This window comes from Nyctereutes procyonoides, unplaced genomic scaffold (assembly GCF_905146905.1).
Source record: "Nyctereutes procyonoides isolate TBG_1078 unplaced genomic scaffold, NYPRO_anot_genome, whole genome shotgun sequence".
NCBI lineage: Eukaryota > Metazoa > Chordata > Mammalia > Carnivora > Canidae > Nyctereutes > Nyctereutes procyonoides.
Window position 1 is genome coordinate 18,132,636 of NW_026575032.1, and position 72,089 is coordinate 18,204,724.

Below are 72,089 nucleotides of genomic sequence, written 5' to 3' on the forward strand. Positions count from 1 at the left end.
CTCTTCATGAGATTAAGGTCAACATTTAAAAATTATAGTCCTGTAAGATATTGCCATGAAGAAATGCAGCAAAGTAATCAAGGGATGTAGTTTTCTGCTCTCTGACGTCTTATGTACTAGAACCTGGAGGGCTTAGAAAGCGCACATCCTTGACATTACTCATTTCAAATGCTGATTGTGGTTTCCGAAGGAGCACAGGCTCTAGACTGATTCAGTTAGCTTTTAATTTTCTTTTAGCCTGATATCCTTGCTGAGATTCAATAGGAAGCAGTTCAGAATTTTGGATGCTGGGTGAGTCCCTAACATGCTAGTACTTACTTAGTACTATTGATTTAGATTGGGGTCAACAAACTTTTCTAAATGAAGCCAGATAGTAGGGGCACCTGTGTGGCTCAATTGGGTAAGCGTCTGACTTTTGGGGTAAGATTTTATCTATCATTTATTTATTTATTTATTTGAGAGAGAGATCATGAGTGGGGAGAGCAGCAGAGGGAGAGGGAGAGAGGATCTGAAGCCGACTCCACGCTGAGCGCAGAGCTGGAAGTGGGGCTCCGTGTCCTGACCATGAGATCACGACCTGAGCTGAAACCAAGAATCAGATGCTTAAACCAACTGAACCATCCAGGCACCCCAAGTGTCAGACTCTCGATTTCAGCTCAGGTCATGATCTCAGGGTTGCAGGATCAAGCCCTACCTTGGGCTGTGTAGTGAGTGTGGAGTTTGTTTGGGATTCTCTCCTCCTTTGCCCCTTCCCCTTGTACACTCTGTCTTAAAAAAAAAAAAAAGACTCTTTTTCTCTTCCTTTGCCCACCCCCAGCTTGTGCATGCATGCACACACTCTGTCTCTCTTTAAAAAAAAAAAAAAAGAGCCAGATTGTAAATATTTTAGGCTTTGTGGACCATATGCCCCTGTTGCCACTATTCAGCTCTGTCATTTTAGCAGAAGGAAGATGTCATGAGACAACAGAGGACTCTGCTGTGCATATATTATTGGTCTGGCTCTGGTGATAAGCTTAGGAGAGATATATGATGATAAACCATTTTATATACGAGGAAACTGAGCATTAGAAATGGTGCTGGGAAAATTGGACATCCACATGCAGAAGAATGAAACTGGACCACTCTCTTGCACCATACACAAAGATAAACTCAAAATAGATGAAAGATCTAAATGTGAGACAAGATTCCATCAAAATCCCAGAGGAGAACTCAGGCAACACCCTTTTTGAACTTGGCCACAGTAACCGGAGAAGGACAAACGGTGTATGTTCTCATTCATTTGGGGAATATGAATAATAGCGAAAGGGAATATAAGGGAAGGGAGAAGAAATGTGTGAGAAATATCAGAAAGGGAGACAGAACATAAAGACTTCTAACTCTGGGAAATGAACTAGGGGTGGTGGAGGGGGAGGAGGGTGGGGGGTGGGGGTGAATGGGTGACGGGCACTGAGGGGGACACTTGACGGGATGAGCACTGGGTGTTATTCTGTATGTTGGTAAATTGAACACCAATAAAAATTAATTTATTAAAAAAAAAAAAAAAAGAAAGCTCCAGAGCAATCAAAGAATTTAAACACGCCTATGGAAGTCACTACCACTGGATCTCACTCAACTCTGTTTCCTTTGGTGCATATTTTCCCACATTCATTATGAGATTAAGAATTGTAGGGACGCCTGAGTGGCTCAGCGGTTGAGCGCCTGCCTTTGCACAGGGGCTGATCCCAGATTCCCGGAATCAAGTCCCACATCGGGCTTCTTGCATGGAGCCTGCTTCTCCATCCTCTGTCTGTATCTCTGCCTCTCTTTCTGTGTCTGTCATGAATAAATAAAAAAATAAAATAAAAATCTTAAAAAAAAAAAAAGAATTGTACTCCTAATTGTACTCCTAATAGGGGTCTGGCCAACAGTAGTCTTCTCATAGAAAACACTGTTCTCTCCAAAAAAACTAATTGCTTGACTTCTTTTTTTCGTATAGGTTACTTAAAATTTGCCTAACATATTTGAGGCTATGAAGGGCTTTCTTGTTGGCTCACTGAATTTCAGGGATGAGTCTAAGGACCTTTGTATCGACTTAATTCTGCAGAGGGAGAAGTTTAGTGTGTCTCACCTTCCCATTCCAGTCCTGTCCTGCCTGGAATGCTTGTGTATAATTCATCAAAGACATATGCTTACAGTGTCACAGCGAATCATCTGTGGGCTTCCAACCTATGTCACCACCACTAGCCTTACACCCCCAGCGCCCAGCCTGTCCTGGCCTCCAGGACAGTCTCCAGAACACGCTCTCCGGCAGCTCTCTCCAAGATTGCTTCCATGATCAGCCCTGCTGACTACTTCCTTCTCTCTAGTTCAGCAGACTCATTCCCCTTCCTCCACGGAACCGCAAACAGGCTTGGGCAGGAGTCTATGCACCTGCGTCCCACCACAGTAACTTCCTCATTGTAACGATTACGAGCCATAAAAATAATTGCCAAAGCAAAGCCCGTCAACTCATGAAGCAGAAGGAAAATAATATATTTTTCCAACACACCCAAAGGTCAGGACAAGACCTCAGCATGTAGCAATAATAATGAAAGCAGACCTTCTGCTCTGTTGGAGAAAGGGAGGAACGGACATCCCACACGCGATGCTCTTCAGAACCAGCAACGTTCAGCGCTCGCATGGAAATGTCATCTTACCATAGTTGTATGGATGAAGTCTTGGAAATAGAGAGACAGTCCTCAACCACTTGACCTGGAAAATGAGATATTGGCTTATGATCTCCAAGGTTATTCTAACATTGCATTATTCAAAAATCTTACTTCAAATCCTTAAATATTAGAAATACGGTCAGTGGGGACACCAACAAAATGCAGAATCAGATATGCTGTCGCTATAAATTAACAATATGCTTGCATTTGATTTTGTTTGTTTTTGACCTGGTTGAATGATATAACCTTAGAAATTAAAAAAAAAAAAAAGTCTCCTGAAAATTGGCTAAGATATTGGAGGCAGCACTTTGTGAGAGAACATTTCTAGCTTTGTAAAGTCTACGGTCTAATTTGAGAGATTCGGCCATTTCTACTATCCTTAGTTGAATTGAATTCACTAGCATTGTCTACAATTTGTTTTGTAGCCATGTACAATTTGTATTGTTTTTGTTCTTTGTTTTAGCATTATTATTAACTCATGGATTTAAGCATTTGGGGTTTGCTCCAATCTATAACCGTAATTATCCTTATAAAATTACCCCATCTATGGCCAGTGTAAGTCTCTTTAAGCTGATTTCGAGTAGTGTTTGAAATCACCTTGCTGTGTGTTATGATAAGATATTTCAAGCTCGACTGGTATATACTTTGTCACAATCAGCTATGACTTCAAGGAACCCTGGTTACTTTCAGTGGAAAATAGTATTTTTAAGACAATCTGAACATTTTGCTACTGAATCTATCATAATTTCTGGGTCTTTTTAATGTATAGAACAAGACATTTTTTAAAAATGTTTTAAGAAAAAATATCTCATGAAGATGTTTCCAATCAAAAAAAAATTTTTTTTATTTTATTTATTTCTTCATCAGAGACACAGAGAGAGACAGAGACCCAGGCAGAGGGAGAAGCAGGCTCCATGCAGGGAGCCCGACGCGAGACTCGATCCCAGGACTCTAGGATCACGCCCTGGGCTGAAGGCAGATGTTCAACCGCTGAGTCACCCAGGCGTCCCTCCAATCAAAATTTAGATAAAAAGAGGTGTTTTTTAATTTTTAATTTTTAAGAGTTTTTTTCCTATTGCTAATCTCTGTCACTTTACATCTGTATTTTCTTCTTTTTTTTTTCATCTGTATTTCTTCTCTCTTACCACAAAATGCTCATTTCCCAAGACACTGGGAATAGTAGGATTAGAATATCACAAAATTATTCACTAGCTTTATCCTAATCTACACAACCACAAACATACATGGACACGTAGAAACACAACAGATTCAGGGTAGTAATACCAAGAACCACTGCAAATAATATGGTTTTTGGTTGGGTTTCTGAGATGAGAATTTTTTTTTTTCTTTTTGGCAGGTGATTGAGAATTCAGTTAGGGAAAAAGACAAAAGAATAAGGAAAACAGAACAGTGCCAGGGAAGGAACCATGGGAACTCATGCCTCAGCTTGATTGTGTGGAGTACTTTGGAGCATGAATTGCACTACAGTGGTTGCCTCAGCCAGATGGAGACAAGGGGGCTGAGCTATTATGCCACAGTCATTGGCTATAGACCAACTCGAATGGGGCTGGGTGCATAAATTCCAGGGCATTTCTGGACAAGGCGGCTCCCATCAGCCCTAGGGCAGTCCTCTGCAGAAAGCCAGAGGTGTGAACCATTAAAAGCCAAAACTCACACCAACACTGTCTACTAAATGAGATCTCTGGGGCATGCTAACAGCACTGTAGAGTACACCATTTACACCACTGAAATCTGCTTCCTTCTCCTCTTCAGTTTTCCCTGTTCACCGACAGCTTCTCTGTGTTTTGGTTAACTGCAGTTGGAGGGGAACTGTACAAGAGGAGAGTTAGTATGATAATGCACGGCCCGCTTGTTGGTTCACACCCTTGGGAGTCCCTGGGTACAAGCGGAAACTGGCCCCCAAGCACAGGGGACAAAGACTGCAGAAAGAGGTGACCACTCCACATTGGTAGATGGCAGTTGCAATTAGCAAGGGAACTTACCTATGAGGCTTGCCCTGGGCAGCCGCAGGGCGATTAGCTCACACACCCGCCTGTCAGATTCTTAAGATTTGATATGGAGCCTTAATGGGGTTTAGTCACATATGGGGTACACAGGGTCTCAACAGCACATTGCTTGCTCTCTCCAGGTAGTGTCCTTGAAGTGGGTGTGGTGGGAGAGTAGTGGGCGGAACACACAGTCCGAGGGCAGGTGCAGCAACTCAAGGGCCCACGGGAAATCATGTCCTCTCGATAACCTCCTCCAACACCACTGCTGCAGTTCTTTCCAAGGAAATTGGGGACATTCTCATCTTTTCCCTCTACCACTTATTCTACATTCCCGTCATTCTCATCCAGCACTTCTGATGGTGCAACTGTCTTGCCTGGTAGGATCACCCAGACCCTCATGCTTGAGCCTCTGCTTTTCATGCCCTTATCAGCCTTTGGTTAATATAATTACCCATTAACAATTAATACTGGGCATGTAAATACGAAGAGATGTCCAGCAAATCACCCGAGTGCCACAAATATTCTCAACACCCCCACCCCTTTATTCAGTAGTAATGCAGTATCCTCCTGATGATCATGGTCACTTAACCTTCCCAGTATTCGAATTGCTATTTGACAGGTGGTCTCTTGGAATGAGGAATGCAATGTGGCCAGGCAGTGAATTGGAGCCCTAGACTTACAGAACCGAAAACTGTGGAGGTGAAGCACAAAACCCTCAAGTGGGTCCCTATGGTAGATTGTCAGTATAGTCATTCTATCTCCACCACCTCGACTCCTAGACTTAAGAATTCTAATTGTTGGGATGCCCGGGTGGCTCAGCGGTTGAGCACCTGTCTTTGGCCCAGGGCATGACCCCAGGGTCTTGGGATCAAGTCCCACGTCGGGCTCCCTGCATGGAGCCTGCTTCTCCCTCTGCCTGTGTCTCTGCCTCTCTCTCTCTCTCTCTCTCATGAATAAATTATAAAAAAAAAGAATTCTAATTGTTGCAGACATGGTGCCATATCATGGCCATTAATTAAAGATGACCTTCATCTGGAAGGATTATATTCTATTCTCACAGGGTATCATCCCTAAACTGGTGCCTCAGATACGCCTCCGAAAATTGGTTCCACTGTTGCAGCAGGCAAGCAGCTTCTGGACAGTGTGGTATGTGGTAGGCCGTAGGGGGCTCGTGGTTCCTGTCCACAGCTGCCTATCTTTGGGTTGAAAACAGGTGTTTTGGCCCAAGGAATTATTTATAGTAGGATCCCATGTCAGTAGCTCAGACGCTGTGTGAGTCTTCACAAATAGCTGAGAAACTCTGGGAAGGAAAGGCACAACCATGCCTCGAGCACCTCTCAGTCCTGGCCAGAAAGAATTTTGTGTTTCTAGGGAGAAAGGGGTTGAACTTGATCAAGTTGCCATCAGGTGACTGGGATTGTGATTTCTTCGAGGGATGATACCATATCACGGGGCTTCAGCATTAGTTTTTATTTTGCCAAGTCGGATATTCCGGAGCAACAGTAGCTAGATCAGACGTGGTGAGACAAGTAAAACTGAGAAATTGAAATTTTAATTTAACTCAAATTTAATTTATTTAGATTTATTACTTATTCATTATTAATTTAAATATATAGCAAATATAGTAGTAAAGTAGGCTCCAGGATTATGTATGCTACCATTAAATAGGATGAGAAATCATAATATTAAAACAAAAGTTTTCTGTTGAGGGAGAAATTACTTTGGAAGGGATAAGGGATCCAAATGACACTTTTGTGAATACACTTTGTTTTATGTTTGACTTATATATAAATCCCTAATAGTTAAAACCGAATTCTAGAAATTAATTCTTTAAAATTGGAATGCAATGTAAGACAAATGAACATAAATGTAAATCCAGGTGATGCAACAACTGTAGAGACAGAAAGCATTCCAAATAACTATACGTCACAGTGATTTGCTTGTGTGATTATGTTTTCAGTAATCACATCTTTGGTGGCTTCATTGTAATTGCTGTTCTCAAACTATTTGCGTGTGACGTAAGATAAATAAGTCTTGGTCAGACTTAGGCGCAATCTGTTTGGCATGGAATAAAGAAAGACAGGCATGCAAGATCGCTGAAGGTAAGCCAAAACCTGTGCTCTGGAATTTGAATGAGCAGTATCAGTATGATCTTATGATGATTTTTGCCTTTAAAAACATTACATATATATAATTTTATACGTCTTATATTTATTATAGTCTATCTTATGTATAATACATATAATGTAAGATAATATAAGATTTTATATGATTTTACTTATATAATATATAAGACTATATATTAACAATATATAACACGTATGTATGTATATGTATACTCACCGGAGAAATAGCCGCTTTTAGGTCTGGGGGGTAGTAATAAGCAAGATGTGTCTAGAATATTTTGTGCTAGAAAAGTAGGATATTATTAAAGGCTACTAGAATTCTGTCAAAAGGGCACAGTAGCCAGCTTGAACAGGTTCCCACTCACCAAAATTGAGACAATAAGGATAATAACTAGAACAGCTTAAAATACATTAAATGTATCTCAATTCATGAATATAAAGTGATACTCAAAACATCTCTTTGATTATCACTGAGAATACTAGGGAAACAGGTTTTTTTTTTAAGTTTCTATTAAATTCCAGTTAATTATCATACAGCGTAATATTAGTTTCAGATGTACAATATAGTGATTCAACATTTCTGTATAATACCTGGTGCTCGTCACAAGTGCCCTCCTTAATCCCCATCACCTGTTTGACCCATCCCCCCACCACCACCCTTTTTCTAACCATTGGTTTGTTCTCTATAGTTAAGAATCTGTTTCTTGGTTTGCCTCTCTCTCTGTTTTTTTCCCCTTTACTTACTTGTTTTGTTTATAAATTCCATATAAGTGAAATCATATGGTGTTTGTCTTTCTCCAATTGGAGACATTACACATTATATATGTATATATATATATCCTATTTAATGGTAGTATGTATATAATATATGTATATATATTATATATATATAAAATGTGTGTGTATACACAAAAAATACATATATATGTTTTTGTGTTCCTTAGGTAAATACCTCATAGTGCAATTGCTGGATCATATGGTAGTTTTTTATTTTTAATGTTTTGAGGAGCCACCATATTGTTTTCAGAATGGCTAAACCAGTTTGCATTCCCACCATCAGTGCAAGAGGGTCCTCCTTTCTTTACATCCTCACCAACACCTGTTGTTTCCTGTGTTGTTGATTTTAGCCATTCGGGCGGGTCTAAGGAGATATCTTATTATGGTTTTGATTTGCACTTCCCTAATGATCAGTGATGTTCAGCATATTTTCACGTGTCTGTTGGATATCTGGATGTCTTCTTTGGAAAAATGTCTGTTTATATCTTCTGTCCATTTTTAATCAGATTATTCATTTTGGGGGTGTTGAGTTTTAAAAGTTTTTATGTATTTTGAATACTAACCCTTTATCAGATATCTTATTTGCAAATATCTTCTCCCATTCAGTAGGTTATCTTTTAGTTTTGCTGTTTCCTTTGCTATGCAGAAGCTTTTAGTTTTGATGTGTCCCAATAGTTCTTTTTTGTTTGTTTGTTTCCTTTGCCTCATGCAATGTATCTGAAAGAAGTTTCTATGGCTGATGTCAAAGAAGTTACTGCTTGTGCTCTCCTGTAGGATTTTTATGGCTTCAGATCTCATATTTAGGTCCTTAAACCATTTGAATTTGTTTTTGTGTATGGTGCAAGAAAGTGGTCTAGTTTCATTCTTTTGCATGTTGCTGTCCAGTATTCCCAACACCATTTGTTGAAGAGGCATTCTTTTTCCAATTGGATATCCTTGCCTGCTTTGCTGAAGATTATTTGACCATAGAGTTGTGGGTTCATTTTTGGGTTTTTTCTTATCTGTTCTATTGATCTGGGTGTCTATCTTAGTGCTAGTACCATACTGTTTTAATTACCACAGCTTTGTAATATACCTTGAACTCTGGAATTGTGATGTCTCCAGCCTTGCTTTTCATTTTCAAGATTGATTTGGCTCTTCAAAGTCTTTCATGGTTTCACACAAATTTAAGGATATTTTTTTCTAGCTCTGTGGAAAATGCCATTGGTATTTTGCTAGGGATCGATTGCATTGACTGTGTAGATTTCTTTGAGTGGTATAAACATTTTAACAAACTTTGTTCTTCCAATCCATGAGTGTGGAATATCTTTCCATTTCTTTGTGTCCTCCTCAATTTCTTTCATCAGTGTTCTAGTTTTCAGAGTACAGATCTTGTATCTCTTTCATTAGGTTTATTCCTAGGTATCTTACTGTTTTTGGTACAATTATAAATGGGATCGAGTCCTTAATTTCTCTTTCTACTGCTTCATTATTGGTGTATAGAAATGCAGCAGATTTCTATATGTTGTTGATTTTGTATCCTGCGACTTTACTGAGTTTTTTTTTTTTTTTATCAGTTCTAGCAGTTTTTTGGTGGAGTCTTTCAGATTTTCTGTATATGGTATCATGTCATTTGTGAATAGTGAAAGCTTTACTTATTCTTTGATGATTTGGATGCTTTTTATTTCTTTTTGTAGTCTGATTGCTCTGGCTAGGGTTTCCAGTAATATGTTGAATAATAGTGGTGACAGTGGACATCTCTGTCTTGTTCCTTACTGTAGAGGAAAAGCTCTCAGTTTTTTTCCATTTAGGATGATATTCATTGTAGTTTTTTTTTTTTTTTGTATATGGCCTTCATTATGTTGAAGTTTGTTCCGTCTGGACCTACTTTGTTGAGGGTTTTAATCATGAATAGGTGTTATACTTTGTCAAATAGCTTTTCTGCACCTATTGAAATGATCATATGGTTTTTACGCTTTTTTTTATTATATGATGTATCATGTTAATTGATTTGTGAATATTGAGGCATCCTTGCAACCTGGGAATAAATCCCACTTGATCTCAGTGAATGATTTTTTAATGTATTGTTGGATTCTGCCAGTATTTTATTGAGAATTTTTGCAACTGTATTCATGAGGGATATATTTCATTTAGAAAATGGATAAATATAAGAAAACAAGTGTTCCTCTAACTTTTGCTAATAAAACTATTTCCTTGGTGTAGTTCATGAGAGGAAATTTCTATTTCTAAAAATATTCCAATTAAACAAGTAGAGAATGATAAAATTAACAAATCATAATTTTCTACCATAAGGAACTGATTGATCCCACGCCATGTTCATTAATGGCTTCTAACATTACAAAAAAAGAACCAGACTGTACATCAGTAAGCATCTACTTATAATACCACCTATGAAGGAGTTTGTACCCCTCACCCCTGAAAGGGTAACCTGAAATATTCAAGCACTTAGATCTGCTAAATCAGAAGAAAGAGGAGAGCCATGGGAACATGTTAAATGATACAACAGGGAATTAAATTGGGAAAATGCACTGTGGAGAACTTATAGACTACATATAAGTTATTGCAAGGAAACAATTGCAAGGAAAAAAATGCAACATGAAGTAGAGTTACAAACCTATACATTAATATAAGTGATATTTTAAGCAATCCAATGTATGGGCATTGTTTTGATTTTAATTCAAATGCAGAGAACATTAAAAATCATGCATAGTTTAGAAAATGTGAACATTGGCTATTTGATAACAGGGAATGTGTGTGTGTGGTGTGCATTTAAAAAAGATCATTTTTTTGTAAGGGAAATGTGTGTCATTATATATATATATATATATACACACTGTAATATTTATTTGAAATTGTATGATGTCAGGAATTTGCTTAGAAATTCTTTGGATGGAGAGATAGGAGGTAGAGATGATACAAGAATAGTTATGAGCTGATAATTGCAACCTGAGTGAGTGGTACATGTGGTTTGTTTCATTACTCCTTTTTTATATGTTTGAATTCTCCATGACAACAAGTTACAAAGACAGAATAGGTATAATGACTAAAAATAAATGATCTTATTTTACCTTTTGACTTCTGGTTTAAAATGCAATTAGTAGACTAAAGATGGATAGAGAAATTGTAAGGATTTTTGTGTTTGCTTTCAGCTTTCTCTTCCATAACCTGCAGATCTCCCATTCATTTTTTTTTACACACTTAATAAGGAGTTGACCTTATTTTCTTCACGTTAGAGTGCTCTCTGTGGCATTACATGTCTTCAGGAAATCACAGCTAAGTGGTTTCACTTCACATATCATCTGACCTCCCAAGAGAAAAATAAAGACCTGGCCAACTTCTTAGATAAAATATATTTTGGGGAAGTGGGGATGAAAACTCCTTTTTCTTTACTCTTTTCTCTTTATCATTATCTAAATTTCACTTTCTTCTACTGTCATGTGCTACTGTCTTGCCACTTTCTTAATCATTTATTTTCACCAAGATTCCTAAACAACAAAGAATGCCTTATTTTTATCAAAGTGAGCAAGTTCATATTTGGGTTGATGATTTGTGGCTTTCTTGAATTACTTCATCAACATATATTGTTCAGAGCACTGAGGGGATCCCAGAAAGTATATTCTATATATTCAGATATCAAACAATCTATAGTTTAATTGAAAAGACATAACTAATATCTTCACATACACAAAGAAAAGAAAAAGCAAACAGTTTTATCCTAAATGGGCAAATAGTGACTTTTAAACATGGCATGATGATAAAAATGGAGAAAACAGTACAAAATAATGTACTCATAGATGACTTGGTAGTTGAGTTGAATCCTTTTAAATGGATAGAATTTATAGAGATGGAATGAGAAAAGTAAGAGAGGAGAATGTGAGCAAAGATACTTGGGTTGAGATGAACATGTAAGAGGTGGTTCGAACTAGCTTAACTGAGGAGGACGTAAATTGAAAACAAAGAAAAATTGGGTGTAAGACTGTAGAGTCAGATTATGCCGGGTCAGATAAAGCAGATAGAATGATATGAAGAAGGCAGACGTTCCATCAGATTGGAATGTGGTCCATTCCTCTGTAGATAGATTTGGGTTGTTTCCACAGTTCAGCTGTTGTAAATGCTGCCATAAACCTGGAAATACAGACGATTCTTTGAGATCCTGATTTCCATCCTTTTGGAAATAAATCCAGAAGTAGGTTTTTTTTGGATCATAAGGTAGTTCTATTTTTAACTTTTGAGGAAAATCCATACTGTTTTCCATAGTGACTGCATCACTTTACATTTCCGCAAACAGCACACAAGGATTCCAGTTTCTCCACATCTTTGCCGACTCTTGTTATCTTTTGTTTTTTGATGATAGCCATTCTAACATCTCTATCCATTTATCTATTGGTGCACACTTAGATTGCTTCCATGTCTTGGCTATTGTAAAAATGCTGCAAAGGACATAGGGTGCCATATGTCTTTTTGAATTAGTGGGGTTTTTTTTTGGGGGGGATAAATATCTAGAAGTGGAATTGTTGGATCATATGGTAGTTCTACTTTTAAATTGAGGAAACTCCATACTGTTTTTCACAGTGGCTGCACCACCTTACCTTCCCATAAACAATGCACAGGGATTTCCGTTTCTCCACATTTTGGCCAACACTTGTTATTTCTTGTGTTTTTGATACTAGCCATTCTGATAGGTATGAGGTGATACCTCATTATGGTTTTGTTTTGCATTTTCCTGATGATTAATCATGTTGAGTATCTTTGCATGCCTGTTGGCATCTTTATATCTTCTTTGGAAAATGCCAATTTGGATCCTTTGGTCATTTTTAAATCAGATGTTTTTTTTTTTTAATATTGGGTTGTATGAGTTCCTTATATATTTTAGATGCTAACACCTTACTGAATGTATCATTTTTGAATACCTTTTCTCATTCAGTAGGTTACCTTTGCATTTTGTTAATGGTTTCTTTCACTGTGCAAAAGCTTTTAAGTTTGATGTGGTCCCATTTGTTTATTTTGCTTTTGTTGTCCTGATTTAAGGAGGTGGATCCAAAAATATATTGATATCAAAGAGCTTACTGTCTTTTCACAGTTTCACTTCTTATATGTCAGTCTTTAATCTCATTTTGAGTTCGTTTGGGTATGGTATAAGAAAGCGGTCCAGTTTCATTCTTTTGCATGTACCTGTTCAGTTTTTGCAGCACTATTTATTGAAGAAGTTATCTTTTCCTCATTGTATATTTCTGCTTTCTTTGTCATAGATTACTTGACCAGAGACATGTGTTTACTTTGAGGATCTCTGTTCTGTTCCATTGATCTATGCGTCTGTTTTGGGGCCGGTACTTTACTGTTTTGATTACTCCAGCTTTTAGTATAGTTTGGAGTCCAGGAGTGTATTATCTTCAGATTTGTTCTTCTTCCTCAAGATTCCTTTGGAATTTTGAGGTTTTCTGACGTTTTATATTAATTTGGGGATTGTTTTTCCTACTTCTATAAAAAATTCAATTGGAGTTTTGATGGGAACCACATTGAATCTGTAGATTCTTTTGGGTTGTATAGGTATTTTAACAATATTATCCTCCAGTCAGTGAAGATGGGAAGTCTTTCCACTTACTCTGTCTTCTTTAATTTCTTTCATCAGTGTATTTTAATTTTCGGTGTACACATCTTTTACCTACTTGGTTAAGTTTATTCCTCTTAATTTTATTCTTTTTATACTATTATAAATGGAATTGTTTTTATAATTTCTTTTTTAGATAGGTTGTTGTTAATGTATAGATATACAAATTATTTTTGCGTGTCAGTTTTGTATCCTGAAACTTTACTGTATTGTACTTGTTTTTTTTTTTAATTCTAAGAACTTTTTGTAGGATCTTTAGAATTTTCTGTAAATAACATAATACCTGCAGAAACAATTTTACTTCTTTCTTTCTGTTTTGGATCCCTTTTATTTCTTTTGCTCTAGTTAGAACTTCTGGTATTATGCAATATTACTCAGCCTTAACAAAAAGGAAATTCTATCACTTGCAACAAACGGATGGCCCTGGAAAACATTATGCTAAGTGAAATAAGTCCATCCCAGAAGAACAAATACTGAATGATTCTACTTATATGAAGTACATAAAATAGTCAAGCTTGTAGAAGCTCAGAATTGAATGGTAATTGCTAGGGAATTGGGAAGAAGGAAAAATGGGGAGTTGTTCAGTGGATGTAAATACAGTTATACAAGATGAATAAATACCGGAGATCTGCTTGTAAACACGGGTCCTAGATGGTGAGGCCAGTGGAAAGAGTGAGAAGCTAGAGAAAGGAAGATGTGTTTGAAGACTGTGGCAGTAGCACAGTAAAGGAGTTATACTAGACCAGACTCGAGGGAGGAATAGAAGATGAAGAGAAAAGGAATGAAACTGCAAAACATTTTAAAGAGAAAATAAAATTTGGTAGCAGATGAGTAGAGCAGAGGCTAAGAATCAAAGAGTAATTCAAGGCGTCTATGCTTAAATACTGGAAAAACGTGCTAAGGTGGAAATAACTACTCCTAGTAGAGAAGAAAGACCAGTTTGGAATGCAGATATGTGTTGGGATGTGTGGCAAGTTCTCAATTAAGAGCCCTTCTGATGGAGTAAAGGTCAGTTGTGAAACTCTCCAAATACTCAAGAAAAATGTTTTTGTCTACTTTTATGTGCGTGAAAAGACATTAGAATCCACCTTGTGGGAAGATTTTCATGTATAACACCAGAGGTTGGAAGTTTAAATTTCAGTTATTCCCTTTGGGCAAATTATTTAACATTTCTGAACCTTGGTTTTTTTCCTTAAGAATGGGATAAATGATATCTCCTTCATGATAATATGATATCAACCTGCATGGGGGTTGAAAAATAGTGACAATGTGAAAGTGCCTAGCAGAGTGTCCAGCACAGACTCAATAAAGTTTTGTTCAACTGAAATTAAATGAAATCTACTAAGGTCAGATTGCTTTGTAGTTCTACCAATCAGATAACTCCATCCTCATTTCACCAGGTGACAGCAGCTCGTTCATCACAGTGCTCCCCTAGGCCTGGGACTCAGGTCTGTGACCGCTATCTTTAGAAGTCTAGGATGACATTTTTTCTAAACTGAAGAGAGTGAAAAATTGGAGGTGTTAACACCTCCAGGAAAAATGACTTATCCCTCTATAATGTACCCACCTGCATTTTAGAAGTCTGCTCTAATACTGCTTGAGGTGCAGTCTCCAATAATATTGTGTTTGTATCGTACAGTGAAGTGATGTCCTCTTGAAAATATAAATTAAGACAGCACTCAATGAGTCTTTGAAAAAAGGAGATGGGAGCCAAGGCAGAGAATTTAAAATAGAATGATACCTCAATGATTTATTTGGATAACAATGTTCTTGGCAGCCTGCTAGTGGAGGATGGGTGCAAAATCTCTATTATTCTCCGCTGCCTGTTTTTATGGCCTTCGTTTACCATGATGGAGTACCTGGTCTGTGCTTGCAGGCACCTAATGGCCTTCATTTCTCCCTGATGCTCAAGTCTCTCTCTGGCTTTAGTTAGGATTTTGAAAAAAAGGCTCACTGACTCCTTAGTCCCTGGGGGTACAATGGTGTTGTGTGGCAGTCCCACACTCCATGAACTTATGGGTGAGGGGACAGGGGCCTTAGGCCTTGTAAGAATGGCTCTACGTGTTCACATAGGAACGTGGTTTTACTCCCTGTGTCTCTGAGGTAGATAGGTAACACTTCTTTATCTAAGCAGGAGAAAAAGATACTCATGGCGACTTACCAAACTCAGAAATAGTTCTTCCAGTGAAAGGTGGAAGTTAGATAATATATGAAATTTCAAACTTGATTAGCAAAAGTGCTTGGAGAATTTGCATCCAGTTACTTGGAATATGCTTAAAGCTTAGGAAAAAGGGCCATATTTTATCTTGGTGAAGAGGAAAGGCGTAATACAACCATAGCAGAGACAGTTCAAGGTAACGCAGGCCAGGCCAGGGGCAATGTGGCTCAGTCTTCAGGTTGGCAGAGTGGGTCCACATTCTGACTCGATGACGGTGACCCCAAGTGGAAGCATGTAACCATTCCAGAAGGTGTGTATGATCCACTTCAATGACTCTCTCTCTCTCTTTCACCAGTCGTATGAGAAGACAGTCATAGAATTCCCGTGTCTGCAAGTTAGAAGATTGGTGGCTCTCGTGTTTGTCATTGTTATTTTATTTTTCCTTAATGTTGAGGCAGTTAGAGACTCGTCTTTATCCATTTACCTCACAATCACCTTTTATTTTTCTTTTCCATTTTCTCTCTACAAAATTGAGCCCATTCTTGCACACATAGACCATTTTTTAACTTGTTATATGTTCTTGCTCTCCTCAACCTGAACACTTCCCTTTGCATTATTCACACTCATCCTAAAGGCAATAGTGTAATTGTTTAAATCCATAGACTCACTTTATTCAAATTCCGGGTCTTTCATTTACTCCCTGTGGGACATATAATCATTCTTAATCCACTCTAATCCTTAGTTTTCTCAACTTCTTTGAGTTTTTTTTAAGATTTTATTTATTTATTTAAGAGAAAGAGAGAGAGAGAGAGAGAGAGAGAGATGCAGGCAGAGGGAAAAGCAGGCTTCATGCAGGGAGCTCGATGTGGGGGACTCGATCTCAGGACCCAGGATCATGACCTGAGCCAAAGGCAGATGCTCAACCACTGAGCCATCCAGGTGCCCCTCTTTGAGTGGTTTTAAGATTAAATAAAAATTATTTGTTCAATTAGCAATATTTATTGAAAATCTTTGATGTGACATGATAAACAATGACCAAGTTCTAGTGACAGAACTTGTTTATTTGAAAGAGAGAGAGAGCGAGAGAGAGAAAGAGAGCACGTGTGCAGAGGGGGAGAGAGAGAATCTGAAGCAGACTCCATGCTGAGAGCAGAGCCTGAACAGAGCTGGAGCCCATGACCCTGAGGTCATAACCTGAGCCTAAACCAAGAGTTGGATGCTTAACCAACTGAGCTACCAGGTGCCCCAGCAAACTGTAACTATTATTAATACTATGGACAAAGAGGCCAGATTTAGCTATTAGTGGAAACTATAATTTCTGGCAAGTGATAGTGGTGTTTCAGGTGTAGTGATGATGTATTTCCATCTCTAATAAATGTACTTATGAATCTAAATTGGATATTTGAACATATAAAAATACAAATGATACATGGAAATGCTTAATATTTTAAAGTTGGTGGGAAAATAACTAAATTTTGGAAAATAAGACCTCAACTATTTCTTGAGAAAATGAAAATGTAATATTTTTATTCTTTAAAATTCTCCTCTAATTCTTAAATATCTTCTGTGAAAAACAAGCTACAGCCTATTTTTTTTCCCTCTAATTGTCATTCCATTCCAGGAAGGAGGAAAATCAGCTGCAAAGAAAACAATTCCTTATTTGTGCGTGTATGTAAAGGACTTTTTATCCTGTGATTTCTATTAGTGCCAATAAAAAATATTGTTACTTCTAAAAGCTGATAGATGGACGGAGAAACAGAGACAGGAAGGTGGAGCAAGATCCAGGCATATCTAATATGATTGACCAGCTTTGCACCTGTAATTTGAACAATTCTTTCCTATAGATCTTGAATTTCCAAGACACTTTCCTCAGTACCGATGACCAAATAAATAAGAAATGTCAGAATCTGAACTCAGACTAGAGAGACTGAAATGTTCTTTCACTTGTCAGTCTGAACTACTCAGAAAAAGAAATTAATTTCCTGTTTTGATTGCTCTCTAAATGATGCATGTCAGTCAATTCTTCTTTTCTGTGTGTTTTTTTTAATTTTTATCTATTTTTAATTTTTAAAAAGATTTTGTCTATTTGAGAGAGAGAATGAGTAATGAGAAGGGGGAGAGAGAGAGAAGTAGACTTCCCACTGAGCGGGGGGCCCCGACTCAGGGCTCCATCCAGGACCTGGGATCATGAGCTGAGCTGAAGGCAGACCTTAACTGACGGGGCCACCCAGGCACCCTTATTTCTATGTTTAAATTGAAAGTTTCATCTTTGGTTGATTCACCAAGTAAAATTTGCATTTGGCTTTGGGGCTATCTGATCTCTGGGTATTATTAGTTATTTTAGGTGACAAACTCTTTGAATGTTTGCATAGAACCATCGACCAAGAAAGGCAGTGCGGATGAGAGAGAAAGGGTACCCATTCTCTGGTAAAGGGTGGTGGAAGAGAGCAAGTCCTAATTCCACAACCTTCATCTAAATTAGAATGCCTACACAGGGTATCCAGGTTGTTCCTTTCTCAATATATGCCGGAGATAAAGTGATATTTTTAGAGCACGCGCCTTTCTATACGGGTGATTTTATACCCTCTTCATTTAGTTAAGACTCTGAAGACATGACATGTTTTAGAAATTATCATGATAACTATTAAGATAATTAAAATGAATTATTTCCATTATGAAGTTGTATGTACCATTCCTTTCTAAGACCAATTTATCATTCCTTGGCATCCAATTACACTATTAAAAAGGAAGAGAAGCTTCTAGTCAATTAAGCAAACAAGCTCAGTGTGTAGTTTTTTATGGCACCTTTTCTGACTGATTGCAAAATTACAGTGCAAGCAAGTTCAAGCCTAATCAGAATAAATAAAAAAATCTTTCCTAGGGAGGTCAGAGAAGAATGCTCATGTCTTCTGGTTAAATAGTTGATTTTTTAAAAGATTTTATTTATCTATCTATGAGAGACACAGAGAGAGAGGCAGAGACACAGGCAGTCTCCATGCAGGGAGCCCGAGGTGGGATTCGATCTCAGGACCCCAGGATCATGCCTTGGGCTGAAGGCAGATGCTCAACCACTGAGCCACCCAGGCATCCCTAAATACTTTTTTTTTTTTTAAGATTTGTTTAGTTTAGTATCTTGAATAGATAGGTGTTTTTAACCATCCCCATCATCATTTGTATTATTGATGGCTTATAAATGAGAGATGGCATCAGAATTAGTATGGCTGGGCAAATAGCTCAGACAACTGCATATGGAAACGACCTTACCAAGTACAGAACACAAATACTGAACGCTTAACACAGAGCAATTTTGGGAGGTGCTCCCTCTAATCTGAAACAAAACGTCTCAGAGATCCCGGAGTGTGGGAGGAGCACAGGCTGAGGGACAGAGCAACATAAATCCGTACAAACTTTCACGCTGTTCTGTGCTGTTTTGTATATTGTCAAAACACGGTAAATGTCTGGTTCCACAACATGTGAAAATCACCCAGTTTTTATGGCAGTTGGCTCTGCTTGATGGATCTCAATTTCCACATTTCCTTTGGATCCCCTGCAAGTGGCACATACATGTTTGTTTGTCTTGGGCAGGTTTCTGCAACATTTTTGCTGAGTGGGATGACAGGATCCGAAGACGCTGGCCAAGATTTCTTGGCCCGTGACCGTGGCTCTATTTCAGTTCATCTTGGAAGGGCCTATTTCACCAAGATTCACCCTCACAGAAATGTGTTAATTCTCTATCAATCAACACCGAGCAGCAAATTGCTTGTTTGTAGCCGTAGCAACATATTTTTGCCTCTCGGTGAAATGAACAGTAGCCAAGGAGATAAACACTATAATTGTCTGCCAAAAGGATACTCTATACATCCAAGTTGTTTTCCTAAGTATATTATATAAATGTGTCATCAGTCAAGTTTTACTTTAATAGTTACATAAAATAAGGGTTGCGGCAATATCTTGCTTTGCTATATCCAAAGCTGTATATGATTTTGTCTACATTGTCTTAGGATGATAGTTTATTCCGTGTGTAGAAGACTTTTTGGACAGATTATTCACTTATCTTTGTCTCTTTGACACGTTTCTTAAAATAACTATAATAAAAGCATATATATGTCTGGGAACTAACATAAGGAATGGATTTTTTGTTTTTAGGAATGGATTTGATAAAATATCTCATTCTAAAATTATTGTAAAATAAAAATTGACGGCCTTTAATATTGTATTTATACTTTCTATAGTGCGTTATTCAATTTGTTCATTTACAGTTTCAAGCAAGAAAAATTAATTCGAATGATGCATATAATATTCTGATATGAGCTAAAACTCAAGTTTAAAGGCATAACACTACTATAGATTCTTCTGTATATGTAAAACAAATGTAAACAATTGGTGGAATATGGTAAGGGAGTCAACAATTACCTATTTGGCCCTTACTATTCTGGCTTGCACCGAATTTTTTTTATAATTATTTTTTTTATTGGAGTTCAATTTGCCAGCATATAGCATATCACCCAGTGCTCATCCTGTCAAGGGCCCCCCTCAGTGCCGATCACCCAGTCACCCCCACCCCCTGCCCACCTCCCCTTCCACTACCCCTTGTTCATTTCCCAGAGTGAGGAGTCTCTCATGTTTTGTCTCCCTCACTGATATTTTCACTCATTTTCTCTCCTTTTCCTTTATTCCTTTTGACTAATTCTTATATTCCCCAAATGAATGAGACCATACAATGTTTGTCCTTCTCCGATTGACTTATTTCACTCAGCATAATACCCTCCAGGTCCATCCATGTGGAAGCAAATGGTGGGTATTTGTCGTTTCTAATGGCTGAGGAATATTCCATTGTATACATAGACCACATCTTCTTTATCCATCATCTGTCAATGGACACCGAGGCTCCTTCCACAGTTTGGCTATTGTGGACATGGCTGCTGTGAACACTGGGGTGCAGGTGTCCCGGCGTTTCATTGCATCTGTATCTTTGGGGTAAATCCCCAGCAGTGCAATTGCTGGGTCATAGGGCAGGTCTATTTTTAACCCTTTGAGGAGCCTCCACACAGTTTTCCAGAGTGGCTGCAGCAGTTCACATTCCCACCAACAGTGCAGGAGGGCTCCCCTTTCTCCGCATCCTCTCCAACATTTGTGGTGTCCTGCCTTGTTAATGTTCACCATTCTTGCTGGTGTGAGGTGGGATCTCGTTGTGGTTTTGATTTGTATTTCCCTGATGGCCAGTGATGCGGAGCATTGTCTCATGTGCTTATTGGCCATGTCTATGCCTATGTCCTCTGTGAGATTTCTGGTCGTGTCTTTTGCCCATTTCATGATTGGTTTTTTTTGCTGTTGAGTTTAATAAGTTCTTTATAGATCTTGGATACTAGCCCTTTATCTGATAAAGCAGTCCATGTGATGGATCATATCAACAAGAGAAAAAACAAGAACCAGATGATCCTCTCAATAGATGCAGAGAAAGCATTTGACAAAATACAGCCTCCATTCCTGATCAAAACTCTTCAGAGCATAGGGATAGAGGGAACATTCCTCAGCATCTTAAAAGCCATCTACGAAAAGCCCACAGCAAATATCATTCTCAATGGGGCAACACTGGGAGCCTTTCCCCTAAGATCAGGAACACGACAGGGATGTCTACTCTCACCACTGCTATTCAACATAGTCCTAGAAGTCCGAGCCTCAGCAATCAGGCAACAAAAAGAAATAAAAGGCATTCAAATTGGCAAAGAAGAAGTCAAACTCTCTCTCTTTGTAGATTACATGGTACTGTACGCAGAAAACCCAAAAGACTCCACCCCAAGATTGCTAGAACTCATACAGCAATTTGGCAGTGTGGCAGGATACAAAACCAATGCCCAGAAATCAGTGGCATTTCTATACACCAACAATGAGACTGAAGAAAGAGAAATGATGGAGTCAATCCCATTTACAACTCCACCCAAAAGCATAAGATACCTAGGAATAAACCTAACCAAAGAGGTAAAGGATCTATACCCTAAAAACTACAGAACACTTCTGAAAGAAATTGAGGAAGACACAAAGAGATGGAAAAATATTCCATGCTCATGGATTGGAAGAACAAATACTGTGAAAATGTCAATGCTCCCCAGGGCAATTCACACGTTCAATGCAATCCCTATCAAAATACCATGGACTTTCTTCAGAGAGTTGGAACAAATCATCTTAAGATTTGTGTGGAATCAGAAAAGACCCCGAATAACCAGGGGAATATTGAAAAATAAAACCATATCTGGGGGCATCACAATGCCCGATTTCAGGTTGTACTACAAAGGTGTGGTCACCAAGACAGTGTGGTCCTGGCACAAAAACAGACACACAGATCAATGGAACAGAATAGAGAATCCAGAAATGGGCCCTCAACTCTAGGTCAAATAATATTCAATAAAGCAGGAAAGACTCTCCACTGAAAAAAGGACGGTCTCTTCAATAAATGGTGCTGGGAAAATTGGACATCCACATGCAGAAGAGTGAAACTAGACCACTCTCTTGCACCATACACAAAGGTAAACTCAAATGGGTGAAAGATCAAAATATGAGACAAGATTCCATCAAAGTCCTAGAGGAGAACACAGGCAACACCCTTTTTGAACTTGGCCACAGCAACTTCTTGCAAGATACATCCATGAAGGCAAGAGAAACAAAAGCGAAAATGAATTATTGGGACTTACTCAAGATAAAAAGCTTCCACACAACAAAAGAAACAGTCAACAAAACTAAAAGACAACCTACAGAATGGGAGAAGAGATTTGCGAATTCTTTTTTTTTTTTTAAGTAGTAATTCTCTAGCTAGAAGGACCCTGCGAAATCATCTGCTACAAAACAGATCCAGATGAACTCAGCAAATTACTCAAGGTCACCCAGCTTGGCAGGTCTAGATACAAAAGCAAAACCCTGAGTCTAGTTAGTTGGGTCCGTGGGCTATTGGCTTAGTCAATCCCAGATCTGATTTCTGATTTTGACAAATGAATTACTTCAGTTCCTCAGCCATAAAAATGGGTTCAACGATCTACCGAACAGGGCCCCGTGCAGATTGACCTAATACTAATGAGGCAGCGTGCAGTAAGTGCCCAGGTATTGCCTAGAACACTCAGCAAGCATGACTCCCTTTTTCTCCTAGGCTCTTTGCAGGATAACAGTGAGAAGCAAATGTTCCTTTCACCTATTCTTTCAACTTCCCACTGGTTAATCCTTTATACGATAGGATTTCTATCTATATTTATAGGTTTCTGTAAGCACCAGGACTTTAAGAATTTGTTCTTTACCAAGGAATGTAAGTCATGCTTTTACCATTCTTGTTGACTTGGATTTATCTATTCCAAACTCTGAAATACAACCTCACAGCGATTTTCAAGAGCTTGTGAGCTTAATTTTGGATTTGGCGCTGAAGTTTAAATGATCTGAGGTGATGACATACCCTTCAGTCTAGTTTTAAAGTCCTGACTGGTGTTATTCACTTTTCAGCTGTGAATTATATGAAAGTTCAGGAAACACTGAGCTGAAATAAACTAAATAAGTTTTTTCTAAGTGCCATGGTTGGGGTTTTTGTCATTTAGTAAATAGAGATTTTTCAGATTATTAAAAAGTGAATATTTGTTATTGCAAACATCTGGTTGAAGAGGCATAGGATGTAGCTAGGTCCTGCTAGATAGAAGTGGCTTGGTAGCCAGGAAAAGGAAAGCTTTATTAAATAATAGGCAAACTTTGGGAGTACTGCCTGTGTGCAAGGTTGTGACCTTGCTAGAGAGAATCCTCTTCAGAGGATTAAGTTACATGACTAAAGTCCTATAAGGCTAAGTTAAGGTTCAAAAAAAAAAAATTGACATCTGACTATCAAACCAGTGCTCATGTCTTTGCCAGTTGTTTCCAAATCAACTCTTTCTGTGGCTCTGTTTCCTACAAAATAAGTTCATAATTCAACCTGAATATGCTCCATTCAGAACTAAAAAGTCACGGTATATATTTAGAATGAAAATGTCAATATTGATTTTTTTTTATTATTCTTGGTTTATGAGTTTGTGAGCTATAAGTTTATTGTTCTTGTTCTAAAAAAAAAGAGTCAGGTTTTCACATAAATTCAAGTCTATTTGCTTATACGTTAGCATGATAAAGCAGTTAGAATGTGGCTTCCTTGGGAAGGGCTGAAGAGATTCCAGGCATTTATGGATTGGGCTATAAATGTTCACCTCTTAGAGAAGGAAGTGTGATAATATAAATATGTTTTTCAAAAAAAATTAATATATTCAGCTCTGAATTTGCTGGGACCGTGGCAGCGAAGTCCCATACTTGGTAGGTAACTTAGGGTGATAGGAATTCATCATCCCAGAGTTCTGGAAGCGACATGTTGGAAATCAACATGGTAACAGGGTTGCTTCCTTCAAGGACCGTGACAGAGGATCTCTTCCCTGGCTTCCGGTAGTTTGCTGGCCCTCTTCCACTTTCCTTGGCTTCTGTCGACATAATTCCAGCCTCTGCCTTTATCTTCACATGGTAACTTCCCTGTGTCTTCACATAGTTTTCTTCTGCACATGTCAGTGCCCCCCCCCCTTCACAACCCTGTCCCAGAGTTCAGTCACATTTTGGGGGAAGACTGGGAGTGAGGGGTTTAACATAGAGGTTTTTTTCTTTTTTCTTTTTTTCCCCCAGGGGACACGATTCAACCCAGAATTTAGATCAAAACAAATAGCATGCTTCTTTGCATAATTAAACCTGCAAGAGCCTGGATGATTCATTTGAGTGAAAGAGGACCAAAAAAAAGGAGTAAGAAAGAGAAAGTGAGTAAAGGAAGAGAAAGGAAGCAAGGAAAAGCAAGGAGGTATAGAAGCAAAAGGGAGGGCAGAGGAGGGAGAGGGGACCAGAAGGTCACTTGATCCAATGAACATTCTCATTTGTAGGCGGGTTCAAATCCCCCCCCCCCCCAGTTCTCTGTGCAGGTCTGGTCCAAGCTTGACCAGAGAGCTCTGATCTTCCCAGTTATAGCTAGTTTATGAGTTCGATAATTACTCACATCTTATGTCCACTCACTAAAGAAAAATGTGTCTTTAGAGTCTTTTTAAAATTAGATTGCTTCTGCTGGTAAAAGCCTACAGGAGTTTTAAATTCAGACCATTTGTTTCCTAGTAAAGAGAACTGGGTTGTTGTTTTTTTTGTTGTTGTTGTTGTTGTTTTCCTTTGTAGAACCCGTAGCAGGAGTCACCATGTGCCCACTCCAGATGTGAATTAGCTCAGTAGGACATTATAAGGCATATGATCGCCCGGTGCTGGGATGCTGTTGTTTCCACTACTTCAGAAAGTAGAGATTAAAAATTCCCTGTTCATTCTTCCAGGAAGTACATCTTTCTGCCAAAGCCAAATGAATTTTAGCACGACTTTGTGTAGTTCATATTTTAAAGCATCAAGGTCATGCAATCTCCAGAAAACCTGATCTATCCACATAGTTTAGGGTGATGATGCTGAAGGACAGGTTTATTAGGGCTCATTATGAACCAATGTATGTGAATGAGAACAGCAGAGCTTAATCATGTTTTATATTCTATTAAGATTACTGTAAAGCATCTTGCATGGGATTTTGTTTATTAAGGTAATTTTTTTTTTCAAAAAGGTTTTATTTATTTATTCATGAGAGACACAGAGAGAGGCAGAGACACAGGCAGAGTGAGAAGCAGGCTCCCTGCAGGGAGCCCAATGCAGGACTCGATCCCAGGACCCCAGGGTCATGACCTGAGCTGAAGGCAGACACTCACTACTGAGCCACCCAGGGGTCCCTTAAGGTGTCTTTTTTTTCTTTCTTTTTGTCCATGTGTCATCTCAGTTGGTTCTTACTGCATATCTGAACAAACACATTTAGAGTTATAAGCGGTGGAGCCAAGATAAAAGCTCATGTCTCTACCTTCTCATCTGTTTCTTTCCCCATTTACCTCATTGACTCAGCAGACTATGGCAGATTTCCTGTTTTACTCCTGAACGCTCAGTAGTTGCCTTGAATACAATTTACATAAAAACCATATGAGAGAAAGTAATTAAAGTCACGAAATGTGAGAAAGGGGGATATGCCTATGATGAGGAGGAGAGGAAACTCTGAAGTGCTTCTGAAGTAGAAGGGCTACCTAAGCATATTTCCATGGAGGGCTGAAAGGCATGTGTTCCAGGAAGAACCCTCTGGAGTGGAAGATTTGAAACTGAAATCTGTTCCCAGTCACAAGCCTTCTTCCATTCTTATCAACCTCTTCCTATTTTATTTGCTCTAATATTTGTCATATTACAGTATTTCCATGGTGATGAACTATGATATTATAAACACTAACCAAATCGGTCTGGATGAAGAAGAAGAGCAGAGAACAAAGGACTTCCTGTTTACACAAAGATAATCTGTTCAGTTAATCTGAGGCAGCTTAAAGAAAAATGAAAGAACACTCCAGAAAGAAGTTTGACGATTGCACCTAATTTGAACAAGAGGAAATTCTGATCATCTGACTCAGCCAAGGTCTTAGATGCAGTAACAGAATAGTCAGGTCTCAAATTCAGGAAATTTAACAACCAATTCTCGACACACTAAACATGATCTTCTTAATTCATTTGCATAGTTTGAGCGATAATAAATTCGGTGTTATTTTTAAATGGCTAAGAAATAGAATAAATGTGTTGAAGATGTCCCAAGTCAAATATGAAAAAAAAAAAAAAGAAAAAGTGAGTCATCAATAACAATTAGAAAACATCCCCAAAGTCTCTGTCTTTTTTTAGAGGCTAACACGCAGTTACTGCTTCCTCAGGTGGAGCAAACATAGTTGAGGCAGTAGCTTGTTTGTTTGCAGTGCAGCTATCTGTCTATGTTGGGAAATCTTTCGGAAGATTAATGTATTTCTTGTTGTCCCGGACAGATTGTCACGTGTAAAAAACAATCAAATGTTGCTAAGTTCCATGTCAGATGATGTATACCACTAATTTCTTATTTTCTCTTTGAAGAGTGGAATGGTTCTGGATGAATCAAGCCTATTGCTATGAAAGGAGAGGGAGAGTCAATCATATGTGCTACTGAATTTCCAAAACGATCTAGAACCCCAAAGTTCCTCAGTGCATCCATTCATACACCTATTCACATATTCATTCACTTGACAGATATTTACTCTGTGCCTCCCATATGCCAGGCCCTGGGCTGGCATTGAGTCCTCAAATATTATAAAAGCCAACAAGAGATCATAATGATGATCTGATGGGTAAAAAAATAATAATAATGATGATGATGATCTGTTTAGTTTTTCAGACATTTGATGCAAATTGCCTACATTCCACAATCATAACCTCACTTACATACTAACACTTGGGCATATTTGGCCACACTGGGGATGTGAACTAGACTATGAACCCATTTAGGAAGCAATAAGTGCTCAACAACCCTTACTTAGAAGATAAACAATACCTAGTGGTTCTAAGAATCTAGGATTTCATAGAAAAGGAAAGGAAAATAAGATGAAAGGACCAGTAGAGGGTTGCCAGCCATTTATGTTGTCAAGGAAGAATATTAAAGACATCCCCAGACAAAATTACAATTTGCTGTCGCTTATATTCCTTCCAAAGCAGCGTATGAAAACACTCTCCACTGCGACAAAGGAAGGGCTAGTTCTCAGGATAAAGTTAGACCTTTCAATTGGTTGTATTTAAGCTGAATGAAAAACTCGTCCTATTGTCTTTTTTTCTTCTGAATTTCCTTCACGAATACTTGTGCTATTTCACTTTGTTAAACATTCCTCAGGCAGTGACGCCGGGCTACAAACCACAGGTTGGGACACACTGGCGGGAAATGCAAGAGCTGCAGCCCTGTGATCAGTCAGGAGACCCTTGAATGAATCTAGTCTCCGGCACTTACTAATGTGAGAGCTTAGTCAACTTGGTTTTATGTTGTTCGGCTGAAAGGCGGGAATTCCAATAGAATTTGTAAGGATTAAATTATATATAACCCATAAAAAAAAAAAAAACCCTACACAGGGCCTTACAGAGATGCGAAACTAACAGCTATTGTGGCAACAGACCTAGAGTAGTTTAGGAGATGCAAATGCCCACATTTTGGATTTTATGCCCCTACCCTATCCATCAAAAACTGAAGAATCTGAGAGTTTGCCTAACTTCCAAGCTGACTAATTAGTCTGATGCTCCTTCATGGATCCTGGCAGAAGGTAGGAGACTCTTGGATCAGGGAAAGAGGACAGAGCAAGAGCGGCAGCCAGAGTATCGGTGTTTGTGGCTGTACCCGGGCACCGGTGTCTGCAGAGTGATGTTCTGAGGGCCAGGAGACTCTTGGAAAACCTCATGATCCTCCGAAGCCCGTTGTCCACCTTCGTATTGGACATTCTCTAAGTCTGACAAATGCATAATGACATGCATCCATCACTAGAGTATTCCACAGAGTAACACTCTACGTTCAGAATCTGTCCTCAGTTGATAATAGCTCTTCTCTACTGTACGGTTGAAGTCTTCCTCTCTTAACTGAATATTCCCCATAAACATTTAACATTCTTTTTTTTTTAACATTTAACATTCTTGAATAATTTCTTCCTAGAAAGGAAAAAAAAATCATGTGAGTATCCAATTTTCCAAACACCATTTAATCATTCTTGCGCTGAGTATTCTTGGCTCCCTCGTCACATATTAGTTGATTGAATATCATGGGTTTATTTCCAGGTTCTTGACTATGTTCCGTTAGTTTTTGTATCAGTTTTTATGCCAATATCATGCTGTTTCAATTACTATAGTTTTGTAATACAGCTTGGAATTAGGAAGTATGATGACCCCAGCTTTGTTTCTTTTCAGGATTGCTTTGGCTATTTGGGGTTTTCTGTGGTTCCATACAACATTTGGAATTATTTGTTCTATTCCTGTGAAAATGCTATTGGAATTTTAATAGGGATTGCATTGAATCTGTAGATGGATTTGGGTAGTATGGACATTTTTAACAATGTTAATTATTTCAATTCATGAATATGGGGTATCTTTCCATTTATTTGTGTCTTCTTCATATTTCTTTGTCAGTGTCTCAGTTTTCAAACTACAGATCTTTTACATCCTTGGTTAAATTTATTCCTAAATACTTAATTGTTTATGATGATATTGTATGGGATTTTCTTTTTTTTTTTTTTTGGTAGTTCATTGTTAGTATATAGAAACACAAATAATTTTTGTATGTTGATTTTGTCTCTTGCAAATTTATTGAATTCATTTATTAGTTCTAAGGCTCTTCAGTGGAGTCTTTAGGATTTTCTATATATAAGATCATGTCATATGCAAACAAAGACAAATTTATTTTTTCCTTTCAGATTTGGATGCCTTCTAATTTTTGCCTAATTGCTTTGATTAGGATGTCCAGTACTCTGTTGAATAGGAGTGGCAAGAGTAAACACCTTTGTCTTGTTCCTGCTCTTGGAAGAACATTATAGAGGTTCCTCAAAAAATTAAAAATAGAACTATCATTTAATCCAGCAATCCCACTCTTGGTACTACCTTGAAAAGATATCTGAGCCCCTGTGTTCATTGCAGCATTATTCACAAAAGTCATGACATGGAAACAACCTAATCTGTCAATAGATGAATGGATAAAGACAATAGGTAAAAGAAAATGGATAAAGTAGGGGCAGCTGGATGGTTCAATCTGTTAAGAGTCCACATTCGACTCAGGTCATGATCCCAGAGTCCTGGGCTCCCTGTTCAGCGGGAAGCTTGCTTCTCCCTCTCCCTCTGCTGCTCCCCCTGCTGTGCTTGTTTGCTCTCTCTCTGTCAAATAAATAAATAAAATCTTAAAAAAAAGAAAGAAAATGGACGTATATAAATAATGGGATATAATTTAGTCATAAAAAAGAAGGAAATACTGCTATTTGTGGCAGCATGAATGAAACTTGGAGGCATTGTACTAAGTGAAATAAATACAGCAGAGAAAGTCATATACTATATGATCTCACTCATATATGGAATATGCAAAAGCCAAATTCATAGAAATCGAGAGTAGATGGTGGTTATCAAGACTAGGATGTGGAAGAAATGGGGAGAAGTTGGTAATCATTGCACAATATGTACAATCAAATCATCACATTGCACACTTTTAGCTGACACCAAATTACAGGTTATTGTATTTCCGTAAAGTTGAGGGAAGAAAGGAAAAAGCAAATTAACCAACCTCTCTCTCCTTCTTATCTCCCTCTACTCACTATTGAACTCTCCTCTCCAACCCAATTTCTTAAGGGGTTTTATGCTTGGTTCCCCCATTTACTCACAATCCATTCACTGATTTCTATAATGCAATATAAATACAGAAACTGCACACAAGTCATATATGTACAATTTAATAAGTAACTGTGTAACCTCCACTCAGGTCTAGAGACAGAACAATATTGACACCCATGACCCAGTGATTCCAGTCCTAGACACATAACCTAGAGTACAGAAACCAGGAAACACGTACAAGGATGTTTACAGCAATATTATTCAGTCTTACGGAAGTGAAATAACCATTTGCAGAATGAGTATATCTATTATACTCCCTCCTAATCCTTTCCAGAAAAACTCACTCCTTTTATAGATATCCATTTTCCTTGCTTACATGACAATAATCTTGTTACTATTCCCTAAACTTAACCAATATATTTGAATCTTTCCTGTTTTGAATTTTATGAAAATAGTCATTATGTGTATTCTTTGTGTCTGCTTCTTTCACTCAACATGTTTGTGATATTTATTTATATTCTTGGGTATACCTGAAGTTTACTGCTGTCGTTTATTTCTTTTTATTCTGTATAGTATTTTATTATATGTCGTCTACAATTTACTTACGTATTCTTTTATAGATGATTGTTTCCATTTCTGTAATATTAAACAATATTGCTATAAACACTCTTATAAATGGGTTCTACTGTATGTACTTTGGTTATATGTCTAGAAGCAGATTTGATGTATTACAGAGTCTATGCATCTTTAATGATAATAGATCATGTCAACTCTTTCCCAAAGTGGTGGTTTCATTCTTCACGCCTACCAGCAGAGTAGTAAGGTTTCTGTTTTACCACATTTCATTTTATTAAAGAATAAACCCAATAATATTTACTGTGTGCCAGGCCATATGGTAAGCACATTGATTTAAATTTTATGATATAATTAGGATTGGGTAGTATTGCTATTTATACTTCCCAGATAATGAAATAAAGGCATAGAGAGGAGGAATGACTGGCCCCTATTCACACATTTGAATGTGGCGGAGAGTTCAGTTTAAGAGATTAGATCACTCTGCTATGATGCCTCTCCTTCACTCTCACATCCATTTTCATACTCTTTGTGCTAGTTTTGTAGGTCGGTTATAGTATTTTTAATAGTGGTTTTATTTTATTTTTTTATTTTAAAGATTTTATTTATTTATTCATGAGAGACACACAGAGAGAGGCAGAGACACAGGCAGAGGGAAAAGCAGGCTCCATGCAGGAAGCCCGATATGGGACTCGATCCCAGGACCCCGGGGTCACGGCCTGAGCCAAAGGCAGACATCCAACCACTAAGCTATCCAGGTGTTGTCCTTTTAACAGTGATTTTAATTTTTCATTTACCTCAATATAAATGATATTGAACAGCTTTTCATAAATTTTTTTAAGATTTTTTTTTTTGAAAGAGAGAGAGAGAGAAAGAGAGCACATGAGTGGGTGGGAGGGGGAGAGAGAGAGGGAGAAGCAGACTTTCTGCTGAACAAGGAGAGCCCTCAACATGGGGCTCAATCCCAGCACCCCTGAGATCCTGACCTGAGCTGAAATCAAGAGTCCCCTAGGCATCCCACTACCCATATTATTCTATGTATATTTTATTTCTGTTGAGATCTGTGATACATTACAAATTCATGTTTGTAAATGGTATTATTAATTCTTAATTTTATATGTCAACTTGGCTAGGCTATGGTGCCTGGGTGTTTGGTCAAATACTAGTATAGATGTTGCTGTCAGGGTATTGTGTAGGTACGATTAACATTTATAGTCTGTTGACTTTAAGTAAAGGATACTACCTTCAATAGTGTGGTTTGGCCTCATTCAAACAGTTGAAGACCTTACAAGCAAAAACCGAAGTTTCCCAGAGAAAAGGACATTCTGCCTCAAGCTGTCACATAAAAATCCTGCCTGAGTTTCCAGTCTCTGGCATATCCTATGGGAACAGATTCAAGACTGTAGCTTCAACTCTTATGTGAGTTTCTAGCCATCTGACCTGACACACAGATTTCAAATTTGCCAGGCCCACAATCACATGAGTCAATTCCTTAAAATAAGTGTCTGTCTGTGCATGTCTATACATATACATATACCTTGTTTTATTGTACTCTCTATATAATTCCTTGTTTTTTGTTTGCCTGGAGAATCCTGGCTGATGCAGATTTTGGTACCGAGAAAGGCTCAAGAGGAACAGAATCTCAGTTTTCTGAGTTTGTTCTGGGGTTGCTGGGATTGATTGTCTAATAAAATAATACAATTAGATTTAAAGATGCTAATGTCGCTATTATGAAGGCACTAACAATCTATGGTATGATGTGACGATAGAGATGTGAGAAATATTGCTGTCAAATTGGCTGGTTGCTCCTAATTGTACTCAACAAAGTGGAGAAAGTAAAAGACGAGTTCAAGTGCTAAGTAAATGTCTAAAAAGTTTCTGCATCTGTCTTATATCCTGTATCTGCAGAGATGGAATTTCTGAAGACTAAACCCGGTTTAGTGAGTGGCTGAATTACAACATAAATTGAATTCCCAAGCTCACAAGATGTTTGCTGTTAAAGTAAGTATATTGATTGTGAAGGATGGGATCCTGAGAATTGGAATGGAAGCATGTGGGCAGATCCTGATGAAGGTGGGGACACGGTATTGAGGGCCTAAATTCTGATGCATCTTCTTTGCCAATGGAAGCAACTGCTCTATCTCCATTCAAGGAGGTTAACTGTACTTCACCTGAGGAACTTATAATGAGCTCCCCTAAAGCAGTTGCCTCACAAGACGCTATTGATTCTCTTCAAGACTTCTCCTCCCCTGCCACCTGTCTTTGCTTCTAGCCCCATCAGTAGACTCAAGTCTTGCAGTTCCCAAAAGGTAAGGCACACAATCAGACATGTAAGGAGATGTATTATATTCCCAAAACGACTTGATTTTTCTGGTTCGTATAATGGAAATCTGAAAATACGTGTAAGAATGGATATTAAGGGCTTGGAAATTGGAGGAAGGAGTGTAAAGTCAAATCAGGTACAATTTATTGGAATGGGTCCACTAAGCAGACACTCTGGATTCAGTGTTGTGATTTGAGGAGTTAGAAGGGCCTCTAACACTTTGTTAGATTGGTTGGTTAAAGCATGGGTTGAAGCATGAAAAATGGCCTGTATTAAATAAGTTGAAATGCCAGAAGTGCATTAGTATGCTTTATAGTATGGTATCTAAAGTCTTAGGGAATTGGAATGTTAGAGTAGATTTATCACATAAGACTTGCTCACCCACCCCTGAAGGTCGCAACTTGTGAGACTGTGAAAAATAAATTTTGAGAAGGGCCCTACACCCTTGAAGAACACTGTGGTCAGTCTTCTCTGTAGGTCAGGGATTACAAGGGGAACTGCTGACACTGAACTGGCGTTCTTAAATGCAATGGATATAATTAGATCCTGGAGTGGCAAGAGCCAAGTGGTGGCACTTAATGACTAAAGACAAGGTGGGCATGGTTACCATAATGGACAGCAGAGTCAAAGCAATAATTAGAACAATCTGATTCACAGATCTGTGGCATTAGCTAATTGATCATGGTGTTCCTACAAGTGAAATAAATGGTCAATCTACTAATTTTTTTTCTTGATCTAGGTCAATTGAACATATCTCTAATTTGAATCATCAAAACAGAGTAATGTTCTCTTAATAAATTTCCATATTTGAGCCAGTTTATAGGCTCACAATCTCTCAAAATAAAGGGGTAGCTGGGTGTTCTTAAGCAAGAATCCTACTAACCTGCCAAAAATTTATATTATTGGTCTTGTTTCTAGCCTTCCCCAAGGGATTCATGGCCTTACCAAGGTAAAATGAGGGAAAGGAAATAATCTGATTTTTTAGGGATTACTGGATCATGGCTTTAAAATGGTACTAATTTCCGGGGATCCCAAAGTGTCACTGTGTCCACCAGTCAGAGTAGGGACTTATGAATGTAGGATAATAAGTGGAGTTTTTGCTCAGGATTGCTCCACCATGGGTCAAGGATATTCCAAATCCATCCTGCCAAAGTAGTTATTTCTCCAGTATCAGAATGCCTGTACTTAGCAACTGATAGAATCTTCATATTGGTTCCCTAGAGTGAGTACTATTATGGTAGGAAAGGCTAAGTGTAAGCCACTAGACCTACTTCTACATAGTAAAATAGTAACCCCAAAGCACTATTCCTGGAGAGATTGCAGATAATTAGGACTTGAAGGATCAAGGACTGGTGATGCCCACCACATCATCCTCAGTTTATTTAGTTGGCCTTGCACAAAACAGATGGATTTTAGAGAATAACCATGGATCATCGTAAATGTAACCAGGTGGTGACTCCAATGGCAGCTGCTCTTTCAGATTATATTGCTTGAACAAATTAACACCCCCCCTCCCCGGTACCTAACATGCAGCTATTGACTTAGCAAATGGTTTTTCTCTACTCATTTTAGTAAAGATGATCAGAGGCAGTTTGCTTTCAGTTGACAAGGCCAGCAATACACCTTCACTGTTATACGTTGATATATAAGCTCAAAAGCTCTATAATTTAATCTGCAGGGACCCTGATCCACCTTTCCTTTCTATAAGATATCACACAGGTCTACTACATTGATGACATTATACTTATTGGATCAAGTGAGCAAAAAGTAGTGACTCCTGTGACATATTGGTAAGATATTTGCATTTTGGGGGGTAGGAACCAAGAAAATTCAGAGAGCTACCTCAGTGAAATTTCTAGGGGTCCAGAAGTTTGGGGCATATCAAGATATCCCTTCTTGGTAAAATTAGGATGAAGGATGAGTTGTTACAGGCTGCCCTCCTACAATTAAAAAAAAAAAAAAAGAAGGACAATGCTTAGGGGTTTTCTTGGATGTTGGAGGCAACATAGTCCTCATTTGGGTGTGCCACTCACACCCTTTTACCAAGTGAAAAGAAGAAGAGAAGATTCTGCAACAAGTCAGCTGATATGCAAGCTGCTCTGTCTCTTAGATCATATGATTCAGCAGACCTTATGGTCCTTGAAGTAATATTGGCTGGCAGAAATGTTTGGAGCTTTTGGCAGGATTCCATAGTGAACCACAGCACAAATACTTAAGAATTTGGAGCAAAGGCCTGCCACCCTCTTTGGATAGTCGCTCTTCTTTTGAGGAAAAGCTTTAGGCTTGCTACTGGGCTTACTAGCTGAGTATCTAACTGTAGGACCTTAGCTACCTATCAGGTACCGGTGATATCTGACCCACCAAGCCGTACATTTGGTTATGTACAGTGGTAATTCATCAAATGGAAGTGGTACATATGAGACTGAGTTTGAGCAGGATTTGAAGCCACAAAGAAGTCACATAAGAAAGTGGCCCAAATGCCTCTGGTGCCTATTCCAGCTACATTACTTTCTCTCACCCTGTCTATATCTGTGGCCTCATAGGAAGCTTCCTCAGTTGACTTCGGCCTGGTTTACAGATGATTCTGTGCAATATGTAGACACCACCCAGAAGTGAATAGCTGCAGTACCATAGCCCCTTCTTGGGACATCTATGAAGGACAGTGGTGAAGGGAAATCTCCCCAGTGAGCAAAACTTCAAGCGGTGTATCTGGTTGTTCATTTTTGTCTGAAAGGTGAAAGGGCCAGAAGCGTGACCATATACACATTCATGGGCTGTAGTGAGTTGTTTGACTGGATAGTCAGGAAGTTGGAAGGAATATGATTGGAGAACTGATGACAGGGAGATCTAGGGCAGAGGTATGCGGGTAGACCTCTTCGAGGGGGTGAAAACCATGCAAACATTTATATCCTGTGTGAAGGGTCACCACAGCATGACCTAGCAGAGGAGGATTTTCATGATTAAGTAAATAGGAAGACCTGTTTTATGGATACCAGTCAGCCTCTATCTTCAGCCACCCCATTATTCCTTCAAATATTGCTTCTACTCCATATTCTCCTTTCAGGAACTATGTGAAGATGAATGTAAGACTTTCTAAATCTCTCTTTTTTGTCTACTAAACTGCTCTGTTTTTGCCATCTATTGGATACCTTCATTCTAAATTATGAATCATTTCTATTAACTTTACCGTCTAGTTCACTGATAATTCTCTTTTCTGTTTTGCATAATCCGCTACCATACTTACCCACTGAGTCTTACACTTCAGTTTGTTTTTCAGTTCTTAAAGTTCTCTTGGTTCTTTTCCAAATCTTCCACATCACTTCTTTTATTCTCCTATTTCATGCATATAGCTTCAAATTTCTCTTTTGTTTCTCTCATGCACAGTGAACATCCATTTTTTATAAGCCACCTGATAATGGCAGTATTTGCAGTCCTCTGCCTGTTATTTCTGTTGTTTATTGCTTATGGCAACTTATTTACTTTTATGGTTAGTTATCTTTAATTGCACACTGCACATTGTCCTTGAAAACAGTATTTATGGAAATTCCCTGAGGCTTAGCATATATATGTTTTCCTTTAGAAGTGATTTACATTTGTCCCTTTCAGGTGTTTAGGTGCACTGTGAGCTCAATACGACTTCAAATTTATTGCTTATGGTTCCTTTGAACACTTTGATGATAAAAAAATAGATTGCAGATTCAGATACACCAGCCATGATTCCAATGCCTCACCTCAGGACAGTTTTCTTACCAGACTTTCTCCCTAATCTTCCACGTACATTTTTTGGAAGTCCTGGGATTTATGGCAGTGGAAGTAGGCCCAGGCCTCCTTACCCCAAAGGTGTAGCCCCTCGGAGCTCTACCTTGGAGCCCTACCTTAGCATCAAGGTACAGTCCGTTGGGGTGCTGACTTTAAGGGGGGCAGTCTCCAGTCCAGTTTTCTAGTTCATTTTGTCCTGAATGGATAAAAGGTTTCTTGGCCAAAGTAGCCCTTGAGTATCCTGCTTACATGGTTTTCTGGGTTCTTCATTTCTCATATGCGTTGAGCTGATAATTCTTTACTATATGGTAAGTTTTCCAATATTAGGACACTATTTTATCCAGTATTTTTTGTTTGTTTTGTTTTTAGGGTGCTGTGTGTGTGTGTGTGTGTGTGTGTGTATAGTCTAGCCGCCATGACTAAACAATGGAAATCTAGAGTCTTCTTTTAAGCGTGGTAAATTTGGGTTTAGGAAAAGATGAAATGTTTCATGTAGGTTTGCAATCATAGGCTTCTAAGCTATCATTCTATACTGTAAATTGACGATGCACTTATTTTCCCTTAAGATGACTTTTTAGGGGGCATTTTAAAATTATAACTATAGTGAAAAGGAAGAGAGTCTAAAAAATCTAAGGTAAGATTATAATCAAAATAAGATCAATCCTTTTCAATATGTTCTAGTCTGGCATGGAATTCATAAATAAGTGCAAATGTGCAAATAGCTCTTTAGAACCAAAAGCCAGTGCTCAATAAATGTTGGCAAAGATGCAGAGAAAGGGGAACACTTTTACACTGTTGGTAGAAATGCAAGCTGGTGCAGCCACTCTGGAAAATAGCAGGGAGGTTCCTCAAGAAGTTAAAAATAGAGCTACCCTACGACCCGGCAATTGCAATACTAGTAGTGGAACAAATGTAAGATCCAAGAGCCACATGCACCCCAATGTTTCTAGCAGCAATGTCCACAATAGCCAAACTGGAAAGAGCCAAGATGTCCATCAACAGATGAATGGATAAAGAAGATGTGGTCTATACATACAATGGAATATTACTCAGTTATCAGAAAGGGTGACTATTTACCATTTACATCCATGTGGATGGAACTGGAGGGTATTACGCTGAGTGAAATAAGTCAATCAGAGTAAGACAATTATCATACGATTTTACTCGTATGTGGAATATAAGAAACAGTGCAGAGGATCGTAGGGGAACGAAGGGAAAACTGAATGGAAAGTCATCAAAGAGGGAGACAAACCATGAGAGACTCTTAATGATAGGAAACAAACTGAGGGTTGCTGGAGGGAAGGAGCATGGGGGGATGAGCTGACTGCGTGATGTGATGAGTGTTGAGTCTTATATGAAACTGACGAATTATTGAACTCTACATCTGAAGCTAGTGAGGTGCTATATGCTGGCTAATCGAATTGAAATTTTAAAACAGCCACTGTTCATGCTAACACTGAATTCGTATGTTTGAAATCCAAGTGATGAGTGAGTTTTGCCCCTCTGATGGAAGTGTTATTGTCATGGTCTCAGAGTAGGAAAAGGATCCACCTTCAATGATGGTTGCATGGAAATCTGTATCATTCAGTCCCTTTGGATAACTTAATTTAGAACATAGCCATTTCATAAGTGCTATTATATAGAGTGCTTTATAACTATCAGAAAGAAGTTTTGGGTAATAATGGAACATATCTGGCCCTGATAGTATTGTTCTTAATTCATTTCTACATATAGAGAATTTGGCAAAGAGCTTCAAAAGAGCTAGTAAAATAATTAAAGTAAAATGATGATTACAACTGGAGGGAAAAGGTTAAGGAAACTAGGAGTTATTTGAAGAAACAGGTGGCTGAGAGAAAGATAACATTAATTTGAGAAGAGACATTAACAGTGAATTGTTTCCTTTTCTAAGACAATAGTTCTCCAATTTAACCTCATACTGTAATCACCAGGGAAGCTTTAAAAATATACTGATGCCTTGGTCCCATCCCCGGGACTTCCAAGTTAATTGGTCTGGGATATGATTTAGGCATTAGAAATTTTAAAACAGTCTCCATATGATTCTATGGTGCAGGCCATTACTCACTATAAAATTACTTTAGGAAGCAAATTCCTGTAGTGCAATGACAATTTGTAATACTTCAGTTTAAGTACAGCTGTTTGGGCACTTCAGAAATAGCATGACCCAGAGAATATTAGCAGATCGGGTGCCTGCAACTAGCAGATTGGGTGCCTGCATTTTTACTATAAACAGAACAAAAGAAATAGCACTTCTACAGTAGTGCAAGAAATTTTAACTGGGAAAAAGAAAACACTTCCTCAGAGTTTGATATGCAAAATTCTGGAATGGCTAACATAGGCATGCTGTGGCATCTTGTTATTTGTTCACGCTAATTCGAGACAGTTTTGCCTCAGGCTCGAAAGGCAGAGTTGAGCTTGAATTCCTACTCCTGACTAATCATTCATATGATCATGAAACAAATATGTATCAAACAATATCAGGCAGGTGCGCACAAAGTACTAGAGATACAGCAGCGAACAAAACAAGGTGTGCCAAATGGGGTGACCCACCTATCTTATCAGGTTATTTCCAAGGATGACATTAGAAACAAACGCAAAGAGGTTAATAGAGTACCTGGTTGTTGTTATTATTATATCACGTGAAGTATTTTCTCTAAGAGATAGGGAAGCATGAGATCGGAGTTAAAATCGGTGGGAATTTTTATTAATAATCTGCAACAATGATTCTGAGTTTTGCTGCTCTATGTATTTCAAGCAGACTTTAAAGAAACACAGAGGCTCACCTTTCCTATAACCAACCGTAGCCTATGATACGTCCTGGGACACGGAGCAATCAAAATGTCTCAGAACCACTTTGCAAACCATCCATAGTATGTTCGTCACGAGATGTAATGAATCACTGCTCTCCTCAATCTCCTTTCGTTTCCAGGAAAGAGGGTGTTACTGATAAAAAGAAATAACATTGATTTGTGTGTATGGTACATTGCTAAAGCATTTGCACAGAAATACGGAGTTGAGCAACTGACTGAGGAACAATTTGACTGCTTCATTAAAATGCAGAGAATTCACCTGGGTGGCTCAGGTGGCTCAGTTGGGTAAAGCATCATGTCTGCTCAGGTCATGATCCCAGGGTCCTGGGATGGAGCCCCACATTGGACTCCCTGCTCAGCGGGAGTCTGCATCTCCCTCTGCCCCTGCCCCTCCCTTGGCTTGTGCTCTGCTCTCTCTCGCTCATTCTCTCTCAAATAAATAAATAAATAAAATCTTTTTAAAAAAACGTAGAGAGTTTTTCTTTAAAAGGATGACAGGCAAAATATCTCAGAAATATCTATGTTGCCCCTTCTGATGTGGACTGGATGAAACTTTGGAATAGAGAAATCTGTTATGAAAAGCCAACCGGTGTCTGTAGAGATTTCATTAGTCGCCTTTTCTGGGAACCTGGGAAATGTAAACCGTTTACAGATAATGAAACTTTATCACATAGTTGGGCATGTGAATTTTCATGTAAAATCTGTGCTAGAGTTACTAATAAAGTGAGAGCATTTGAATTTTTCTCAGGTTATTACAGCTCTTGACATACAGTAAATTCTTTTTTTTAATAAAGATTTTATTTATTTATTTATGAGAGACACACACAGAGAGAGAGGCAGAGACACAGCAGAGGGAGAAGCAGGCTCCATGCCGGGAGCCCGACGTGGGACTTGATCCCAGGACCCCAGGGTCATGCCCTGAGCCCAAGGCAGATGCTCAACCGCTGAGCCACGCAGGCGTCCTGGCATACCATTAACTCTTGACACTGTATTTTCTTCTCCTCACTCCCTTCACAGTCTTTACGTGCTCTCTTCCATACAGTAGAAGATTTCAGAAGGGATGGGAGTAAATGAATACTGCACTTCACTTTGAGTCAATCTCAAGGGCTCCTGTGCAGCAAGAAGGGCCAACAGATGTCATACCCACTCTCCTGTTTCCTTTCTCACAGGCTTGCTTGGGTTCAAGTTGATTGGTTCTTTAGTCAATCTAATTTGGCTGTTGAGTTGATGAAAATCCTCAGTATGAATCCTTTTCGGCCCATGATTTACACTGCAGAGATATGACCTGAGTTCCTAACCCGTGCTGATCAAGACGCTAAGAATGATCTGCATTAGGAAATCATAACTTCTTTTTGAAACATTTAAACTTGAAAAATAACTGACCACGTATGGCTGTAATGGGATTATCCAAACATTGTTGAGATGGGGCTAAATTTAGGTAGTTTGGAAGCTGTGCAGCTCTTGATGGGCCCGTGCTCATTGGCATTGAGTTTTATTGCTTTGTTCTCCCAGAGGCCAATGACTTCTAAGTGTTCCTCTTTCATGAACTGTCATCCTCGCTCCCATCTTTGGCACGTCAGCTTCTGTTTCCTTCCTGTTCCTCACTCTTGACTTCTTGACCCATTACTCAGTTATTCTTTTTCTATTTGTATAAGCAAATGAGAATAGGACAAAAAGGGAAAAAAAAGGATTTGAAAATTTTTAAATTAAAACATGTCAATTTTGTCCTTTTATTTCAAATTTCTTAAAAGTTAATGAGAAAATGAGGCATAATATATTTTAAGACTGTGTATTTACTCAAATAAGTATTTATTAGAAACCTACTTTGCGTGTCATTATAATATCTGCTGTATTTAAACTCTGGGAATGGGGACGCCTGGGTGGCTCAGTGGTTAATCACCTGCCTTCAGCCCAGGGTGTGATCCTGGAGTCCTAGGATTGAATCCCGTATGGGGCTCCCTGTATGGAGCCTGCCTCTCTCTGCCTGTGTCTCTGCCTCTTTCTCTCTGTCTCTCATTAATAAATTAATAAAAAACTTAAAAAAAAATAAACTCTGGGAATGTTCTTATTACTTGGATTTTAACATGATGTCACTAAGAAATAGGATTTGGTAAGAAATACAAAATTGTGATAGCGGGCAACACACACACAGAGTCTATGTTCTATTTTCTTTAAACAAAACATAAATAAATGAAATCATGTTGATTCTAAATGGCTATAAAAATCTGTACTTCTTCATGTCCTGTTGATACTGAAAGTAGAAAAAAAGACAAGAAAAAGTGAGTTGTTTTAGGCTTAGGCTTTCTTCATTTCCCATAGTAGTCACTTATGCCATCAAATCCAGCCAACAGCCCCTGACAGTAGCACAGCAGTGAGAGGGACTGGGGAAAAGGGGAAATATGGGGACTTGATCCAATTAAAACTGGCAGGAAAAATGTAGCTCTTCACATTAAATGACCGAAAGGCTTCTTTACCCCATTTGACGTCCAGTTAAACCTTTGAGAACTATTCCCAGATGCAGTTGCAACAGCTAATGCTCAATGCTTGTTTAGTCATTAAGATGGATTTGCAGAGATTCCATTTTAAGAAACTTGGAGAGACAACTGATTTAAAGACTCAACAAATATTTTGGGAAAAAATATCTAGAGTAGCATAGTAATGGCCTAACATACGTTAGGTTATATTGTGCCTATCGCTGCTCTCAGCCTAGTTGTGACTTCTAATAATATCTGTGAATGTGTAAATTCAGACAATGTTGTCTTAAATCTTCGGAGCAGTAACTGGTCTCCCACACAACCCTCAGATCTAGCGTGCTGATGGCAAAGCTTCCTCCCGCAGTTTGTCTCCTCTCCATCCTTTGGTCCACCTTCAAAGCACGTCGCTTCCTTCAGCGGTCAGGACAGATTTGTTCAAGAGGAGGCTTCTTCTCATTTTGTATGGACTACATTGAGCATCGTGTGGTTAGACAGTGGGCCTCGAGGGACTTGGAGTCGGGTCCGTTACCTTGGAATGAAATTAACAATTTATTTAGGCAAAACATCCTCCTTTAACCGCTGACGAAGGGAAGGCTGACAGGAGAGGTGACTTACCCAAGGGCCCCGTACTCAGTGACCTCAGGGGAACTTCTCCTGACCGCCCATCCAGCGATTTTCACTCCACCAGGGAGCCTGTTTTCCCTCAACTCTTCTGGTGACTCCACGTGTTATAGAATCGAAGACTCCTTATATGTGAAATGGAGATTCCAGAATAGGCATTTTGCAGCATTGTTGTAAATAGGAAAGAGTTTTTAATGCCCCTTGTGTAGTTTAATGGCTCATGTGTTCAGTAGATTCATTTCATCCTCCTGCAAATGGTATCGACTCCTTCAACACAGCGGCAGCAGAGGGCCTGTACCAGAATAGGTCAGAACTTCTCGTGTATTCAGACTGTGGACAGTTCTGGCTAGTGAATCAGATTGAGTCTATTTTATGCAACATGGTTGTGAATTATCATTTTTAATAACAATATCCCCTAATAATAATAATTTTTTAAAAGGTAGTCTGGGCATGAATAAAGTATATTTCTAAAGTGCATTACCTTGGGATTGGAAGCTTCTCGAATGTTATCACTTGATGTCTGGCAGCATAAAGGGCATGACGTGTTGGAGCCCTGGGCCATAGTCACAAGACCTGGGCTCATCCCAGCTGCTGTGCTGCAGTCTTGGCCGCGTCCTTTAACTGCTCTGGTACTCCGCTGCTCTTCATGTGAAGTGCAGACGGGGCTGGATGACTCCTAAATTCCTTTCTAATTCTAAGACACAGAGGAATCTCAGCCAAAACAAATGTTTGGGGAGCAGTATGACATTTTCCAGGAGAATAGATGGTCTAACACATTTTTTTAAATTGAAGTCACTAAAAAAATCAAAGGAAAAGAACAGAAAAGTCTTAAATTAGTGTCAATGGGCCTCTCTTGCTGGAAACTTGCAGTAGTCGTAGAATGAAAACACCCAGTAAACCCAAGTTGACTTAGTACATTCAGAGATACAAGAATAAAACCTATTAACGGCTTGACGAGTTTATCTGAACACTGTGAGTAATCAAAGAGAGGTCTTGGGGTGAACTCCGAGAACACTCACGACTGATTCCCACGTATCTGACTTTCTGCGAGTGAGGAGCTGAGCTCCAGCTGTGTGCGTGCTGAGTTGATTAAGGAAGCTGAATTTCCTCGACGTGGATATCTACACGTATTGCCGTGGTTTCTTTTCCCAGAATATCTGGGACAGCCTGATGCTGCCTGGAAGAGGACAGGAAAAGTCCTCTCTGGCACTGGGCCCCCAGGGCCCCTCCCTGCCTAGACACCTGGAGCCACTGACTGTGGGCGTCCCTCCAGGCAGGGAGGCAGGGAGGCAGGGAGGCAGGGAGGCAGGGCAGAAAGCCGAGTGACCGCAGGCCGACCTAAGGGGTCGAACTCTGGCTCTGCTCCCTTGACGGCTGTGAGAACGAGCGCTAGTCATTTCACATGTCTGAGCCTGTTTCTTCACCTTCAAAATGACCTTGATAAATGGTAACCGTTACATTGCCCTGTCCCACCTTTTTGGCTTAGTCTTTGCTGGGATTTACATTCCGACTTGAGTTTTTAGTCTAGTTGATCCCTGGTTCTCATGCCTCTGGACTTGGTCTATGGACACACAACCCTGCTTCATACCTAAACGATGTCCTCTATTCCTTTACTGGTGTTTTCTCCCCAGTTCCATCTCTTACTTCTTGACATCTAAGTGTACCTACATGTGTATTATGGCCAGGCAAGATAGAACAAACCTTCAAGTGAATGATAGGTTTTCTTTTTTTTTTAATAATAAATTTATTTTTTATTGCTCTTCAATTTGCCAACATACAGAATAACACCCAGTGCTCATCCCATCAAGTGCCCCCCTCAGTGCCCGTCACCCAGTCACCCCCACCCCCCGCCCTCCTCCCCTTCCACCACCCCTAGTTCGTTTCCCAGAGTTAGGAGTCTTTATGTTCTGTCTCCCTTTCTGATATTTCCACCCATTTTTTCTCCCTTACCTTCTATTCCTTTTCACTATTATTTATATTCCCCAAATGAATGAGAACATACAATGTTTGTCCTTCTCCGATTGACTTACTTCACTCAGCATAGTACCCTCCAGGTCCCTCCACGAAGCAAATGGTGGGTATTTGTCGTTTCTAATGGCTGAGGAATATTCCATTGTATACATAAACCACAGCTTCTTTATCCATTCATCTTTCCATGGACACCGAGGCTCCTTCCACAGTTTGGCTATTGTGGACAAATGATAGGTTTTCCAAGTAAAATATGATTAGTATAAAATCAAGCATTTGTTCACTGTTAGAATCCAAATGCTCAGATGAATCGATCCTTATTTTTTTAAAGATTTATTTCTTTAAGAGAGAGACAGAGAGTGCACACATGTGCAAGCACACGGAGGGACAGAGGAAGAAGGAGAGAGAATCTCAGGCACACTCCAGGCTGAGCGCAGAGTCCGACTTGGAGAGTGGCTTGTGCTCATGATCCTGAGATCATGACCTGAGCTGAAATCAAGAGTCAGACTCTTAACCAACTGAGCCATCTAGGAGCCCCTGGGTCAACTGATTCTTAAATATAACCAGATTTGCCTAGGTATTAAGTCCTAGCCTTGCAACCACCTCCCTCTAAAAAGAAATCACACCTCCTAACAATTCATCTATCATTCCAAGAAGCAAATAGTTGGTTGCTCTTATGAATCACTAAGTGTTCAGCTTGGCCTTTCTTCATCCTTCTGGATTGTTGTCTTGTGTTGTTTGTGGGGAGCCTCAGGGAAGTCACCCTGTAACTGAACATTGCTCACATGTGTCATGTTTTTCCTTCTTATGGGATCATAGAAAATTGATAAATTATGATTGGTATTCTTTTTTTTTTTGAGCATTGATGATGCAGTGTTTTTTTTTTAAGATTTTATTTATTTTATTTATTCATGAGACACACACACACACAGAGAGAGAGAGAGAGAGAGAGAGACAGGCAGAGGGAGAAGCAGGCTCCATGCAGGGAGCCCGATGTGGGACTCGATCCCGGGTCTCCAGGATCAAGCCCTGAGCTGAAAGCGTCGCTAAACCGCTGAGCCACCCGGGCTGCCCTATGATAGGTATTCTTAAAATGGACTAAATCCACTGAATTTTTTTTTTTTTAAAGATGGCCTGTTTCCACTGATGTAAAGTGAGCTGATTCCTCGGTCAGTGGCCCTCTTGTTGAGGAAAGCCACATGCTCACTCTGAAAAGAAGTTAAGGAGAAATGTTCCCTTTTTATGCCAAATCAAACAAAAGGGAATTACAGTTGGATTTCACTATGTACCCACAATTTCTGCCTGACAGAGAGTAATGGAAAGCAGGAGAGTACTTACATTTGCTGAGATTAGTTCATTCCGAACCTCCAGGCTGTAAGGTGAGGGCAGCCCCTTTCTCCCTAAGGGAGCAAAGTCACCTCAGGTGTCCTGGAAGAGTCACATACCCAGGGACTCCCATCTTAAGAAGAGGGTTGGGAAGGGGAGTGGGGACTAGGGAAACTGGTGAGACCCTTTAATTGGTTGGTATGTCACGTTGTCTAGAAACATCAGCCTCATTACCATAAGGATACCAGTATGGTCCAGCTCACAGATGGAGGAGGCCCGAAATGTTGTAGACTTTGAAAACTGCACATTCGGCGATGTTATACAAAATCCTGGGGACACGTCTGTTCATGTTGGATAGTAAACATTTCGTTTTCAGATCTGAGTTCACGGCTACCCCTCAAACAGTCTCCTCTAACAGAGCAGAAGCCCATATACATATAGGAAGGAAACAACACCCCATGTGGTAATGCGAGCCAATCAATATTCATGACAACTTTCTACTGCCTTTTCCCCAGCCTCCTACCTACTGAAAATCTTGCTCGCCACGATGGTTAATCAATCGGAACTACCTTCTAACACGTGACATTGAAAGATGCATGGCGACCCAAGGCCTATTTAACATCTGTCTAAAACCTCACTCTGTGTTGAATTGAAGAAGCAATGTATTTCTGCCCAAATACTTTGCTTTGGGTCCTGGGTAGTAACTGCTTGGTTTCCATTCTCCACTGGACAACCTGCATTGCTACGGTAACGCTTTCCCTGGTGTGTTAGTTAGGCCACAGCTATGCTGAGCTTTACTGCTGGATCCGCAACCACAATCCGCTCTCCTTCAATAGCATTTTCACCTGATGTACCACAACTAGAAAAGAAAAAGGCACAAGCCTCATGTTCCTGGACTCTCCTGAATTCCTTCTTCCCACTCCCTTTTGAGCCATTACCATGAGGTTGTACCATTACCCCTCTATTGAATCGGCTCTGGGAAGAGTGATCTTCAATTCCCTTTTACTATACAAAGGCTTTGACTTCTGAAATACATTTTTTTAGTTTATGAATAATAAGCTTTCTATTTTCCTCTAAAAAGGGTTTTCTATTCCTTACTCCTGACTGATGGCTTAGCTAAATGTAGAAGTCTAGGTTGACAGAAATTATTTTAGTATTTTGAAGATATTATTTCTTCTGATTCCTAATGATGCTGGAAAGGAGTTTGCTATCAATCAGACTGTTTCTGATTTCAAGGTAATTTTTCTTCTTCGGTTGCTTTTAATTCTTGATATCTGGTGTTCTGAGGTTTCATCATGCCACCACTGTGGATTTGCTTCTGTTTATCCTTTTGTGCTTATTGCATTTCCTCAAGCTGAAGACATGTCTTTTTCTTCTATCTGGAAAATCCTTGCTAGAGACTCAATGCTTGTGTTCCCCCACTCCAATCCATATGTTGAAATCTAATCCCCAGTGAGAGGGTATTTGGAGGTGAGCCCTCTAGGAGATGACTAGATCATTAATGTGCAAGCCTCCTGATGGGATTATCCCCTTATAAAGAAGACCTCAGAGAGTTCCCTTCCCCTTCTTTCATGTGAGGACACAGAAAGAATTCTGCAGGCCAGAAAGGGCCCCTCACCCAACCATGCTGGCACCTGATCTTGGAATTCTGGGCTTCAGAATTCTGAGAAATGTTTCTATTGTTTAGAAGCCACCCAAACTGTGGTATTTTGTTACAGCAACCAGAATGGACTAAGACAGACAAATGTCAGTATATATTTCCATGATCTTGGCCATTTTTTGTACTCTGTAACTTCTACTGCAACCAAGATACAGAACATTGCCTTACCCCAGAGAGGTCCTTTATATTCATCTCCATCGATCCTCTCCATCCCTTGACCACAGGCAACCACTGATTTGCTTACTATCTCTAAAATAGGTTATGCTTCTTTTTTTGTAGTTTTATTTGACTTCCCATTAATATTAACATTTAATCACTATTTGGGGCAATGGACATGTTCCAAAATAAGATTGCAGTAATGGGTGTACAAGTCTACACATTTACTAAAAATTATTGAGCTATGTCCTTACAATGGATTAACTTTCTGGTATGTGAATTATACCTTGATAAAGCTATTAACATTGGTATAAAAATTTTATGACTATAAATATTTCCTTTTAGAATTTTTTTTGGCTCTATTTTTAAGTCTTTCATATTCACCTCTTCTCTCATAATAGTTTCTTTTCCTTTCTCTTAACCTCTTAAGCATTTTTAGTATATTTGTTTGGTGAACTCTTCCTAATTACTTCATTTGTTCTGTTTCTTAATAGAGTTTAAATTCCAGGGGAGCCTGGGTGGCTCAGTCAGTTAAGGTCTGCCTTTGGTTCAGGTTATGATCTCAGGGTCTTGGGATTGAGCCCCTTATTGGGCTCCCTACACAGTAAAAGAGCCTGCTTCTCCCTCTGCCCCTCCCCCACGCTTATGCGAGCTCTCTCTCTAATAAATAAATCTTTTTTAAAAAAGAATGATAATTCCATTCATTATCTGTAGACTCTCCATCCTTATTTTTTGCTTCATTATAAGGTGTGCAATTTTTTATTGTCAACTCTTCTTCAGAGGTTAACTGTGGGAATACCTTGTGCCCTGGGTTTTAAAAGTGTCCTATTGAGATAATTTTGATTTTTCTGGATCATGGTTTTTTATTAGTTATCAACCTGCAGGTAGTATGTGTCCAGATGTCTCTAGATGACTATGTGTTTCTTTCATTGCTATATAGGAACAGCAAATTTCCTTATTGCTTTCTCATCCAGTTGTACACAATTTTTTTACTTATTTTTTTTAAAGAAAAAACAAAACAAAACAGGACAGCCTTTGAGGCCTTACCTGCCTGAGGCTCTGTCTCAAGACCTGCATGGGTATTGAAAACCAGGACTCCAATCCCAGAGTCAACATAGGTCTGAGCACTCAAATTCCCAGCACAAGATTACTTTCTACTTCCTATTAAGTATTTGAGTTCAGTCTTCTTTTTGGTATTTTTGGAATATTTTCCCTTTGCTTCTTTAGAGCTCATCTTTTAATTAAAAAATATTTTGGGGGATCACCTGGATGGCATAATCGGTTAAATGCCTGAGTCTTGGTTTTATTTCAGGTTGTGGTGTCAGGGTCCTGAGATTCACCCCCTGGAGTCTGGCCCCAGGCTCAGCGGGAGTCTGCTTGAGTTTCTATCTCCTTCTCCCTCTGCCCTTCCCCTCTACATGTGTGTTCTCTTTCTCTCTTTCCAAAATAAATAAATAAATCTTTAAAAAGGTATTTTTTATTACTTTTATCCATAATTTCTATGCATTTTTAATGTGTTCAATGCTTAACTACATTAACTTCATTCACCATGATTCAAGAGTTACTTAGTCTTCAAATCATAGGGTCGTTTTTCAGTTCTTGGTTCACTGATTCCTTGAAATGTTGCATGTGTCAACTTCTAACATGGTAGCTCCTTATACCTTGGTTTTTGTGACATCATTTGCTCTCATCTTTTCTATTACTCACAGAAAACAGTAGGAACTGTTAGAAGAGCATGAACTTTGTCATCAGACACACTCAAATTCAAATACTGATTCTTCTACTTATGTATTGTGTGATCTTCACGTTCATAATTTAACTTTGCCTTTTCCACTGTATGCTTTTGTGACTTGAATCACAGTTGAAGTTTGAGAACCCATAACTAATAGTAACAGTATTCTTGGTAGCAGAGAACAGTAGTGATGGGCTACTTTTTCCTTGTCTTTTAAAATTTTTCACCTTGCCAAAAAAAAAAAAATTCATCTTGCAACAAGTTAGTATTTTTTTAAATTGAGATAATAATTGACATAGAACATTTTATTAGTTTCAGGTATACAACCACGATTGTATATATATGTATATTGAGAAATGATCACCATAGTGACTGGTCAACATCCATCACCTCACACATTTACAATCTTATTTCCTTTGTGATGAGAATGTTAAGATATATTCTCTTAGCAACTTAACACTGGGGTGCCTGGACCCCTTTGGGCAGATCTGGGGCTGCCTGGTGCTCTAATCAGGGGATTTGGAGGGGGCTCTCCTTTAGGGAGATGACAGGACTGCCCCCCAGGTTAATGATTTAGCTTTAAGATCTTTATCTGTAAAAGGAAAAAAAAATACGTGTTCTTTAAAGTTATAATGAAGAATAAACTAAGTAATGTGTATAAAGGACACAGAGTACCTGACAAAGATTAAGTGCCTTAATATTAGCTGTAGCAGCAGATATTTATGATACTCTTGCTTTCAACTTAAAAGTGATAATTCTTTATGTTCCTTACTTTTCCAGATTCTTCAAACTGGATCAGTTCATAGAGTTTTTGAGGAAGAAAAAAAAAAAAAAAACAGAGAGGAGTCCTATTATTTGCTGACAAACTTTTTCTATTACATCATTGACCATTCCAGAGGAGGGTGTTGTTGTTGTTGTTGTTGTTGTTTTTAAATCGTGTAATTGCTTTTCTAAAGACAGGGATTGTGGACAGTTAATAATATCCAATTGAACATCTCCTGGGTTATTTGAGGTGAGCTCAGTGGTGCTATCAATAATAAATCCTTTCCTTCATTGGAGACACAGGTGAATAGATTTTTCTTCATTTTCCAATAAAAGTAGACTAAGTCAATGTACCATGCTAACATACAGGCTTTGCCTGAGAGGACTTATCTTCATTTTTGCTCAGTGGTGTCTATCATCTAGGAAAGGAGCACACAGATGTTGTATTTACAGTATTTTTGTACCATTAATTACCATTCACAAGAAGGGAAAAGTCCCTAGCTGCTCTCTTTCTTTCTCATTCCACATTTCTTCCTCCTAGAATAATCCTTGACACTCCCATGATTCCCGACATCACTTACAAACTGTCTACTCTCAAAATTATAATTCTAGACTTCATCTCTCACCTCTCTCCTGAATTCTATATCTAGATGCTGTTAGGAGTTCCTGTTGCCTGAATAATCTCAACTATGATTATTTTCTTTTCTGGTTTCCTGCAAGAAAGGAAACTTACAAAGGTAATAACCAAATAGAAAGTACCATGTTGACAATAGTCCAGTAATTATCCTGTAACTTTGTGAAAATCTCTAGTGAAAGTAGCATGGAAGGATGTAATTTGAGAAATGTCTTAGGTTAAAGCAACATTTCTTGCTACCTTTACCTTGAAATAGTGAATACTTCACTTTCAACCTCCATGCAAGTATGGCTCCTTTGACTGCACTGACAGAGATACCAATTCAAAGCACATCAACAAGTTAGAAAAAGAGAAAAATGAGTAGATATTGGAGGTCCCAGTTTTCTTATTATATCTGCTACATGGATCCAGGAAGTAGAAGACAGTTTTCTGATTTTTAAAAATACACCTACTCCCGTCTTGATGTTTCACAGATAATTTTTAGTCAGCTCCTAGTGCTTAGTCTGTAAAATCATCCTTCTTCTGCTATTAGCAGCCTCTTTCACTGCAGGGCTACCCCTCTGCCTCTCCTTGTGGTTCCAAGGATGCTAATTTCAGAATTGTCCTACTCTGATAGACAACCCAGAACTAGGCAATCATATTATCCATCTAATTGGCAATAGTGTTTGGTCAGAGCATGAGCATATTAACCAAGCCAGTCAGTCTTTTTCTTCAGTTTCACTTTGGGAGGGGAAAAAAAAAATCTCTTTATCCTTGGATCACAAGCTGTAAAGATAGACTCCAAAGCTAGATCATCTGTATAGCTGCAATGTGGCAACATCTAAAAGGAATAGGCCTACAATTAGAGAGCCATAGTGAAATGCAAAGCAAAGGACATTGATGATGCATTTGGATTCTTCAGTTACCCTTCTTCTTTTCATATAAGCCAGGGTTTCTGTTTGAAGTGGTTTGAGTTAGATTTCTGTAACTTGCAAGTAAAAATTGTAAAACACATCTTAGCATATCTAAAGTAGAACTCAGCATTGCATAAGTCCCGATTCTCTCCTCTCTCCAGTCTGTGCTGGTTGCTGAATCTCCAGCTCCCTGATCTTCTAAGTCCGAAACAAAGAAGTTATTGTAATCCTGTTACTGCTGCTGCTGCTTTTCCATGTGAATGGTGGTGCTCCAGACTCATTAGTCCCATCTTCTCTGATGGTGGCAGTCGTGAATTCCTTACACAATTAGCGTTCAAGTGTATGGCTTTGAATCCAGCTTACAGGAAGACCAGAACTGTCTGAGAAATTAGTTAAGTGCCTAAGCACTCAGAAATATCTGAAAAGGAAAACCTCGAGAGAGAGTCAGCTATGTGATATGCAAGGGCCCAGTGTGAAATTGTGAAATGAAAAGACATGCTCCTCATTCAAGAGACAGGAAAAAGAAATGTCATAAAAGGTATTAAAATATAAAGCTTTTCCCTTTCTTCCTAGGTCTCTCTTCACCTGTCATAGTGTATTATTTGCTATTTAATGTTGAGTCATTGGGATAGAGATACTCATTGGGTTTAGAGGCTCACAGGTGCCCCTTGATTTGTCTAGTGCACAGTCCACTAGCATCAGGGCTTCCTCCCTTCCTCCCTCAACCATCACTGCACAGCACCATGTCAGAGAAATAAATCTCCCCTTCCCATGACCTGCCACCCCAATTCATAGTGGGCTGGAGATGGCCAAAGACAAAAACCTCAATATCTGGATGAGCCCGTTCTCAGGTAGAAGCTCAGAAGCCCATCTTTGCATAGTGACAATTGACTGTATGGATGTACTGCTGGCCCATGGCAGGGACAGCCACTGCCATGTCTGCCCTGAGATGTTGTCTCAGGTACTTGTCTCATCTGGCACCACACTTAGGCCTGCAGAAGAGGCTGAGTGTAGCAATGCTTACTGGGCAGAGAAAAGAGTGGGTGAAGTGGGGTGGCAGGGTGCAGTGGGGCAGGGATGGCCTGTGGAGCCCCTCTCCAGGGAAGGCAGGAAGTGGTGGGAATCAAGGCTGCACATAAGCAGGACCTCCCATGGGTCAAGGCTCCCAGCCCCCTACCCATGCTCCATGGTTCTATTGACTTCACTTACAGCATGGAAATCCAAATATAAAATTATTGGAATTTTTAAGATGGTGACCAAAGAGCAATAAACTCCAAGCACGGGGCCCTTCTAAGGTCACACAGGACCCGACCTGCATGAAGTCCACTCTATGAACACATGGCCTTTTTGTTAATTTGGCCAAAGACAGCTCAACAGAATTATAATTTAGATGCAGGAGACTGAGCTGTAGGTCCTCCCAGTCATGCTCTCTTGCCTCATTCTTCTAACCCCACCTGTGGCCCAGAAAGCACAAAGTACTCCCTGAAACACAGTTCGAAAATTAAAAACAAAACAAAAGCAAACAAAAACTAAAATTTTTATTCTTATTCAACAGTCTAGGAAAATTCTGGCACTTCAACTTTAATTTGCTTTTGTTTTCTATTAAAAACTCAGATGACAGCCTGTATTTAATAACAAATAATAATTTTAAATATTTTTTAAAAAACAAAATGCACTTGACCCTGTATTTAATTATTAAATCAAAAGTAAAACAATGTTTGTGTAATTATTTTAAAATCAGGAATTTAACAAATATTCACTTCCCTTACTACACACCCACTTCCTATTCTTGTGTTACTTTTTCCTGAGATTATGATTGTAGACCGTGATTATGAATTTTCAACATCAAGGTTTAACTACAGGAATCTTTCTGAGTTTTCACTTTAATTTTGAGAACTTTCAGAAGACACGTTAAAACATGTTTGCATATTTGTAGCTAAGTTCATTGTCAAGTACTTCCCCATTTAGAGATCTTGATGATTAAACTTCCAAGTGGGTGGAGTACATTTCTGAGGTTTTGTTTCATTTCTCTCATTCATGGGAGGAAAGTGGGTGTTATATTTTTTTGGAGTTTCTGCGTATATAAGATGTTTTTTGTTACTATCTGACATGAATGACATTTGATTTGATTTGGGATTCTGTGTTCTCCATTTTTAAACCTCAGATCACTATAGACATTCTATTCTTTACTGGAATTTAAGAGAGCATTATACTATTATACTTGTAATTACAAATATTTTATTAATTTTTTTTGTGTAACAAACAGATTCTGGCCTTTCCTGCCTAGAAAAGTATTCTGCTATTATATCTTGGATTATAATTTCTCTATTACTTGTTTTATTTCCTTTTTTTCTTTTTAGAATATCTTTGTATCAGGATATTGGATCTCTCCTCTCTGTTCCTCATATGTTGTCACATTTATCATTTTTATGATTTCTCCTTCTTTCCTGGGGGACATTTTGAAGTTTTTTGTTTGGTTTGTTTAGCCTCACTACTGTTCTACATGACTCCAAATGAAAATTTTAATCCTGCTATTACAATTTTTAAAATTTCTTCAAGTGTTCTTGATCTCATCTGCTCTTACTTTCTGCTGTTTTTTTTTTTGTTGTTGTTGTTTTTCATTCTGCTATGAAGTGAGCTATATTTAGGCCTTGGGTTTGCAGATACATTGCTGGTAAGGATTGTCCATGGTCATCCTTACTGTCACTTGTGTATTGGTAAAAACGATCCTCTCAGCTGTGCACAGCTTTAGCTCAATTTATGATACCTCAGAAATATTCATCTGGCACTGAAATGGAAAATTCTGTTTTTACTTCTCCATTTCTTTACTCTAAGGGAGATAGCATAGATCCTAAAACAGCCCTCCATTATTCAATCTGGTGCAGTCCATGAAAGATTGGTCTCCCCTGCAAACACCACTCCCAGCACCCTTCTTGTCTCTCTACTATTTATGTGGCTTTACCTAAAAGGTCGTCTTCCTGGGATACAAGGGCCACTTTCCATTGCTGTCTGCCCCTGGCCTTGTTGAACAGACAGAATTATCCTGGATAAGAGCAATTGAGAATGGAGGTGCAAGATCTCAGCTGTCTCAAAAGACAGTAGAGGGAGGTTACTCAGTTTTCTTTATTTCTTTCCTTTTTTTAAAGATTGATTTATCTACTTGAGAAAGAAAGTGTGTGCAAGCAGGGGGGAGGGGCAGAAGGAAAAGGAGAGCAGCAGGTTCCCCACTATGGTGAACTCCAAGCAGAACTCCAAGCAGAACTCCAAGCAGAGCTCCAAGCAGAGCTCCATCTCACCACCCTGAGATCACAACTGGAGCAGAAATCAAGATTCCAACACTTATCCGACTGAGCCACCCAGGTGTCCCTCAGTTTTCTGATTAATGTGATATTTATTGCTATAAAAACAAGCAGTAAAAATGAGTCAACGTCTCTTTCTCTTCTTTTATTTTCAGTTGTGTCATTCTGGTTCAGAGAGTAAATTGCAGGCAGGCCACTGATGATGTTGCTCCATTCAACTGCTGCAACATCAAAGTCCATGGAACTATCAGTGTCTGGCGTGTACATTTGATTCCTGTCTTTATGTTTTAAGCTATTGCTAATTATTGCCTTTCCTTATGATTTTTCCTCTAATTGATTTACAAGTTGGGAAATTGTGATCTCAACCCAGAAATCAGAGTCTTCTAAATGCAGGTAAAATCAACAGGCTAAGGAATGTCATAGTCATTTTATTATTTACAAGGCAACAGTTAACACATCCAATTTGAGTGGAAAGAATGCCAGTGTCAGAAAACTTAAGAGTCGAGTTTTTAACCCTGTTTATTAATTATGTGACCTTAAACAAGTTGCTTAGCCTTCACGGATCTCTTTATTTTTTCATAAAGTGGCAATAATCATGTTTGTTCTAAGGATCTCATATGGGTATTGTGAGGATCAAATGATTTAATACTTGTAAAAGACCTTTGTAGTCATTAACACTCTAGATCCAATTATTACCATCACTCCCATGACCTTGGCTTCATCATTGGCAAGTTGAAACAGCTGAGCTAACTGAGCTAACAGGTCACAGAAGTGATTCATTAATATTTATTTCTAATTTTTAGCTGTTAGTGAATATAGATTTTAAACATAAAAAGTAAATGGTAATTGTGCGTACTGTAGACTCATTAAAATAAAAAGGAAAAATAGACATCTTTTATTTTTGTCAACTTGTTAAATTCATATGAATTTTACCTACTGCCTCCTAGGTTCTATAAATAGAGGGTTTCTTTCATAATTTTTTCCTCTTTACCAATAAGAATATGTGAATTTTCAGAGTCTGTACTACCCCTCTTAGGTGCATAAAGAATACATCAAATGAGACCAAAGAGTCACAGATAAACTTTTGCTGTTATTAAATTTGATTAGAACAAAAGAGTAGACAATTAAAATTGGAAAGTGTTTTGTATAAAAGAAAGCAATGAAAAATTGGTCTTTAATTGTCTTTAAGACTAATTGGAGGCAGAAACTTCTAAATAGGGTTATAATTTATAGGCTAATAAATGCCACAGACATCTTGTTATTAACATGAAAATTAGCAAACATGTAAGGAAAGACCAGTTTGGAATACGGCAGTTCTAAGCACATGGAAATAAAACACAAATCAATTATATACTTTATTGTATTTTATTTGTAATTGGAGTATAATGTACTCCTCTAAGAAGAGACAATAATAAAATCTTCCAGGCTTTAAACTTAGTTACAAGTGAATGAGATAGTCTGCTTCATGGCATAGCAAACACTTTTTTAAGAGCAGGATTCTTTGCTGAAATATGACAAAAGTTTCTCTTTTTTTCTCTTCATCTCTAAGTTATTGAAAGAAGTCTGTAAACTTGTATTCATTTTGCATATAATGTGACTTTTCCCTTCATTTTGCAGATAGGAAAACCGAGATAAAGAGAAATGGAAGAATTTCAATGTCCTTATCATTTTACACTTTGTGTGTCTTTTTCCTATGTATTTTTTAATAAATTAATTAATTCCTTGAGTTAAAAGCTGTCTTATCCATAAGAGGTCACCACAGCCTTGAATGCAGTTACTCACTGTACACTTGCCCCAGAGCTGTAGCCCTGAAATGCATGTTGCAAGGAAGGAAATGGCTAACAGCAGGTCTATGATCTTCCCTGTAGCCTCTGGGATTCCTTAAAACATTAACCTATGAAATTCATAGAAGGGTATTGAAAGTTCTGGAGGCTTTACAACACCACCCTTATGTGCAAGGATTTGCTAGAAGGACTCATAGAAGTCAGAAAGGCTGTTATGCTCACAGCCACAGTTTATTATAGCAAAATTAGCAAAAGAAAGAGGCACATAAGGGCAGGTTCCAGGAGAGTTTCAAGCATGAGCTTCCAGTTGTTCTCTTCCAGTAGAGTCTTGTGAACAATACTTACTTCTCCCAGCAATGATGTATGACAATCACACAGAATATTGTCAACCCGGGAAGCTCCCCCAAGCCTTGGAGGTTTCTTTCTCCAGCTTTATTGAGGTAAAATTGGCAAATAAAATCGTAAGATATTTAAAGTGTTCATTGTGATTATTTGATATATGTATACATTATGAAAGGATTTTTCCCATCTTATTAACACATCTGTTATATCACATATTTGTGGTGTGTGTGTGTGTGTGTGTGTGTGTGTGTGTGAAGATTTTTCATTTTTATTTACTTGGAAAGGCATCAACTAGCAAATAGGCAGGAAAGAACTTGTTCTCCAAATACTGGGGATATGAATCCTGATTGCTGCTTCTGATCACAAAGATGGAAAGAGATGAGAGGTCTGGGTTGCTGCACTTCCTCCTATTGCTGCAAGCCCCTCCCTCTCTGACTGAAATGACCTCCAGGAAATTTAAAGAACCAGTGTCCTTTTCATTCCTCTTCATTTTCCTCTTTTCCTCCTTTGGGAGCAATATGTTAAAGATTAGAACATTCGAAAACAACTGCAAGGGAAAATAAGGAAATGACTGCAGCCCAGGAAAATTTCAGAAAAGACCTAAGAGGTCTTAAATTTATATACCAGGCTGATCCTCAGCATGGAGTAGTCTACCACAATCAAAAACAAACAAAAATAACAGCATATGGCAAATACTGGGGAAGGAGAAAGGGGAGAATCTGATTTCCATGTTACCACATTGTGAGATTCAATTGCCTAATTTTCAACCAGTCACAAAACATATGAAGAATCAAAAAAAAGTATGGCTCATTCAAAGAAAAGACTATATATCAACAGAAACTGTCCCTGAAAAAGACCTGATCACAGATCTACTAGGAAAAACTCTAAAACAACTGTTTTAAAATTACTCAGAGAACTGAAGGAAGTTATGAAGAAATTCAAGAAAATTATGGATGAACAAAATGAAAATATCAATAAGAAAAAATTTTAAAAAACTAAAAAGAATTCTGGAGCTGAAATGTACAACAACTGAAATGAAAAATTCATTAGGCTACAAACACATATTTGAGCCAGCAGAAATACAAATCAGTGAACTTGAAGATAGAAAAATGGAAGTGATCAAGTCTGAGAAAAAGAAAAAAAATGAAGAAAAGTAAACAAAATCTAAGGGACCTGTGAGATACTATCAAGTAGATCAATATAGGTATTCTGAGAATTACAGAAGGAGAAGAGGTAGAGAAAGGGAAAGAAAAAAATATATGAAGAAATAATGGCTGGACACTACCCAAGGAGATGAATATACACACTCAACAGGCTCAGACAACTCCAAGTAAGATAAAGAGACCCATGCCAAGAGATTTAATACTTAAACTTTTTTTTTTATAAAAATTTTTATTTATTTATGATAGTCACAAACAGAGAGAGAGAGAGAAAGATGCAGAGACATAGGCAGAGGGAGAAGCAGGCTCCATGCACCAGGAGCCCGACGTGGGATTCGATCCTGGGTCTCCAGGATCGTGCCCTGGGCCAAAGGCAGGCGCCAAACCACTGCGCCACCCAGGGATCCCCCATACTTAAACTTTTTTAAAAAAATTTTATTTATTTATGATAGGCACACAGTGAGAGAGAGAGAGGCAGAGACACAGGCAGAGGGAGAAGCAGGCTCCATGCACTGGGAGCCTGATGTGGGATTTGATCCCGGGTCTCCAGGATCGCGCCCTGGGCCAAAGGCAGGCACCAAACCGCTGCGCCACCCAGGGATCCCTAATACTTAAACTTGTGAAACATAAACACAAAGAGAAAATCTTGAAAGCAGCAAGGAAGAGATGACTAATCACACACAAAGGATCCTTAATAAATTTATCAGTAGATTTCTCATCAAAAACTTTGGATACCAGAAGTCAGTGGACTGATGTATTCAAAGTAATAAAAATAAAAATGTCAAAATCAAGAATTCCATATCCAGCAAAATTGTCCTTCAAAAGTGAGGGAGAATTTAAAATATTACCACATAAACAAAAGCAGAGAGAACTTGTTGCCATTAAATCTGCCCTGAAAGAAATGCAACAGAGCATTCTGCAGAGTGAAATGGAGACACTAAAAAGTAACTTGAAGCCATATGAAGAAATGAAGGTTTCAGTACAAATAAACATATGAGAAATTATAAAAGCTAATGTTATTGTAATAATGGTGTGTGACTCCACTTTTTGTTTCCTACTTGATTAAAGAGACTAATTTAAAAGTATATATATGAAATCTAGTGTAACTTTGGTTTATAACTCCAGATTTTGTTTTCTACACGACTCAAGAGACTAATGCATTTAAAAAATTGTTAATTTATGTTTTGAGACACATAGTGTATAAATATGTAATTTTGTGATTTCAAACAACCAAAAAGGGTGGGGATAAGGCTGTGATAGATGAGAGCTTTTTCAATATTAATGAAGTTAAACTGATATAAATTCAAATTAGAGTGTTACAACTTTAGGATGTTAAATGTAATCCCCATGGTAACCACAAAGAAAATAGCTATAGAATATACACAATAGAAAATAAGAAAGGAATTTAAACATTTCAACATAAAAAATTAAACACAACAGAAAAACCACAATTCAGGAAATAAGGGACAAAAATATCTATAAAGTAAATCGAAAACAAGTAACAAATGACAGAAGTAAATGCCTCATTATTAATTACCTTAAATGGGTTAAACTCTTCATTCAAAAGACAGAGATTGTGAGATGGATAAAAACACATAATCTAACTATATGATGTTTACAAGAGCTCACTTTAGATCCAAAGACACAGATGGGTTGAAATTTGAGAGATGGAAAAAGATATCCCTTGCAAATAGTAATCCAAAGAGAGTAGGAGTGGCTATACTAATATCAGACAAAATAGACTTTAAATCAAAAAAAGGTTATAAGAGACAAAGAAGGATGTAATATATTAATAAAATGTTCAATGTAACAAGAAGATATAACAATTATAAACATTTACAAACCTAATGACAGGTATTCAAAACACATAAAGCCAAAACTGACAGAATCGAAGGGAGAAAAGGACAGTTCTACAATAATGTTCGGATATTTCAATATCTCATTCTCAATAATGTATAGAACCAGTGAAGATAAATAAGGAAAATTGACTTATACAACACAATAAAACAACTAGAGCTAATATATATATAATATATATAGTATATATATTATATATATATAACATAATACACAACAACAGCAGCACACACATTCTTCCCAAGTGCACATGGAACATTTTCCAGCATAGACCATATGTTAGGCTACAAAGGAAGTCTCAATAGATTTAAAAAGATAGATATCATGCAAAATATCTTCTCTGACCACAACAGGATAAAAATTAGAAATCAGTCACAATTAAAGTGAGAAAATCCAGAAATTTGTGGAAATAAAACAATAGATTTTTGAAATAACCAATGTGTAAGAGGAAGAAGCTACAAGAGAAACTAGAAAATAGTTAAAGACAAAGATGAAAACACAGCATACCAAAACTTATAGGACACAGTGAAAATGGTGCTAAAAACTTGTAGCTATAATACGTTAAAAAAACAAATATTTCAAATCAACAACCTAACTTTACTTAAGGAACTAGAAGAACAAAAACAAACGAAATCCAAAGTTATTACAAGAAAGGAAGCAATAGAGACACTTGGTGGCTCAGTGGTTGAGCATTTGCCTTGGCTCGGGCATGACCCTGGGGAACTGGGATCGAGTCCCACATCAGGCTCCCTACAGGGAGCCTGCTTCTCCCTCTGCCTGTGTCTCTGCCTCTCTCTCTCTCTCTGTCATTAATAAATAAATAAAATCTTTAAAAAATAAACAAAAAAAGAAAATCCCCATGATGCTTTTGCAGAAATAGAAAAAGTTATCCTAAATATCATACAGAATCTCAAGAGACTGAATAGCCAAAGCAATCTTGAAGAACAACAAAACTGGAAAACTCACACCTGATTTCAAAAGTCACCATAAAGCTACAGTAATCAAAACAGTGTGGTACTGAGGCATCTGGGTGGCTCAGGGGTTGAGTGTCTGCCTTTGGCTCCTGGCATGACTCCAGGGTCCCTGGATCAAGTCCCACATTGGGCTCCGCAAAGGGAGCCTGCTTCTCCCTCTGCCTGTGTCTCTGCCTCCCTCTGAGTGTCTCTCAGGAATAAATAAATAAAATCTTATGTACTGGCATAAAGATAAGCATATAGACCAATGGAATGGATTGAAGAGCCCAGAAATCAGCAATCACATATAAAATTAAATAATTTTTGATAAAGATGCCAAGACCATTTAATGGGGAAAGAATAGTCTCTTCACCAAGTGGTGCTGGGAAAACTGGATATCCATATGTGAAAGAATGAAGTTGGGGCCCTTGACTAACACCACATACAAAAAGGAACCCTAAATGGATCAAAGCCCTAGGTGTAAGAGATAAAAACTGTAAAACTCTTAGAAGAAAACAAAGGGTGAAGTCTTCATGACACTGCATTTGTCAGTGATTTCTTCCACGTGACACCAAAGGCATAGGTAACAAAATTAAAAATAGGCAAACTGGACTTCACGAAGTCAAAAAAAAATGTGCATCGAAGGCAATACCAACATACCAACTGAGTAAAAAGGCAATTCACAAGACAGAAGGAAACATTTGCAATTATATGTCTGATAATGGATTAGTATCTAGAATATATAGAGAACGCCTAAAACTCAACAACAGCAAGAAAAACAACTCAATTAAAAAAATTAGTGAAAAACTTGAATAGATATTTCTCCAAAGGGGACAATATGCCAATGAGCACATGAAAAGATGCTCAACATCATTAATCATTAAGGAAATACAAACCAAAACTACAATGAGAACCATCTCACACCCGTTAGGACAGCTACTATCAAAACAACAACAACCACCACCAACAAAAACAAAACAGAAAATAACAGGTATTGCTAAGGATCTGGAAAAATCTTGTGCACTGTTGGAGGGAATGTGAGATGATGCAGCCATTATGTATGGTAGCTTCTCAAAAATGTAAAAAATAGAATTGCCATGTGACCCAGCAACCTCACTTCTGGATATATATCCAAAAGAATTGAGACCAGGGTCTCAAAGAAATATTTCTACACTCCCGTGTTCATGGTAGAATTATTCATAATAGCTGAAATATGGAAGCAACCTAAATGTCCATCAACGGATGAATAAATAAGCAAAATGTATAGAGATACAATAGAATGTTATTCAGTCTTAAAGATGAAGATAATGCACTACAACATGGGTAGGCCTTGAAGATAGAATGCTAAATGAAATAAGCCCAAAAAATGACCAGTACTGTGTGACCCCCACTTATAGGAGATACTTAGGGTAGTCAAAATCGTAGAGACATATTATATATATAAAAAATAGTGAAAGGGAATAAAGGGGAAAGGAGAAAAATTGAGTGGGGAATATCAGAAAGGGAGACAGAACATGAGAGACTCCTAACTCTGGGAAATGAACAAGGGGTGGTAGAAAGGGAGGTGGGCGGGGAGTGGGGGTGAATGGGTGACGGGCACTGAGGGGGAACTTGATGAGATGAGCACTGGGTGTTATTCTATATGTTGGCAAATTGAACACCAATAAAAAATTAAAAATTAAAACAAGAACAAAAACAAAAAACAAAATCGTAGAGACAGACAGTAAAATGCTGATTGCCGTGGCCTAGGGAAGGGGGGATAGGGAGTTATTGTTTAATGGATATAGTTTCAGTTTTACAAGATGAGAGAGATTATGGAGGTGGATGACAGTGATGGTTGTACAAGATTATGAATGTATTTAATGCCACCGAAAACTCTACACTTAAAAATGGTAAATTTCATGTTATGTGTATTTTACCATAATAAGAAAATAGAAATAAAAAAACACTGTGACAATTCAAAAGTGAGACCTAAGAAGAAAGGGGGTGAAAAAAACCCCCGTATTTTAATATCTATAATGGCATTTCATGCCTGCTTTTTATCAGGTGGCCCTGATTTAAAAAAAAAATTATGTAGCCAACCCTGCAGTGAATATTAAAAAATATTCTATGACAGGCCTAAAATACAGTTGAATTAGCTGATAGAGTTCTTCAAGAATAGGAAGGTAGGAAGCGTATTACAGAGATGCAATGAAGCTGGACTTTCCAGATTCTTAAACCTGAGGCAGACAAATATGGTGGGGCCTGGATGGTCTTTCCAACAAAAAACATGTCTTGAGCGCTATTCATTGCACCAGTGAAAGCTATTTCAAGTTAACGCCTATCACATATTTCAGGCTAATTAAAAAACCCTCTGATGAGGATTTTGAGAACAATATGTTGAAAGCAACAACATCTGGAGTGTGAATTTCTGATGAGGGCGATTTAAAGTTAGCCAACCCGCCCTAGAGTATAGATTAAAATCCACTTTTCTGCCCCTGCATTGAGCCACTGACATTTCCCTGACACGCAGTGCTCAGGCCCGTCCCTCTGGGGAGCTCTGGAACCCACTCCCCTCCAGGCAAACAGGGACTGATTCTCTCCCATTAGCTTTCAGATAGAATGCAATCGATCCCATCTTTAAAATCAGAACTAATGTCCCTGCTTTTGACTCTCCCCGCCACCTAGGCGCTGCCTTGACTTGCTGTCACTCTTATTACCACCAAGCCAGGTTCTTATTGAACCTCGCAGTAGTGCCTTAATTTCCTTTCTTATAAAACGAGCACATTTACTTGCAGAGAACTCTACTTTCATCCTCTCCTTTTCAGTTTTAAATATTACATCCCCCGGGAAAGCCCTCCCTGACCTAGCTGCCCTTCGTTTCCCTCGTAGTGCTGGGTCTCCCCTTCCGCTTATTCCTTTACTTGTTTATGTGCCTTCCACAGTGCAAGCTTTGAGACCAGAAAAGGGACATGAATTACTCACAACTGTCTCTCTAGTGCCTGACGCAGAATGGAGGCCTAATAGTATTGATTGAATGCATTTGATGCATTTTGTATTCATTTAGAAATATCTGTAGGGTTTGCAGCCGAATTTGCTGCCGTATAAAGAAACGTGTCTTACTCAAGCTTCCTTATCCAAGTGATCTCTTTTTTAAAGATGCAGTTCACCTCTCTGAATGTTAAGTGCCTGCCAGGTTTAGAGGTGCCTTCTGGCTAACTTGGGAAAGGACATTTGCAATATTACGTCTATATATCTTCTTCCCATCCATATCCCACCACCACTACCTCCTCCCAAAGAAATGCACCAATCTATTTTCTCTGGACGTCCACGATTGATAGCTACAAGAGACTCTCTGAAGGCTTGGTCATGGTAGCCAGGGTGTCACTCAACCAGGACCGATGACAACAAGATTGGATATCACTGTTTTTTGAGTTTAATCGTCCCTGCAAAACCTTCAGACATTCCCTAGGGAAAGACACAATCATAAGAGTTTAAACTTCCTCCAAGAACACTTAATTTTTTAAAAAATAAGAATCACTCGTGTCATCAGAATTGCCACATGCACACATACACACTAAAGCCCGCTTAGTAATCGTCTTTTAAGATCCTTTTTACCCCTGTATTTTCATTTTATAGATGACAAAACAGGCTTAGCAAGAAGAATTAACTCAAGGTCTGGAAGCTGGTGGGGAGGACCAGTTTGCAGACATCAAGAGCTCTTGCTCTTGCTCTTGCACCTGCCACAATGCGTCCACGGAGGAGTAAAATGCCTCCCTCTTAGACACATACGAAACTCAACTGAGACTGAAGATGGAAAATCATCTCAGTAATATGAATTTCCTCTGGGATTTTCTAGTACTAGCACTGGCCCTTTGAAATGTAGAACTACCTATAAAAGGAAACAGGGCTTGAAATGCAAACTCAGTGCGACTCTCATTCTTAGACATAGACGCTATGATTAACTTTCATAGGAATAACTGAAATATGATGTCGAACTTTATTGTTTTGGAGTGCTAAGAAGAATTTTTATTTTGGAATTTACCAAACAGTGTTTAATGTTCTTGGTGGTCAAAGGCCAAGGGTGATCTTTCCTTGGTGTCCTGCATGTCTGAGATGGTGCCTGGTGCCTCACAGGAGCTTAGCGCATGCTAGCAGATGAAGGGGGAAGACCTGCTGGCCCACTCGAACTTTTGTAAGTTCACTCTGACACACTCATCCTTTTTTAAAAATATATTTTATTTATTTATTCATGAGAGACACAGAGAGAGAGAGAGAGACAGAGACACAGGCAGAGGGAGAAGCAGGCTCCATGCAAGGAGCCTGACATGGGGCTGGATCCTGGGTCCCCAAGATCACGCCCTGAGCTGAAGGTGGCGCTAAACCACTGAGCCACCTGGGCTGCCCTGGCACACCCATCCCAATGACAGGCGGTGTGCATAGCTGTGCAGTGTGGACTCTGAAATCAAGCTGCCAGCTTGAAAATCCAGGCCTGACATACATGTCTGTAAACTGGCTATAATTGCAATATCTCCATTATAGGGTTACATCACTTTGAAGAGTAAATAACTCATATGCACTTAGTGCCTGACATTAATAAGTTCCGTATGGGTTTGTAGTTATAAAAATGGGTCCTAAGGTCATTACTGTGGATGTCAGGATTTAACAGATGCTACATGGAAAAGACTAAAAGATCGTATAAGATTCATTGTATATACAGATGCATGAATTTGGGTTTTATTACCATAAAGGATTTTTACGAGATTGGTTTGTAGTCATCTGTCCTTTAAAAAATTCCTTCCTGCCTGCCTTTACAAAAGGAAAGTGGGCACTAGGGGTTTATAGTTACATTCTCTTAATCTAGTGTGATACTTAGTTGATTAAGCCAAAATAAGTATTAGTGAAGCAGTATTGTATAAAGGAGCTGGGCTCCTGATCTGTATAGGTTGTCAGTACAACGTGCCATGGCTATAGGAGGGGGGGACTGTCTGACCCAGGTATTTCTCTGAACAATACCAAGAGAGGATATCTACTGAGATAAGAGATACTGGTTACAGTCGACTGAATCCTCATTATGGAATATAGAGTAATATAAACATAAATTATAAATGCCTATTAGGTGCCCGATACATAGTTCTTGGAAGAATGAACAGAAAGGGATAGAAAATGCTGGTGGAAATCCTTACCCTGCAGTAGGCATTTTTCTTGTCTTATCTAAGTTTTTCTTTTCTCATTTGCACCCCCCCCCCATTGGCCTTGTTATGTGTTGGTATGTTCTGGAATGCTGCTTTCTAGAATCAAGGTCCTATTTCCATTTGGGGAAAAAAAAAATCTTTATATATGGGGTTATTGCCAGCAAGGCTTCTCAACGCAGCTTATGCAACAAGCAGCGTCCTGAGGTCTGTTCCAGGCTGCCTCGCTTCCCATCAACCTGAGCACAGTGGGTTTGGTGTGTGCTGTCAGGAAGGCAATGTCCTTGTCCTTTGCTGCGAACAATGGCTTCCCAGTTAAGATTTAAGCTGAAAACAAACTGCAGGCCCTGTTTAGGTAGAAGTCTGGGTGCCAGAGGCACTTTATGTGACTATTACACAAGCTATAGGCTACAACAATTTAAGAGTAGTAAGTGTTTAACCATTTTATGGTCAATGAGACTGTGCTATTCTACAGTTAACTGGTCATTTGAAAGAGGAGCATTTTGTTCCAGAAAGACAGATGTCCGTGGTTGCACTGTATTCTCAGATTTTGGTTTCCCCCCACCCTTTGGAAAAAAACATTATAAGCAAAATACCATAATAAACAAAACGTTTGAACTATTCAATAATAGGCTAAGATTGTCACTGTTGGTATCAGCAGGCATGGAAAACACAGAAGAGGAAAATTAAGAAAAAGTAAAATTATTCTCACAGACAGAAATGAAGTCATACAAAGTCATACAAAGTCAAAGTGCTTAGGGAATACAAACACATAAAATGTCAAACGGTCCATTAAAACTGGTATTTTTTAATCAAACTGAGGGAAAAAAAGTGTGTAGATGAAATAATGTGACCCTTTGATACTGAGTTAAACAGGAAGCATGTTTACAGAGTTAATTCATCTAATCACAATTTCTCTATGAGAATATTTTTTTAAATATTGTATGCTTTCTGTGAAAGATGTGTTCCTTCAAATCTTTAATCAAGCTCAATAATTCATTTCATCAACATGCTATAACATATGCCATCAAAATATAATGTGCCATAGATCATTCTATTGACAGAGCGCCATAAACCAAGGAGTCAGTGAAAATAAATCACATTGTCTTCTATTTTGCCTTGAAAATAAACATGAAAACTCACAGAAGAGAAATGCAAAAGAAAAACCACATTTTGTGCATAAGATGCAAAATGTCATTAAAGGCTTTAATTAACATTGAGCACTTCATCTGAAAACAGTGCCCATTAAAGTCTAAATGTTCACGGGATTAGTTTGTTATTATACATTTCAATGCTGCAACAACATTTTTAACAGTTTTCATTCTAAAATGGAGTTGGTTACTCTAATGGAGCGTTTGTGCCTCAGTCAAATATTTCAGAAAGCATCTTGAGCTGTGGAGGGGTCTTTGCACGAAAAGGTGCTGGAATAGGAGGGATAGGAGAGGGGTGGAAAAAATATTTTCAAGCAACGTCCAAACACATTGCTATGCTGGAGAATAAGACTGATTCACATCAAACATGACACATTATTTTCCTTAACTAGTAATACTCAGAAATGGAGATACGATCTCCTTGGACTTGAGTTACAGTTTGGCAGTGGACTCAACACTTAGATTCATTATCCTCTTAACATGCCCTCAGGGTCTTTGTCCACGCTGCTCCCTCCTCAACAATTTCTTCCCCATCTTTACATGCCAAAAGCTAGATAACTCTTTCCCACCCATTATTTGCATGGTCAAACTCAAGATAACTTTTACGTCTCAATCAAATACAACTCTGTTATGAAACCTTCTCTCCATACAAAAATCCCTCTTCCAAACCCCTATAAATACTTCCGATACTAAATTATAATTGTTTTCACACTTGCCTTACTTAACTCCTTTACAAAATCATAAGCTCCACGAAGGCAGGACCTATAAGAGACTAATTTTAGTAAAAATGCCTTCAAATGCATTTGATGGAATAGGTGTGATGGAGATTACGTCGTCTTTGGGATTAAAAGAGTTGATTCTCATTTGGGTGATTCCTTTTCATGCTTACTTGCATCTAGCACTCTTAAGAGATGAGGGCGGGATAAAGAAGAGAACACTCAACAGCAGTGAGTTTCCTCTGGTTTCTCTCCTAAAAAGAAAAAAAGGCTCCGGTTTCTGCCTTTGACTACACAATTGCCTGACTATTTAATTATTTACTCTCATTTCAAGTTTTGAACTGGTTACTTAAACCTTACAAATAAGTGAGTCTAAGTAAAGCAAAATATCAAATAATTCACCATTACAGACAATAAGAAAATATTCTTTCGAGTAGAAGAGAAATGTAAAATGGAAATGGAGCACATCCATTTATGTTCCCAGTAGGTGAACAACAGAGTTAAAACATAAGACGTTCAGAGTTGCACAATTTCCCAAATTCCCAATAAAAAAAAAACATATCTTCCTCAGGGATGGAAAAATACAGATACATTTTAAAACATTGCAAATGTATAAAATTGGAGAGGATCTGATATTTAGTTCAGACAGTGAAATTGGTGTCAAAATAAAAGTGGAAACACTAATTATTATAGCTCCAGATTTTGGAGGGAGGTCACAATTTAGAGTTCAGAAGAAAGATAAATCCTAGATTCCCTAAGCGGACATCATTTTTTCTAATTTTCAAAACTATTTGTCAACCTGTTTCATACATCAGGTCAATGAATCACAGCACAGAAACATCACACTTGGATTGGAAGCAAAGTGAGATTAACCCATAGAATCGATCTTGTTTTTAAGCACTCAACTCCAGCATCAGATAAAAAAAAAAAAAAGAAAGAAAGAAAGAAAGAAAGAAAGAAAGAAAGAAAGAAAGAAAGAAAGAAAGAAAAAAGACTTTTATCACCTTGGCATTGATGAAAGCAGAGTTTATTCTGGTAAGTGTTCCTTCCCTTTCAATCTTTTGGGAGAAAATTTCAATTATTTTAAGCCAGCTGAATAACAAAACCCTAAAAATTTACGATTCACCTCTCCCCCAGACACTGATAAATTAATGTGTGATAGCCTAGAAAATTTAAGAGGTCTGTCTTAGAATTGAATGACTATGAAATTTGGGTCCTCTTTGGTGCATTAAATGACCAAGGGTATTGTGGGGCTCATTTTAATAGTACTAAAGTCTCACTCCAAGTCCATGCCCTATATAATATACAATATCTTTGGAAGGACTTTTAGTCCTTCGAAAGGACTTTTCACTTATAAAAGTGGTAGTAGAATGTTCTAAATTTTCAAAGCTTAGGGATTCATCTTTTATTCTTTTTCTTTTTTTTGTATACTTTGCCCTACATGGCAAGATGATTACTGTCAATCCAACCAAATGTTGCCTTTCACTCTGTTTTGCCATCTTTTTTAAAAAAATATTTTATTTATTTATTCTTGAGAGACACACAGAGAGAGGCAGAGACACAGGCAGAGGGAGAAGCAGGGTCCCTGTGGGGAGCATGATGTAGGACTCAATCCCAGGACCCCGGGGTCACGACCTGAGCCAAAGGCAGATGCTCAACCGCTGAGCCACCGCGGTGCCCTGTTTTGCACATTACTTGTGTTCTTCTGTTAATATTTCCACTGAATTGACCATGATAACAGTATTTACAACCTCAAAATCAGCAAATGATGCAAATCAGGGATTTTTTTTTTTTAAAAAAAGATCTTGTTATTAAACATATACCAACACATCATGGCAGGGGGACCTTGGCATTTGTTAAGCGTCAATCCTGATGGGACAGTGTTACTTGCTACAACTCAGTAGCCTTCAAATTTTTTGCACTTACACAAGTTGAAATGGCTTTGGAAAGTTCAAAACCATGTATTTTCAAGCTGACATCTGTGTTAGATAGTATTATTTTTCAAAAATATCCACTGCTCTCCAAGGAGATAGTTGTATTTCTACACAGCATTGAAGTCAGCCTCATGGCCTGCTTTGGCCAATGAAATGTGAGAAAAAGTGCATCACTTCTGCATAGAACCTCTGAGCCAACTGTAAAAGAACAGCATTCTTTGTGTTTGCTGTTTTTGTCATATTTGGGAGAGAGAAAGAGAGAAGAGAGCACGCACACATGTCAGGGTGGGTAGGGACAGAAGGAGAGGGAGAGAATCTTGAGCAGTTTTCTCGCCCAGTGCAGAATCCAACCCTGAGATCACAACCTGAGCCACAATCAAGAGTTAGACACTTAACCAACTGAGCCACGCAGGTGCCCCAGGACAACAGCATTCTATTCCCTCTAGCAATAATCCAGGTAAAGGTTGCTCTGTCATCCTGGATCCCAAAGTAAATTCTTTTCTCATGTATTATATTTTTATGTTGAAAGACTTTTACTGATTATGCTCCTGTATAAATGTATATAAATTATACCCATATTTATATGAGTGTTTAAATTTTTATTTATATGAGAATATATGTAATTAGATGTGTGTATATATATAAAATTGTGTATGTAAACACTTGTATACACAATTGGGTATATATATATATTATATATACATTTATTTATGTATTTATGTATTTATTTATTTATATAGTTCCAAATCTAACTTTTAAGCTTCACATCTTATTATATCCATATGCTCTTTCTTATTCATGTACTTGTACCTTAATCAACCCTTCAAATACATGGATTCTGAAGCTTCTATGTTAAGGATGAAATACCATGTCCACCTAGAATGTCCTATTCTCCTTTTCTCACTCCAACCCTACCTCCTTGCAAAGTCACTTCAAAGTCAAGTTCAACTCTCATCACCTCTGTGAAGGTTTCCCGGATACTCTTACCTCACACAAAATTTATTTTAGCCTGATTTATATCTGATTTATATCTGCCTCCTTTGCTAGATTTTGAGACATTTTAATAAAAATATTAAACTTTATTTAAATTTATTTACATTGACCTTATTTGCATATCCCACATTGCCTAACATATTGTATAGTACATGGTTTAAGTTTAATAAATGTTGAACAGATGAACAAATTTGGGAGAATTTGTTAGATTCACATTTCATAGCTGATATAAAAGTAAGTCCCAGATGGACTAAAGATTTGAACGTAAAAAAGGAAATTGTTTATATACTTGCAAAGAGCCTTTCTAAATAAAACAAGAAACTCAGAAGCCATAAAGACAATTATTGACAGATTTGACTAATTCAAATTAAAAACTTATGTGTAAATCAATCTCAAGAAAAAGTCTGAAAAGAACACAAATACATGGAGGCTGAACAGTGAATGGGTCAACCAAGACTGAACATGCTACTGAACAATGAATGGGTCAACCAAGAAATCAGGGGAAATAAAATATACATGGGCACAAATGAAACTGAGAGCACTGTGGTCCAAAATCTTTGGGATGCAGCAAAAGCTAAGAGGGAAGATCATACCAGTACAAGCCTGCCTCAAGAAGCAAGAAAAATCTTAAATAAACAACCTAACTTTACACTTAAAGGAGCCAGAAAAAGAAAAACAAAAGCCCAAAGCCAGTAGAGGTAAGGAAATGAAGATTGGAGCAGAAATGAAATAGAGACTAAAAGAACAATAGAATGAATCAATGGAACCAGGAACTAGTTCTTCAAAAACATTAACAAAATTGATAACACTTCAGTCAGACTCATAAAGTGAGAGAAGGAGGGAGGGGGAGAGAGAGAGGGGGTCAAATGACTAAAACCAGAAATGAAGGAGGAGGGGGAAAAAAAAAACCTGATGCGTAGAGAAGGACACCTTAAGTGAGAAACAAAGAACTGTGAGAATATAATTTTTCAACAGAGATAACATAAGAAGAATTTATGATTCTATATTAAGAAGGAAACCTATATAAAGAAGAAGACAACCCAATAGAAAAATAGACAAAGTAATGGTAATTAAAAGAAGAAATAGGGGCGCCTGGGTGGCTCAGTCAGTGAAGCATCTGCTTCAGCTCAGGTCTTGATCTTGGGGTCCTGGGATCAAGCCCCACATTGGGCTCCCTGCTCAGTGGGGAGTCTCCCTCTCCTTTTGCCCCTCCCCCTATTGCTCATGCTTACTGTCTCTCTCTCTCTCTCTCTCAAATAAATACATAAAAATCTTAAAAAAGAAGAAATAGAAATTTAAAAACCAAACATACCAAGATGTTCAGTTTGACTAATAAGAAAATGCAAATTAAAATGAAATCCGTTATATTAGCAAATATTAAAAATATCTGTAGTATCCATTGCTGCCCAAAGTACTCACACCTAGTGTT

At 38.4% G+C, this 72,089-nt stretch overlaps 1 long non-coding RNA gene across 1 annotated transcript; it reads left to right on the forward strand.

The window, feature by feature from the left end:
• Window positions 1-6,766: 6,766 nt before the first annotated feature.
• LOC129504369 (uncharacterized) lies at window positions 6,767-33,182 on the forward strand. The gene is made up of 3 exons (XR_008663340.1): window positions 6,767-6,798; window positions 32,073-32,165; window positions 32,294-33,182. It is a non-coding gene; the product is annotated as an uncharacterized LOC129504369 (long non-coding RNA).
• Window positions 33,183-72,089: the final 38,907 nt, after the last annotated feature.